The sequence below is a fragment of the Indicator indicator genome, chromosome 8 (assembly GCF_027791375.1).
Source record: "Indicator indicator isolate 239-I01 chromosome 8, UM_Iind_1.1, whole genome shotgun sequence".
NCBI classification, from domain to species: domain Eukaryota; kingdom Metazoa; phylum Chordata; class Aves; order Piciformes; family Indicatoridae; genus Indicator; species Indicator indicator.
Genome location: NC_072017.1, coordinates 31,306,557 through 31,376,993, shown reverse-complemented (window position 1 = coordinate 31,376,993; position 70,437 = coordinate 31,306,557). Strand labels below are relative to the sequence as shown.

Sequence of the window (70,437 nt, the reverse complement as noted above, 5' to 3'; positions counted from 1 at the left end):
TCTCAGCAGGCCAGAGTAAAGGGGAGAAGAACCTCCCTAGCCCTGCTGGCCACACTTTTCTTGCTGCACCCCAGGATACCACTGGCCTTCTTAAAGCAGTCCTTATTCATACTGAAGCTATACAAGCCACAGAGAGGGTTGAGTTCCACCTAGCACAGCATCCCACTTTTGAAACTGAGCACCACCAATTCCTTCACAGGATGTACACCAGGGCTTACCAAAGGCAGCTGACTAAAGAATAATGTTTTGTGCTGTTAATTAGAAGTCAGTTGAGGCTCTCTGAGTTTTTGTTTCATTTAATTGATGTCCTGGCAGCTTTTGACAGTTGAGTGACCTATAAAAGCACATGCCAGGAGTCCTAAGGCCCCTGGCTGTGTAATAGAGCATGCCTGACCACACTGGGACACCCACAAAGCTCTTTCACAGGCAGGATATCTCCTGCCAGTCAATATTGTCAACCCTATAGACCTGGCTTCAGTTTAGCAAGTTCTCTGCTGGCAATGCTTAGACCTGGCTGGAATTCCAAGTGACTGGATGGCTTTCAGGAAGCTGGGTAATATTCACCCAGAACACAAATATCCAAGGGGAAAAGATTAACCTCAAAGCAGCTTGAGGTACCTTACATGGAGATGTTCCTCTGTCTGGCACCAAAGTCCAGTGTTTCACATCCTCTTCACTGGGTCTGTGTCTGCTGGTCAGGGGCTCATTTCTATTCATTTCTAGAATGTGATCCTTGCACAAATGTATTGCTTGAAGCTTCACTCCTGTTCTGTCCTGCTCTCCCGGGACAAAGTCCTCAGAGCTTTATTGCCCTGCAGTAACTGCTGCAAAGCTGTCTTTAATCAAATTGGTCCAGCTAACAAAGGTCCCATGGGTATATGCTGAGGCCACATGAGGAGGATCATGTCTGGTGGACCCTGTGAGTGGGAGGAATGGGATGAATGGACAGACTGCAATGCTTGATTGCTCCTAGGGAACCTGCCTTCAAAGGACACATCCCACCAGCTCACAAGCAGCCTCTGCTCTGACTCACCAAGGGGTCATAGAATCACAGAACTGTCAGGGTTGGAAGGGACCTCAAGGGTCATCCAGTTCCAACCCCCTGCCATGGGCAGGGACACCTCACACTACAGCAGGTTGCTCACAGCCACATCCAGCCTGGCTGCAAAAACCTCCAGGGATGAGGCTTCCACCACCTCCCTGGGCAACCTGTGCCAGTCTCTCACCACCCTCATGGGGAAGAATTTCTTCCTAACATCCAATCTGCATCTACCCATTTCTAGTTTTGCTCCATTCCCCCCAGTCCTATCACTCTCTGACACCCTCAAAAGTCCCTCCCCAGATTTCTTGGAGCCCCCTTCAGATCCTGGAAGGCCACAAGAAGGTCTCCTCAGAGCCTTCTCTTCTCCAGACTGCACAACCCCAACTCTCTCAGTCTGTCTCCAGAGCAGAGCAGCTCCAGCCCTCTGCTCATCCTCATGGCCCTTCTCTGGACACCTTCCAGCACCTCCAGATCCTACCCCCACAGCCTCCCAGAGTGTCAGGGCAGCAAAACTTTACCATGCTACAAGGGTAGTAAATGCCAGCTGGAAAGCACTGAGAAATAAGGTCTGAAGGAACAAATCTGACTGAATACCTGACAAAGGCAATTTGACAAGTTCTGGGAAATCAAAACTATTACTCTTCTGGAGTGGGGGATGCACACAGCACGTGTAAACAGTTGGCCTCACCAAATTGCTGACAGTTTCCATTGGCTTGCTGTGGGATTTGGTCATTTTTTCATTTAAATTGTGTGCTCCTAGGAGACATTTCTATGTAAATAGCAATTTCCAACCTTACTCTGAGTCACTGAACTCTGATCCAGCTGGATTACTTATTCAGCACTCTTTAATCTCTTTGCTAGCAAGCTATCTAAGCAGCAGGTGAGATGTTTCTTCTGGCAAATCTACTTACAACAGCACATTTGTAACCTCCCAGAAGTTAGGCTGATTGCATCTGATATGAGAACTACATTTTCTTATCCTCATCGTCCTTACAACATCCACAAGAACAGGAAGCTTTCCTTCCAGGCACCTGCCTTGGATATTTCAGAATCAGAGTGCTAAGCAGCTCTCCCATCCTGTGCCTAGGAAGATAGCCAGTGATTTCAAATTCACAGAAGAGACAACTTTTAGGACTGTATCCCAACACAGGAGAAGGGGGGGGGGTAAATGGCTCTAGAGCAGATCATCAGTGGTTTTGACATCTATGATCTGTCTTCTCTACTAAGTTTATTAGAAGTTAGTCTCACAATCTCACAGAATGACAGAATGTTAGGGGCTGGAAGGGACCTCAAAAGCTCATCCAGTCCAACCCCCCTGCCAGAGCAGGAGCACCTAGAGCAGATCACACAGGAACACATCCAGGTGGGTTTTGAATATCTCCAGAGAGGGAGATTCCACAACCCCCCTGGGCAGCCTCTTCCAGGCTTCTGTCACCCTCACAGGGACATAATTCTTCCTCGTGTTTCCATGGAACTTCCTCTGCCTCAGCTTCCCCCACTGCCCCTTGTGCTGGCATTGGGCATCACCCAGCAGAGCCTGGCTCCAGCCTCTGGGCACTCCCCCTGCACATCTTTATCAACAGCAATGAGGTCACCTCTCAGGCTCCTCCTCTCCAAGCTCCAGAGCCCTCAGCTCCCTCAGGCTCTCCTCATAAGGAAGATGTTCCACTCCCTTCAGCATCTTTGTGGCTCTGTGCTGGACTCTTTCAAGCAGTTCCTTGAGGTCCTTCTTGAACTGAGGGGCCCAGAACTGGACACAATATTCCAGATGCAGCCTCAGCAGGGCAGAGCAGAGGGGGAGGAGAACCTCTCTCCACCTACTCACCACAGCCCTTCTAATCCCCCCCAGGATGCCATTGGCCTTCCTGGCCACCAGAGCACATTGCTGGCTCATGGGCAACCTCCCATCCATTTGGCCACTAAAAGGATGTCACTTAAGACTGAGTAGGTTTAAGTGTACCAGCCATGAACTGGGCAGGTTTATTTCACATTCCTCTTTGTGTAGGATTCAAAAACCTTTTGCTTAGTGTTACAGGAATTGTGATTGTGTAACGCTTCAGTGGAACAAGTCCTAAAATTGCACAATCCTCTTAAAAGCAGCAAAACTTTTGCCAGAAGATAGCACAAGGCCACAAACAGTTTTAAGTTCTCACCTTCACCAGCTCCAATCCCAGTTCTGGCCATGTCAGTAGAAGAAAGATCTGGACTTCCTGGAGGTGAGGCCAGCCAACAGCCACAAAGATGACTGAGGGACTGGACCATCTTTCATACATGATCAGGCTGAGAGAGCTGGTCTGGCCTGAAGAAAAGGAGGCTCAGGGGATCTTATAAATGTGTATAAATACCTGAGGGAAGAGAGGTGAAGAAAAGAGAGTAAGAATCTGCTCTGCAGTGCCTACAGACAGGAGAAGAGGCAGTGAATAGAATCACAGAATTGTCAGGGTTAGAAGGGACCTCAAGGCTCAGCCAGTTCCAACCCCCCTGCCATGGGCAGGGACACCTCACACTACAGCAGGTTGCTCACAGCCACATCCAGCCTGGCTGCAAAAACCTCCAGGGATGAGGCTTCCACCACCTCCCTGGGCAACCTGTGCCAGTGTCTCACCACCCTCACGGGAAGAATTTCTTCCTAACATCCAATCTGAATCTCCCCATTTCTAGTTTTGCTCCATTCCCTCCACTCCTATCATTCCCTGACACCCTCAAAAGTCCCTCCCCAGCTTTCTTGCAGCTCCCTTCAGATACTGAACATATATTAATGCACATAAAATTCCATCTGAACATTACAATAGTTTATTTTTTTTTTCCCTGTGAAGGTGGTCAAACACAGGAGCAAGCTGCTCAGAGGTGAGACAGAGATATTACAAACCCAGCTGGACATGTTCCTGAGTAACAGGACCTAGCTGTCCCTGCTTGAGCGGGAGGCCTGGGACAGAAGATCTTAAGAGGTGTTTTCCAATTTAAATGACCCTAACATTCGGAAGGACATGGACCTGATGGAGAGGGACCAGAGGAGGGACACAAAAATGCTCAGGGGGTTGGAGCAGCTCTGCTCTGAGGACAGGCTGAGGGAGCTGGGGGTGTTCAGCCTGGAGAAGAGAAGGCTCCAGGGAGACCTAAGAGCAGCCTGCCAGGACCTGAAGGGGGCTCCAGGAAGGCTGCAGAGAGACTGTTTGCAAAGGGCTGCAGGGACAGGATGAGGGACAATGGCTTCAAACTAGAGCAGAGCAGATTGAGATTGGATGTGAGGAACAAGTTCTGCACCATGAGAGTGGTGGAACAGTGGAAGAGGTTTCCCAGGGAGGTGGTTGAGGCTCCTTCCCTGGAGATATTCAAGGTGAGATTGGATGAACCTGATCTAGTTGGGGATGCCCCTGCTGACTGCAGGTTGGACTGGATGACATTTGGAGGTCCATTCCAGCCTGGACCTATGATTCTATGATTAACACAACACTGTGCAGGAGCACACAGAAACAAATCTGTAATTGCTGTGTTCTTGTACATCACCTTTGGCATTGTCTGTAGTTTTCATTGGGTATCAGTAACTGCAAATAGTTGCTATTGATCAGCCTCTGGTCAGTAGATAATATGAGGAAATGAGGTCAAAGAGAGCCACAGCAATGGAACAAACACATCATCTGCAGCATTAGCAGCTGAAGTCATGCAGAGGACAAATCCTCTTCCCAGCAACTCATTGTGCTAAGAGAGATAATCCTTGCATTGTGTGTGATTGCTTTGGCTCCCTGCTCAGGAGCAGGACCTATGTAAAACAAACCTTGTGAGAAAGCAAGAACTGTGCTAAACTTAGAGGAGATGTGCCACCACTTGTTACCTTTTTTTTTTCTTCACCTGAAGAATGCAAATACATTCACAAGCCCTCCAATGACTACACCAACCAATGGACTTCAGCAGGTGAGCAACCTGTGGCTTGTTTGTACACACTAACCTCCACATACAGATACTGAGACAGAGGAATAACAAAGAGGTGGTTGGATACAAGCAACACAGCTTCACCAAGGGCAAATCCTGCCTGACAAACCTGGTGGCCTTCTATGACAACATCACAACATTAATAGATGAAGGCTGAGCAGCTGACATCATTTACCTGGACTTGAGTAAAGCCTTTGACACTGTCCCACACCACATCCTGGTCTCCAAAATGGTGCAGTCTGGGTTTGATGGATGGACCATTCAGTGGGTAAAGAACTGGCCTGATGGCAGCACCCAAAGAGTGGCTGTCAATGGCTCCATGTCCCAGTGGAGGCCAGGGACAAGTGGAGTCCCTCAGGGCTCAGTCCTGGGACCAGGCTTGTTCAACATCTTTGTTGGTGCCATGGACAGAGGCATTGAGTGCACCCTCAGCAGGTTTGCTGATGACACCAAGCTGTGTGGTGCAGCAGACAGCTGGAGGGAAGGGATCCATCCAGAGGGACCTGGACAGGCTGCAGAGGTGAGCACAAGTCAACCTCAGGAGGTTCAACAAGACCAAGTGCAAGGTCCTGCAGCTGGGTCAGGGCAATCCAAGCACCAATATAGGCTGGGCAGGGACTGGCTGGAGAGCAGCCCTGAAGAAAAGGCCTTGGGAGTTCTGGGGGATGAGAAGCTCAACAGGAGCCAGCAGTGAGCACTTGCAGCCCAGAGAGCCAAGCAGAGCCTGGGCTGCAGCAAGAGAAGTGTGGCCAGCAGGCCAGGGAGGGGATTCTCCCCCTCTGCTCCACTCTGCTGAGACCACACCTGGAGCTCTGGGTCCAGTTCTGGAGCCTCTGTTACAAGAAGGATCTGGAGGTGCTGGAAGGTGTCCAGAGAAGGGCCATGAGGATGAGCAGAGGGCTGGAGCTGCTCTGCTCTGGAGACAGACTGAGAGAGTTGGGGATGTGCAGTCTGGAGAAGAGAAGGCTCTGAGGAGACCTTCTTGTGGCCTTGCAGGATCTGAAGGGGGCTGCAAGAAAGCTGGGGAGGGACTTTTGAGGGTGTCAGGGAGTGATAGGACTGGGGGGGATGGAGCAAAACTAGAAATGGGGAGATTCAGATTGGATGTCAGGAAGAAATTCTTCCCCAGGAGGGTGGTGAGACACTGGAAGAGGTTGCCCAGAGAGGTGATGGAAGCCTCATCCCTGGAGGTTTTTGCAGCCAGGCTGGATGTGGCTGTGAGCAACCTGCTGTAGTGTGAGGTGTCCCTGCCCATGGCAGGGGGGATGGAACTGGATGATCCTTGAGGTCCCTTCTAACTCTGACAATTCTGTGATTCTATAATACAGCATCACCAGTGTTGGAGAATGCAGGGGTAGAGAAAAGAGAATGAGAAGAAAACTGCATCTGAAAAGAGACAACAGTGCTCTCTGTCTGTCAGGCATACACGAGGACTACAAGACAGACTGCACACAGGCCAAGATCTGTGCAGAGCTCAGCCCATGAACAGGTATTTTATCTCTCACTTGGTGAATTGTGCACTGTGACTCTGCAGCTCTAGCTGACACCTTTCAGGGAGGAATCTCATGCCCTGTCTGAGCTACTAGGGAAGTTTAGGGAAGTTCTTTTACCACTCTGCCCTGATGAGACAGCTGCAATCCTGTGTCCAGTTTTGGGCTTCCCAGTTCAAGAGAGACACAGAGAGAGAGAAGGAGTTAAAGGGAGCGCCAGGAGGATGCTTAGGGGACTTGAGCATCTCCCCTGGGAAGAGAGCCTGAGAGCCCTGGGGCTGTTTAGTCTGGAGAAGAGAAGGCTGAGAGGGGAACTGATCAATGTCTGTCAATAGCTGAGGGGTGGGGGTCAAGTGGAGGGGGCCAGGCTCTTTTGGGTGGTGCACAGGAATAAGCCAAGGAACAATGGAGACAAACTTGACCAGAGAAGGTTTGAGCTCAACCTGAGGAGAAACTTCTTTTAGAGTGAGGGTGACAGAGCCCTGGAGCAGGCTGCCCAGAGAGGTTGTGGAGTCTCCTTCTCTGGAGTCTTTCCAACCCCACCTGGATGCATTCCTGTGCAGACTCCCCTGGGTGATGCTGCTCTAGCAGGGGGGTTGGACCTGATGATCTCTTGAGGCCCCTTCCAACCTCTGACATGCTGTGAGACTTTCATTTGCTACATGATGGGAAATCAGCATCATTGCCTATGTTTAGACCAGCAGGGAGACTGGGATGGGAATGGGATGAAGATGGCTAGGGTGACTTGGAGACCACCTGGATAAGCCAAAACTTCCTAATCACTCATTCAGACAGCTCTGAAGATAGGTCAAGATGTGAGAAAGTTGAACAGCAGGCAAGCTGTTCAACTGCCAGCTTAACATTTGGGGTTGGCCAAATACCTCTGCTTTATGAAGCAGCTTGGTGAAACCCTGCATCTGATACTCAACCTCACCCTAACAACACAGGCAGCTCCCCTCAGCCCCATGCCACAACCTGCTTCCCTCCCTCCCTCCTGCTGCCTGAGCCAGTGCAAACAAAACGATGCATTGTCTGAAGGGGTGTGGTGGGTGGATGCATCACCGCTTCCAGAAGAGCTGAACACCAGGAGGGAAACCAGAGAGGTACTGTTAGCTTGGCCCAGTGCCAGTCTCCTGCAAAGCACAGGGATGATTTGGCACACAGAGGTCTGGGGGAGCCTCTGTTGCTTGTCAGTTTTGGTGGGCTGAAAATTCCTCCCCCCGCAACGTTAACTTTGCCAGACCAGCTCAGTTGGAAGCTGCATTTACAAGCAACACTGCAATCTGCAAGGGAATGCAAGGAATATGCAAAAAATATGCAATATTGACAATATTGACAGGGATTTACAATCAATGAACAGCACAAGGAACCCCCTGGCCAAAGACCAGGGGAGCTCCAACAGCTTCTCCCTTCCCTGCCTCCTCCCCTACCCCCCCTGCACACAAGGGACAAGAGACAGAAGCAGAGAAGTTAATACCAGTCAAAAAAATGCAGCCAAGGTCAATAAAGTCAGCTAGCATCTTCCAGCCCAAAGTGAGGAGAAGAGAAGACAGAGAGAGAGGAGAGGGGAGAGGGGAGAGGGGAGAAGAGAGGAGGGAGAGAGGAGGGAGAGAGAAGAGAGGAGAGAGAAGAGAGGAGAGAGAAGAGAGGAGAGAGAAGAGAGGAGAGAGAAGAGAGGAGAGAGAAGAGAGGAGAGAGAAGAGAGGAGAGAGAAGAGAGGAGAGAGAAGAGAGGAGAGAGAAGAGAGGAGAGAGAAGAGAGGAGATTGTTTTGGGAACCAAATCTTATGGTAGATAACTCTCAAATGGGATCATTCAGAACAATCACTATTTTCCCTTTTACACCCAAGAGTGATTTATTGACATTTTACTACTTCCTGTTCAAGATCTGTGGAAAGATTTTTAAAGGCATAGCCTAAAACTACCACAGGTGTTTAGTATAAAAACCACCGAGTCACAAAATTGCTTTGGTTGGAAAAGACCTCTAAGATCATCAAGTCCAACCACTGACCTGACACCACCATGGACATCCCAGAGCGCCATGCCCACACTTGTTGGTTTTTTTTTAACACTTCCAGGGATGACAACTCCACCACACCTCTGGGCAGCCAACTCCCATGTTTGACCACTCTTTCTGTAAAGAATTTTTTCCTAATATCCAGTCTAAACCTGCCATGGCACAGGTTGAGGCCATTTCCTCTCATTCTATCACTTGATACCATGGAGAAGAGAGCCAACTCCCCCATTCCATTGCAACCTCCTTTTAGATAGCTGGAGAGAACAGTGAGATACTCCCTCACTCTTTTCTTCTCCAGATTAAGCAACCCCACTTCCCTCAGCTGCTCTTCTCCAGGCCCTTCACTAGCTTGGTTGCCCTTCTTTGCTTGCCCATACAAACAGCATTGTATATCAAACCATGCACTATGCAGTAAGGCATAGGTTAGAACTCCACAAGAAATTGCAGGGAAGAAATCAACTTCGAGAGGTGGTGCCCAGGTGAACCTCATGAGGTTCAACAAGAGCAAGTGCAGGGCTCTGCACCTGGGCCAGAACAATCCTCACTGTCAATACAGGCTGGGGGAGGAGGGGAGAGAAAGCAGCCCTGAGGAAAAGGACTTGGGGGTGCTGCTGGATGAGAAGCTGGCCAGGAGCAGGCAGTGTGAGCTTGCAGCACAGAAGGCAAATCCCAGCCTGGGCTGCATCCAAAGCAGCATTGCCAGCAGAGCCAGAGAGGTGATTCTGCCACTTTGCTCTGCTCTGCTGAGACCTCACCTGCAGTGCTGTGTGCAGGTCTGGAGCTCTCATGATAGGAAGGACATGGACCTGATGGAGAGGGTCCAGAGGAGGGACACAGAAATGCTCAGGGGGTTGGAGCAGCTCTGCTCTGAGGACAGGCTGAGGGAGCTGGGGGTGTTCAGCCTGGAGAAGAGGAGGCTCCAGGGAGACCTAAGAGCAGCCTGCCAGGACCTGAAGGGGGCTCCAGGAAGGCTGCAGAGAGACTGTTTGCAAAGGGCTGCAGGGACAGGACGAGGGAAAATGGCTTCAAACTAGAGCAGAGCAGATTGAGATTGGATGTGAGGAGCAAGTTCTGCACCATGAGAGTGGTGGAACACTGGAAAAGGTTTCCCAGGGAGGTGGTTGAGGCTCCTTCCCTGAAGATATTCAAGGTGAGGCTGGATGAGGCCCTGGGCAACCTGATCTAGTTGGGGATGTCCCTGCTGACTGCAGGGAGGTTGGACTGGATGAGCTTTGGAGGTCCCTTCTGTTCTGGACCATTCTATAATTCTATCTTAATTATAAAAACGGTATAAAAAAACCCAAACAAACAACAACAAATAAAACACAGAAAAAACAACCAGCCAAAAAAAAAAAAAACGCACCATGGAGGCAAGAACAACTGGCACAGGTACTTAATGCTCTTGGAAAAAAAAATGTGGTTTTGCTCAGAAAACCACACTTAGAGATAAAATTGATGTTGCAAAAGCCTGAAGATTGCAACAAATATTTTGGTTGAGAAATCAAAGTTGTTGTAGTTCAAGCAATTTATGTTTTCCTGCAGTTTCCAGAGGGTACATGGAATGATGCAAAATATGTTTGAGTACAGCAAGTGTTTGGTATCAATGCCTAATTACTCCTTTCAATGGTACCCAGTGACAGAACTATCAGTGATGGAGCCAGGCTCTGCTGGGTGATGCCCAATGCCAGCACAAGGGGCAGTGGGGGAAGCTGAGGCATAGGAAGTTCCATGGAAACACGAGGAAGAATTTTTTTCCCTGTGAGGGTGACAGAAGACTGGAAGAGGCTGCCCAGGGGGGTTGTGGAGTCTCCCTCTCTGGAGATATTCAAAACCCCCCTGGCTGTGTTCCTGTGTGATCTGCTCTAGGTGATCCTGCTCTGGCAGGGAGTTGGACTAGATGAGCTTTTGAGGTCCCTTCCAGCCCCTCACATTCTGTCATTCTGTGATTTTTTCCCTAGGAAGAGGTTTAATCCTTCTGACCACTATCCAACCGTAGGGGAAGAGCTGGCTCTGTGTTCAAGATTCAGAAATAGAACCAAGCAGCACCCATTCAGCTCTGCAGCAGGGGAGGGCTGTCCTGAGCCCTCACACTGGAGAGCCTGATCTGCAAATTCTTTGAAGAGAAAACAAAATAATGCAAAGTGCAAACCAGAACTACTGGAAGAGGCTGCCCAGGGGGGTTGTGGAGTCTCCCTCTCTGGAGATATTCCAAACCCACCTGGCTGTGTTCCTGTGTGATCTGCTCTAGGTGATCCTGCTCTGGCAGGGGGGGTTGGACTGGATGAGCTTTTGAGGTCCCTTCCAGCCCCTAATATTCTGTGATTCTGTGCAGTGTCTGCAGAACTCTGCCTTTTCACCTGGTGCACTTCTAACTTCACTGTTGTCATCCCTTTCGTCTAACACAGGATTCTCAAACACCAGTTCCACACAAACACAGAAACGTTTCTGCTGAAGCACAAATTGTACTGTGTCTGACACTGCAGTAGTGCAATAGTGACACTGCCAGAGCAGGCAGAGTGAGCTGCTGTGCAAATGGCACAATTAAGACTTTCTCTATTTCAGAGATTCATAGAACTGCTAGGGTTGGAAGGGACCTCAAGGCTCAGCCAGTTCCAAGCCCCCTGCCATGGGCAGGGACACCTCACACTACAGCAGGTTGCTCGCAGCCACATCCAGCCTGGCTGCAAAAACCTCCAGGGATGAGGCTTCCACCACCTCCCTGGACAATCTCTTCCAGGGCCTCACCACCCTCATGGGGAAGAATTTCTTCCTAACATCCAATCTGAATCTACCCATTTCTAGTTTTGTTCCATCCCCCCCAGTCCTTTCACTCCCTGACACCCTCAAAAGTCCCTCCCCAGCTTTCTTGGAGCCCCCTTTAGATACTGGAAGGCCACAAGAAGGTCTCCTCAGAGCCTTCTCTTCTCCAGACTGAACAGCCCCAACTCTCTCAGTCTGTCTCCAGAGCAGAGCAGCTCCAGCCCTCTGCTCATCCTCATGGCCCTTCTCTGGACACCTTCCAGCACCTCCAGATCCCTCTTGTAACAGAGGCTCCAGAACTGGACCCAGAGCTCCAGGTGTGGTCTCAGCAGAGTGGAGCAGAGGGGGAGAATCCCCTCCCTGGCCCTGCTGGCCACACTTCTCTTGCTGCAGCCCAGGCTCTGCTTGGCTCTCTGGGCTGCAAGTGCTCACTGCTGGCTCCTGTTGAGCTTCTCATCCCCCAGCACCCCCAAGGCCTTTTCTTCAGGGCTGCTCTCCAGCCAGTCCCTGCCCAGCCTATATTGGTGCTTGGATTGCCCTGACCCAGCTGCAGGACCTTGCACTTGGTCTTGTTGAACCTCCTGAGGTTGGCTTGTGCTCACCTGTGCAGCCTGTCCAGGTCCCTCTGGATGGATCCCTTCCCTCCAGCTGTCAGCTGCACCACACAGCTTGGTGTCATCAGCAAACTTGCTGAGGGTGCACTCAATGCCTCTGTCCATGGCAGTGTAAATTGTAAATACCTGTAAATATTTTGTATGTTTTGTACATATTCATTGCATTCCATATTTTAGATTGTAAATAGAGCTTCATTTGCTTTCTAACTGAGCTGGTCTGGCAATTTTATTTTGGGGAGGGGGGTGGGGAGAATTTTCAACCCACCACACTCCTGCCCAGCACATTCAGCTCATGCTGGAGCACACGTGGTGAGTGATCAGGAACTGGCTGGCTGTAGCTTCAGAAGCCATCAGAAAAATGAATGCAGCAAAGAATGGAGGAATGTAAACCCCTTCCACCTACCTTCTTTGCTGTTTCCACACCCAGTCTAATTCAGACAAAGAACACCTGAGTAACTTCTGTTTAAGCTCTTCAGGCTATTGTCTGAAGGCAGAGCAGCAAACCATCCTGATAGGAGACTGCTTTTATCTTGCCTCTGAGAATCAGAACAGGCAGAGCCTGTGCTTTGTCCTTAAGGATGAAATAATAAATGGATGCTTTGCTTGTTCATCAATCCAAGACAAAACTTCCCTGGGTTTGTAGCTCAAATTGGTTTCTGATGCAAAGAGACAGATTCAACACTTCTTCCTCCATTGCCTGCAATCATTTCCAAGAACCACCTCTGCAATCAGTTCCAAGAAGTACCTTGGTGCTAATTCTTCCTCAAGACTAACAATTAATCCAGTGTTTCAGCTGAACAAGTTCATTCTTCATTTAGTGTTTTCAATAGGGTTTTCTTATATAGAGATGTTACACATACACAGAAGGAAGTTTAAGGAGGAGGAACAAAACTTCACAGAATCACAGAATGCCAGGGGCCGGAAGGGACCCCAAAAGCTCATCCAGTCCAACTCCCCTGCCAGAGCAGGAGCACCTAGAGCAGATCACACAGGAACGCATCCAGGAGGGTGTTGAGTATCTCCACAGAGGGAGACTCCACAACCCCCCTGGGCAGCCTCTTCAAGTGTCCTGTCATCCTTACAGGGAAAAAATTTTTCCTCCTGTTTCCATGGAACTTCCTATGCCTCAGCTTCCACCACTGCCCCTTGTGCTGGCATTGGGCATCACCCAGCAGAGCCTGGCTCCAGCCTCTGGGCACTCCCCCTGCACATCTTTAGCACCAGCAATGAGGTCACCTCTCAGGCTCCTCCTCTCCAAGCTCCAGAGCCCTCAGCTCCCTCAGGCTCTCCTCATAAGGAAGATGTTCCACTCCCTTCAGCATTTTTGTGGCTCTGTGCTGGACTCTTCAAGCAGTTCCCTGAGGTCCATCCTGAACTGAGGGGCCCAGAACTGGACCAGATGAGACCTCGCCAGGGCAGAGTAGAGGAGGAGGAGAACCTCTCTTGACCTACTCACCACAGCCCTTCTAATCCACCCCAGGATGCCATTGGCCTTCTTGAGCACATTTCCTTGAAAGTTGTTTTGATATTGAATGACTCATTTTGTTGAATCGCAAAGGCCAGTGGGGAGAGATTATTTTGAGGGAGAAACCTCAAGTCAAAGGATTTCACCTTCAGCCTTTCAGTGCACGCCTGTAAACAGGGAGTGTGCTCTTCTCTGTGCAGACCCTCTGCCTGCTCAGGACTCCCTGGGGGTTCCTACTGAGATCATCCAGTCCCTGGGTTACAAAACGAAGCAGTTTACTCCGTTTGTAAGCAGGCTTCTCTTTTAAAGCTTGTGCTGCTTGCTTGTTAAGTAACACATTTGGTGTAATGCTATCCGTCCTGGGGATGGAATCAGGCAGACAGCACACGGTGCAGGGCATGCCAAGGCTTTAGCATTTCACTAATTGCATTAAGCCTGCTTCTGTGAAGCACAGATTAAGCTTCTGCTCACAGTGCACAGCTGATTCCTTTACTCAGCCCTTCCTGCAATGTGATACAGTTGCCAGAGTTCACAGGGGGCAAAACCAAACCCCTCGTGATCTCACCATCCAGGAAGACACAAAGCTCTCTCTAATACTGCAGCTTGTACAGAGATACTTCTTTCTGAACTCTTCCTTCCCTTACAGAGAGATAACAGAACAATAAGGAAAGCAGCTGACTGGCTCTGACTTGGCTGTGTGGTTTCTTTGGTTCCACAAAGGAATTTCTGCAGGATGCAATGGGAAACAGAACAGCAGTACAGAGACCACAAAGGAGTACAGGTCAGCCATCAGCTGACAGGCCAAGGACCTTCTCTCTGTGTTTCTTCTCTGCTCAACATCTTCTTCCTGAATGCTGTATCCAGTTCTGGGTCCCTCAGTTTAAGAAAGATTTTGAGATGCTGGAGCATGTCCAGAGAAGGGCAATGAGGCTGGGGAGGGGTCTGGAGCACAGCCCTGTGAGAAGAGGCTGAGGGAGCTGGGGGTGTTTAGCCTGGAGAAGAGGAGGCTCAGGGGAGACCTCATTGCTGTCTACAACTACCTGAAGGGAGGCTGTAGCCAGGTGGGGATTGGTCTCTTCTCCCAGGCAAGCAGCAGCAGAAGGAGGGGACACAGTCTCAAGCTGTGCCAGGGGAGGTTTGGGCTGGATGTGAGGAAGAAATTCTTCCCAGAAAGAGAGATTGGCCATTGGGATGGGCTGCCTGGGGAGGTGGAGTCACTGTCCCTGGAATTGTTTATAAACAACCTGGAAGATGCACTTAGTGCCATGGTTTAGTTGATTAGAGGTGTTGGTGATAGGCTGGACTTGATGATCTCTGAGGTCTTTTCCAACCTGGTTAATTCTGTGATTCTGAACAGATGGATCCTCTGACCATTCCTCAAGAGTTTGTGCTGAAATACCCTGCATGCATGTAACTCTCTCTCAGTTAGGAAGAGAGTCATAGCTCCTCTGCTGAGACAGAGAATTGGGCAAGATAAAGATGTGCTACAGTGGGAGCCAGGAGGATGCTTAGGGGACTTGAGCATCTCCCCTGGGAAGAGAGACTGAGAGCCCTGGGGCTGTTTAGTCTGGAGAAGAGAAGGCTGAGAGGGGATCTGACCAATGTCTATCAATAGCTGAGGGGTGGGGGTCAAGTGGAGGGGGCCAGGCTCTTTTGGGTGGTGCACAGGAATAGGCCAAGGAGCAATGGATACAAAGTTGAAAATAGAAGATTTCAGCTCAACATGAGGAGAAACTTCTTTCCAGTCACCAGTGAGGGTGACAGAGCCCTGGAGCAGGCTGCCCAGAGAGGTTGTGGAGTTTCCTTCTCTGGACCCACCTGGGTGCATTCCCGTGCAGACTAGGCACAAGTCCTATGAGGAGAGGCTGAGGGTGCTGGGGGTGTTTAGCTTGGAGAAGAGGAGGCTCAAGGGAGACCTTACTGCTCTTTACAGCTACCTGAAAGGAGGTTGTAGCCAGGCAGGGGTTGGTTTCTTCTCCCGGGCAACAGTGACAGAACAGGAGCCTTTCCAACCCCACCTGGATGCATTCCTGTGCAGACTCCCCTGGGTGATGTTGCTCTGGCAGGGGTTTGGACTGGCTGATCTCTGGAGGTCCCTTCCAGGCTCTAATGGTCTCTGATCCTGTTACACAGTGTAACTGGCTTTCCATTAACCTAGGCCCTTGCTCATGAACAGGAGTGCTAAGAGAAGGAATGTGAGCAGTCTGCCAGCTAACTCAGCACTGGGTGAAATGCTAAAGCAAATGCACAAGGAAAAACAAATCCCAATGCCTCACCTAAATGAGCCCTTAAGGTCCTGCCCAAATTCTCTCAAGCGCAAAGCCAGCACCTGGGACAAGAGCCCACTTGGAAGTTAGCACAAGACCCTCACCCAGCTTCACTGCCCTTTGGATCAGGGCCTCTTATGCACCCACCTGCACCCACAAACTTTCTTACAAGTAAAGACAAAGAGATGACTTCTACAAATGAAGGCTTGTGCCTCACAGTCTGCTTTCCCCTGCTTGTGCTCTCTGTGTAGCATTGTGAAGTTGAATCTTTCAGCTGGGGCTTTTCAATGGTTTATGCATGAAAGCTCCCTGGTGTCAGGAACAGAGATAAAAGTTGTTATCCCCCCCCCAAAATGAAGGCTTCTCTCTAGCTGATGACTTCTTTAGGCTGCTCTGCTTCAAAACAAAATGTCTTTACTGCTGGTTTAACAATCTCATTGATCATTACGCACAGCCTTTTGCTAAACCTGCAGAAACACTGGAAGGACAGCTAAGAATGGATCATTTCCCTCACCTGCAGTTACAAAGCCTTCTGTCTGCTTTCCACAGAATATCATAAGCAAAGCCATATGCATGGGCACAGCAAGCTGCAACTGCTGAAATGTGCTTAGAGAACCACAGAATCACAGAAACGTGCAGGATGGAAAAGACTCTGGAAATAACACACTGCAGCAGGACAGGTTGGGAGGGGATCTGCTGGACAGCAGCCCTGGGGAGAAGGACCTGGGAGTGCTGGGGGACAACAAGTTCTGCATGGGACAGCAATGTGCCCTGGTGGCCAAGAAGGCCAATGGGGTCCTGGGGTGCATTCAGAGGAGTGTGTCCAGCACAGCCAGGGAGGTTCTCCTCCTTCTCTACTCTGCCCTGGTGAGACCTCACCTGGAATATTGCATCCAGTCTGGGCTCCCCAGTTCAGGCAGGACAGGGATCTGCTGGAGAGAGTCCAAGGGAGGGCTACAAGGATGCTGAAGGGACTGGAGCACTGCCTGGTGAGGAGAGGCTGAGAGCCCTGGGGCTGGTGAGTGTGGAGAGGAGAAGACTGAGAGGGATCTGATCAATGTCTATCAATATCTGAGGGCTGGGGGTCCAGAGGGAGGGGACAGGCTCTGCTCAGTTGCACCCTGGGATAGGACAAGGGACAATGGATGGAAACTCCAGCTCAGGAGGTTCCACCTCAACATGGGGAGGAAATTCTTCACTGTGAGGGTTCTAGAGCACTGGAACAGGCTGCCCAGAGAGGTTGTGGAGTCTCCTTCTCTGGAGACTTTCCAGCCCTGTCTGGATGCATTCCTGTGTGACCTGTGCTGGATTCCTCGGTCCTGCTCTGGCAGGGGGGTTGGACTTGATGATCTCTGGATCCCTTCCAGCCCCTAGCATCCTGTGAGCCTGTGATCCCTGTGCACAGATAGTGGTTTTAAAGCATGTTTGCCTGTTTGGTTTGTTTTTCAAATGGTTTTATTACTAACTAGAGAAAAAGCAAGCAATGAGAGCGTTACCTCACAAAAAAAAAAAAAAGTTTTAACATGGTCAACTTTTCAAAATTCAATCCCTGCCCCTGTCTTTCTGAGCAAAACTGTTGGCAAACTTAAGCTGCACTTGCCAGACATTAGGTCTCTATGAAGCTGTATTTCTCTGGCTGAATTTGCTGCTTGCTGAAAGGCAAATTGCTGAGCTCTGTTGCACGCCCACATGAGAGGTCCAGCACCTTTGCTACCTTTACAGGTTTCTAAAGGCTGGCCTAAAATTCCTCCTTATGGGGTTTCAAAATTCTGAAAAGGATTGTTAGTCCCTTCCTATGTCTTATACTAAGTGTTCATCTACTCAAGGTTGTCATAGCAGCATTACATCCTAATTCAAGAAAGAAAATAAGGCAGGCACGGGTCAAGGAAATTACAGAATCACAGAATCAGCCAGGTTGGAAAAGACCTCAGAGATCATCAACTCCAACCTAATACCTAATACCCAACACCTCCTGACAACTAACCCATGGCTCCAAGTGCCACATCCAAGCCTTTTTTTGACTCCATCACCTCCCTGGGCAGCACATTCCAATGGCCAATTACTATTTCTGGGAAGAACTTTCTCCTCACCTGGAGTCTAAACCTCCCCTGGTGCAGCTTGAGACTGTGTCCTCTTGTTCTGTCACTGCTTGCCTGGGAGAAGAGCCCAACCCCTACCTGGCTACAACCTCCCTTCAGGGAGTTGTAGACAGCAATGAGGTCTCCCCTGAGCCTCCTCTTCTCCAGGCTAAACACCCCCAGCTCCCTCAGCCTCTCCTCACAGGGCTGTGCTCCAGACCCCTCCCCAGCTTCCTTGCCCTTCTCTGGACATGCTCCAGCATCTCAACATCTTTCTTAAACTGAGGGACCCAGAACTGGACACAGCACTCAAGGTGTGGTCTAACCAGTGCTGAGCACAGGGCAGAATGACTTCCCTGCTCCTGCTGGCCACAATATCCCTGATCCAGGCCAGGATGCCATTGGCCTTCTTGGCCACCTGAGCACACTGCTGGCTGATGTTCAGCTGCTGTCAACCAGCACCCCCAGGTCCCAATTGCTAAGCAGTGAACCCAAGGGCTGCATCTAAATTTATAGAGCAACTTCTGGCTTGAGTGGGCTTCTTCTGCTGGGCAGACAAGTAGATAAGACACTGACTGCAGGTTAGCAGTCTCCATAAGGTGGCCACACACCTACTCAGCTCAGAGGAAGCTGGGCTCTTACAGTTCCCAAACCAAGCCAGTAGATGTTTCTGCTGACATGCAGAGCAAGCAAGCTGTCTCCCTGTAGAGACCTGCAACAAAACATGGGCAAAAAAAAGCATGAGAGGTTGTGTCTTGTAATCTTCTGCTTAGTTATTATCTCTGGGGTGCAAAGTGGAGCAGTAGCTAGGAAAGAAGTGGGCTGGTTTGTAAAGGAATGGTCGGAGTGATCCCACAACAGTTAGGGAATCACAAGGGCAAGAGATCTGCCCTGTCATGTACACTGATCCTATGGTAGCCTGGGAATGCTCTGAAAGGGACATCTGCTGAACTAAATCTTGGATTTATTTTTAATCCATGTGACTTCCTCTGCATTTATCTAGGGCTTCTGAACTGAGAGGAGAGCCTGCATGCTGACCAAAAAAAAAAGGCAAGCCCGTGGTTTTAGACAATGGCTTTGTGTCCCTGTGTAACATGCACAGAAAGCAGCCTCTGGCTGGCTTGGAGACCTGACACACTCACCAGACACACGCCTACAAAGCTGGTCAGAGGACCTGGCCTCCTGCAAGGAAACTGGCTGCTGCTCCCTGAGCAAAGGGGAAACTGCCAGAATGCAAACCAGAATGCAAACCGCTGAGTCACAGGATGCCCAGGGTGCCACAGGATCACAGCTCCTTAGAGGTTGGAAGGGATCTCCAGAGACCATCCAGTCCAACCCTCCTGCCAAAGCAGCATCACCCAGGGGAGGCACAGAATCACCCAGGTGGGAAAAGACCTCAGAGATCATCAACTCCAACCTATTACCTAATACCTAACACCTCCTGACAACTAACCCATGGCTCCAAGTGCCACATCCAAGCTTTGTTTGAACACCTCCAGGGATGGTGACTCCAACACCTCCCTGGGCAGCACATCCCAATGGCCAAATACTCTTTCTGGGAAGAACTTTCTCCTTATCTCTGGCCATTCCTCAAGAGTTTGTGCTGAAATACCCTGCATGCATGTAACTCTCTTGGAGTTAGGAAGAGAGTCATAGCTCCTCTGCTGAGCCAGAGAACCTGGCAAGATAAAGATGTGCTACAGTGAGAGCCAGGAGGATGCTTAGGGGACTTGAGCATCTCCCCTGGGAAGAGAGCCTGAGAGCCCTGGGGCTGTTTAGTCTGGAGAAGAGAAGGCTGAGAGGGATCTGATCAATGTCTATCAATAGCTGAGGGGTGGGGGTCAAGTGGAGGGGGCCAGGCTCTTTTGGGTGGTGCACAGTGATAAGCCAAGGAACAACAGGTTCAAACTAGAACATAGAAGATTTCAGCTCAACATGAGGAGAAACTTCTTTCCTGTGAGGGTGACAGAGCCCTGGAGCAGGCTGCCCAGAGAGGTTGTGGAGTCTCCTTCTCTGGAGACTTTCCAACCCCACCTGGATGCATTCCTGTGCAGACTCCCCTGGGTGATGCTGCTCTGGCAGGGGGGTTGGACTGGATGATCTCTGGAGGTCCCTTCCAACCTCTAATGTTCTGTGGCACTGTGATACTTCAGATGAAATTCCTCATCCAATGAACTGATACACAGCCCCAGCTTGGCTGCATAAAAACTGAGGCTGGACCTAGCAATTACAGAAACATTTCATGCCATCAACAGCTGTTGCAGGCCAAAAGGTCAGCAGAAATGGAGAGCTTAAGCAGTAAAAAAAATCAAGAGAGGGAGCTAAGGTTAAATCAGTTCAGTGCATTACTACCTTCATTCTCTTAACTGTGCAGGCACACACAAATCACTTCCCACTTTGGAAAGCCCAGGAATTTGATTGTTCACATGCACACTGGGGGCTCTGGGCAGCAGGAAAAATGTGCGTTTTCTTCAGGAGAAGAAGAAACCTACCTCCTGATCTTCTAAAGAGCTGTACTCACCTCGTAATAGGTGCCCCTGAGGGTAGAACCATAGAATCAGTCAGGGTTGGAAGGGACCACAAGGATCATCCAGTTCCAACCCCCCTGCCATGGGCAGGGACACCTCACACTACAGCAGGCTGGCCAGAGCCTCATCCAGCCTGGCTGCAAACACCTCCAGGCATGAGGCTTCCACCACCTCCCTGGGCAACCTCTTCCAGTGTCTCACCACCCTCATGGGGAATAATTCCTTCCTAACATCCAATCTGAATCTCCCACTTCAAGTTTTGCTCCATTCCCCCCAGTCCTGTCACTCCCTGACACCCTCAAAAGTCCCTCCCCAGCTTTCTTGGAGCCCCCTTCAGATCCTGCAAGGCCACAAGAAGGTCTCCTGGGAGCCTTCTCTTCTCCAGACTGCACAACCCCAACTCTCTCAGTCTGTCTCCACAGCAGAGCAGCTCCAGCCCTCTGCTCATCCTCATGGCCCTTCTCTGGACACCTTCCAGCACCTCCAAATCCTTGGAACAGAGGCTCCAGAACTGGACACAGAGCTCCAGGTGTGGTCTCAGCAGAGTGGAGCAGAGGGGGAGAATCCCCTCCCTGGCCCTGCTGGCCACACTTCTCTTGCTGCAGCCCAGGCTCTGCTTGGCTCTCTGGGCTGCAAGTGCTCACTGCTGGCTCCTGTTGTGCTTCTCATCCCCCAGCACCCCTAAGGCCTTTTCTTCAGGGCTGCTCTCAAGCCAGTCCCTGTCCAGCCTGGATTTGTGCTTGGAATTGCCTCCACCCAGATGCAGGACTTCTCTAAATCCCATGCTGTGTATAACTACTCTTCCTGACAGACCCGAAAGCATTCAGAGGAGTCTCAAGGGGAGGCAATAATGCTTCAGATTCAGATTGGATGTTAGGAAGAAATTCTTCCCCAGGAGGGTGGTGAGACACTGGCAGAGGTTGCCCAGGGAGGTGGTGGAAGCCTCATCCCTGGAGGTTTTTGCAGCCAGGCTGGATGTGGCTGTGAGCAACCTGCTGTAGTGTGAGGTGTCGCTGCCCATGGCAAGGGATTTTGAACTGGCTGATCCTTGAGCTCCCTTTCAACCCTGATAATTCTCTGATTCCCACAATGCATGGCTTAAGCACCATTTTCACTGGACAGGGACTGAGCTACCCATTCAAAACATGAAGTTAAAGATTTGGTCCCAATGCAGTTCTATTACAGGTTGAAGAAAACCTTTTCTCCTTGATCCACATGAAAGATTTCCTACAGACAAAGGGGGAAAGGGCTTTTTCCTACCCTGTCAGTCAATTTGGGGTATAATGGAACAAAGATGTGCTTGGGCTTCCTACCAACTCCACAAAGGGAAGTGTCCAAGTGAGGGGATGGTTCAACTTATCAATGACCTCACATGGAAAATAAAAGATGGTTTCATGGTGTTGTTTCTAATGCTTTGCTATGCATTATCACTGATGAGTTTGTCATGCTGAAAGTTAACTGCTGCCTGCTTGAAAACAGTTCCTGGAGAACAGTTTCTTCTCTTTGCGAATGTCCAGAACAGGATCCCACAATATATTGCCCTGTTCCCTTTACCTGCTTGAACTTCAATCTGATGTCTTAGTGGCTCAAAATCTTGCAAAGATTTGCAAACTAAGTTTGTTTCACATTCCAGTTACTGGTAGGCAAGAACCAAGTTTTTGAAAACCAAGACTGCTGCTTCATTTCTCTGCTACTGAAAGAAGGGAAAGGTTCAGCTGCTACTCTGCAACTGAAGGAACTGTTGTACCCCACAGAAGGTGCTTAGTGTACAATCCACAGTCAAAAAATGGTTAAATATTAGCTAAACCATTTCAACACCCCCCCACCCCCCCCACCCCCCCCTTTTGGAGATGTACTCAAAAGCACCACCCCACAATGACATGCTGGGGTGGGGAAGGGCGGGGGGGGGAGGATGTTAAAGCACAAATCTGCAGCCAAAATCTTCTGCTAAGTCCAAAAGTAAGGAAGTGCCAGAGTTTGTTTTTGTTTTTTTTCTTTTTTTGATAGACTTTTAGATCTAAAGGCTGCTGGTAGTTGAAAACTCAGCTGTTGACACCAGGGACAGCAATGTGCCCTTGTGGGCAAGAGAGCCAATGGGATCCTGGGGTGCAGCAAGAGAAGTGTGGCCAGCAGGGCTAGGGAGGTTCTGCTCCCCCTCTGCTCTGCCCTGCTGAGACCACAGCTGCAATCCTGTGTCCAGTTTGGGGCTCCCCAGTTCAAGAGAGACAGAGACCTGCTGGAGAGAGTCCAAGGGAGAGCCAGGAGGATGCTTAGGGGACTTGAGCATCTCCCCTGGGAAGAGAGCCTGAGAGCCCTGGGGCTGTTTAGTGTGGAGAAGAGAAGGCTGAGAGGGGATCTGATCAATGTCTATCAATAGCTGAGGGGTGGGGGTCGAGGGGAGGGGGCCAGGCTTTTTGGGTGGTGCACAGCAATAAGCCAAGGAACAATGGAGACAAACTGGAACATAGAAGATTTCAGCTCAACATGAGGAGAAACTTCTTTGCAGTGAGGGTGACAGAGCCCTGGAGCAGGCTGCCCAGAGAGGTTGTGGAGTCTCCTTCTCTGGAGCCTTTCCAACCCCACCTGGATGCATTCCTGTGCAGACTCCCCTGGGTGATGCTGCTTTGGCAGGGGGGTTGGACCTGATGATCTCTGGAGGTCCTTTCCAAACTCTAATGTACTGTGAGACTGCAGTACTGTAAAACAATTAACGGTGTCAGCCTGCAATGCTCTGGCATCTCGTCCCAGGGAGAACTTTGCTCAGGGCTGGTCTTTGCACCTGCAAAGAATGTCCACAACCATTCATTCACAGAATCACAGAATTAACCAGGTTGGAAAAGACCTTTGAGATCATCAAGTCCAACTTATCACCCAACACCTCTAATCAACTTAACCATGGCCCTGAGTTCCTTGTCTAGTCTTATTCTAAGCACTTCCAGGGACAGTGACTCCACCACCTCCCTGGGCACCACATTCCAATGGCCAATTACACTTTCTGGGAAGAACTTTCTCCTCACCTCCTGCCTGAACATCCCCCTGGCACAGCTTGAGACCGTGTCCTCTTGTTCTGGTGCTGGTTGCCTGGGAGAAGAGCCCAACCCCCATCTGGCTGCAACCTCCCTTTAGGGAGTTGTAGAGAGCAATGAGGTCTCCCCTGAGCCTCCTCTTCTCCAGGCTAAACACCCCCAGCTCCCTCAGCCTCTCCTCACAGGGCTGTGCTCCAGACCCCTCCCCAGCCTTGTTCCCCTTCTCTGGGCACGGTCCAGCATTTCAATATCTTTCTTAAACTGAGGGCCCCAGAACTGGACACAGCACTCAGGAAGAAGATGTTGAGCAGAGAAGAGAGAAAGAGAGAAGAAGGGAAGAGAGGAGAGGAGAGGAGAGGAGAGGAGAGGAGAGGAGAGGAGAGGAGAGGAGAGGAGAGGAGAGGAGAGGAGAGGAGAGGAGAGGAGAGGAGAGGAGAGGAGAGGAGAGGAGAGGAGAGGAGAGGAGAGGAGAGGAGAGGAGAGGAGAGGAGAGGAGAGGAGAGGAGAGGAGAGGAGAGGAGAGGAGAGGGAGGGAGGAGAGGAGAGGGAGAGGGAGGGGAGGGGAGGGAGGGGAGGGGAGGGGAGGGGAGGGGAGGGGAGGGGAGGGGAGGGGAGGGAGGGGAGGGGAGGGGAGGGGAGGGGAGGGGAGGGGAGGGAGGAGAGGAGAGGAGAGGAGAGGAGAGGAGAGGAGAGGAGAGGAGAGGAGAGGAGAGGAGAGGAGAGGAGAGGAGAGGAGAGGAGAGGAGAGGAGAGGAGAGGAGAGGAGAGGAGAGGAGAGGAGAGGAGAGGAGAGGAGAGGAGAGGAGAGGAGAGGAGAGGAGAGGAGAGGAGAGGAGAGGAGAGGAGAGGAGAGGAGAGGAGAGAAGAGAAGAGAAGAGAAGAGAAGAGAGAGAAGAGAAGAGAAGAGAAGAGAAGAGAAGAGAAGAGAAGAGAAGAGAAGAGAAGAGAAGAGAAGAGAAGAGAAGAGAAGAGAAGAGAAGAGAAGAGAAAAAAGAAAAATAAGAAGAAGAAGAAAAGAAAAAGAAAAGAAAAGAAAGCCACTCAGACCCCATCTTCCAAGGCAGATAAGAAGCAGGACATTCACAGAGCTATTATTAATCATGTGCTTTACGTATGGACAGAGTTTGCTCTTTCCCTGTCACTGATAATGACAAAATAATACCACCAATCATTTTATCCTTTCATGAGAAAGGCCTGGGAGTTGCATTTTCTTTTCTTTGGTTGTTTTAATTACTGACTCCTGTATTTTAATGAAACTGCAGCTATTTCATAGAATCATAGAATTGTCAGGGTTGGAAGGGACCTCAAGGATCAGCCACTTCCAACCCCCCTGCCATGGGCAGGGACACCTCACACTACAGCAGGTTGCTCACAGCCACATCCAGCCTGGCTGCAAAAACCTCCAGGGATGAGGCTTCCACCACCTCCCTGGGCAACCTCTGCCAGTGTCTCACCACCCTCATGGGGAAGAATTTCTTCCTAACATCCAATCTGAATCTCCCCATTTCTAGTTTTGCTCCATTCCCCCCAGTCCTATCACTCCCTGACACCCTCAAATGTCCCTCCCCAGCTTTCTTGTAGGAGGGACAGGGACCTGCTGGAGAGGGTCCAGTGGGGGGCTACAAGGATGATTAGGAGACTGGAGCACTGCCTGGAGGGGAGAGGCTGAGGGACCTGGGGCTTTTTAGTCTGGGAAAGAGACAACTGAGAGGGGATTTAATAAATGTTTCTAACTATCTGAGGGCTGGGTGTCAGGAGGGAGGGGACAGGCTCTGCTCACTTGCTCCCTGGGATAGGACAAGGGGCAATGGATATAAACTACAGCACAGGAGGTTCCACCTCACCATGAGTTCAAGAGGGACAGGGATCTGCTGGAGAGAGTCCAAGGGAGAGTGCAAGGGTGATGAAGGGACTGGAGCACTGCCTGGTGAGGAGAGGCTGAGAGCCCTGGGGCTGGTGAGTGTGGAGAGGAGAAGACTGAGAGGGGATTTAATCAATGTCTATTAATATCTGAGGGCTGGGTGTCAAGAGGGAGGGGACAGGCTCTGCTCAGTTGTGCCCTGGGATAGGACAATGGGCAGTGGATATAAACTCCAGCACAGGAGGTTCCACCTCAACATGAGGAGGAACTTCTTCAGTGTGAGGGTCCCAGAGCACTGGAACAGGCTGCCCAGAGAGGTTGTGGAGTCTCCTTCTCTGCAGACTTTCCAGCCCTGTCTGGATGTGTTCCTGTGTGACCTGTGCTGGATTCTCTGGTCCTGCTCTGGCAGAGGTCTGGACTTGATGATCTGAGATCCTGTGATGCTGTGATCCCCTTCAGATCACTACCTGGCACCCCTAATTTATTGTTCTATGCCTAGATGCAGGGCTTCTTAGTTAAAGTTAGTTAAAAAGAAGCCAAGCCAGACATTTCTTTGCTTCCTCCACATGAAACAAAAAAACCCAACAACAAGACAAAAACCAAACCCATCATCTGACTTAGCTCCTAAGTTTCTAGGGTTTTTTTAATTATTAGCATTATTATTATTGTTGTTGTTGTTATTGTTATCATTATTATAATTATTATTATCGTTATTATCATTATTATTTTTGTTATCATTATAATTATTATTATCCTTTTTCTTTTGTTTTTCCCATGGTATTTCTTGCCCTTGAACACAAGCTGAAAAATAAACCCTCCAGCACCCAGTTTGCTGTGCAAGCCCCAAACCTCACACAGCTTGCTTGTTACTGAGGGAATGAAACCTTTGCTTTGTGTGTGTCTGCGTGAGTGAGTGTGTGTGTGTGAGGGGGCGTGGGAGAGCCAGAGTCTCGGTGGCATCCTTGTCATGGGGAGTGGTTTGCATGTTAATTAAACCGGGGATATTAGCCTTTCCCACCGAGGCCAGCACCCAGAGGGACTCCTGAGCACTGAGGAAGGGACCACGAATCTCTGCAGCGGAGTGAGTTCTGTTTTGGCTTTGCTTACTGCCACAGCCTGGCTCCTCTCTTTCCCCCTTTGCTCTTTCTAACACAACTCTGCCCTTCCTGAGGCTACTGCTCTGCCAGCTGCATGGGGGTTAGCCTTGCCAGATTATGATACATGCAGAGCAAGTACTGAGAGTGTTGAATTTGCAGAGTTTGGTTGGTTTTGGAGTCTCCGAGGACGCTGCTGGCACAGCCAGGGAGAACCTTGGGCTCCATGAGGCAGCTGCAAGCGTAACTCAAGCGCCCCATCTCTATCTACACCTCCTGGGCTGCTGACAGGCATCTTTAAACTGCTTGTTGTGCTTAAGCACAGCTTAATCTGTAGGATCACACACGCACACTGCTGTACAGTCAGACTTCAGAGATTAGGAACTGCTTTTGTAGAGGGAAAAAAAAAAAAGGCAGATCTCTGTGCTGTTGTTACAACAAGCTCCTGGTGCTAGCAGCAGTAGGAAGTTGCTGCAAGAATCAGGGTGCATGTCAGAGTGACCCTCCCCAAAGGGAAAACAACCTCAACCGGGAGAGCAGCAAAAAGTTGGTATGGAGAAGCTCCTGGCATTCTGCAGCAATTTTCAGCAAGTAAAAACCAAAACAAACCAAAACATTTTAGAGCAATACTCTCTTAGAGGTAAAGGCCGAGTTATATGCATCCACTTACATAACCAAGCCCAATCTAGGCTAAGGTCAGAGGAATTAGATAAATATTAAGCAGCACCAATCAGTTCCTCCAGGTCATTTTTCTGCTCTGTCCTGTCAGTTTTCCAAGTCCCTGTCTTACTGCTTCACTAATGGATTAACATTCCCTTCTCCTAATTCCCAACAATTATTTGATAAGAGAAAAACCTCCTGCATCTGCTTCCACTCTCTCCATTCGATTTCTCATGCCATTTTTTTTTTCCGCAGGGGTTTGTATTCTGCTTTATTCTGCAGGGGTTATCCATTGTGGCTTTGTATCTTTCTTTGCTTGTGCTTGTTTTGGTAGTGGTGGTGGTGGTTTGGGTTTTTTGCTTTTTTTGGTTGCTTGGTTAGTTGGTTTTTTGTTTGGTTAGTTGGTTTTTTGTTTGGTTAGTTGAGTTTTGGTTTGGTTAGTTGAGTTTTGGTTTGGTTAGTTGAGTTTTGGTTTGGTTAGTTGGTTTTTGGTTTGGTTAGTTGGGTTTTGGTTTGGTTAGTTGGTTTTTGGTTTGGTTAGTTGAGTTTTGGATGGCTAGTTGGTTTTGGGGTTGGTTAGTTGGGTTTTGGTCAGGTTAGTTGGGTTTTGGATTGGTTTTGGGGTTGGTTAGTTGGTTTTTGGTTTTTGGTTTGGTTAGTTGGTTTGTGGTTTGGCTAGTTGGTTTGTGGTTGATTAGTTGGGTTTTGGGTTGGTTACTTGGGTTTTGGGTTGGTTAGTTGGGGCTTTGTTTTGGTCACTTGGGTTTTGTTTTGGGTTGGTTACATGGGTTTTGGGTTAGTTGGATTTTGGGGTTGGCTAGTTGATTTTGAGGGTGGTTAGTTGGTTTTGGGGTTGGTTAGGTGGGTTTTGGGGTTGGTTAGGTGGGGTTTGGGGTTGGTTAGGTGGGGTTTGGGGTTAGTTAGGTGGGGTTTGGGTTGGTTTCTTTTCCCATCCGAATGTGTTGCTGTGTGAGCTGTGCTGGATTCTCTGGTCCTGCTCTGGCAGGGGGGTTGGATTTGATGATCTCCAGAGGTCCCTTCCAACCCCTGACACCCTGTGACCCATGTGCACAGACAGTCAGTTTAAAGCACACTTGCCTGTTTTCTCTTCCTGTGACCCTGTTTTCCTGTTGATTTTTGTCTTTCACTTCAAATTGATACTTTGAATAGCTGTTGAGGATTCTTTCTTTTTCTTTCCCCTTTACATTCTAACTGCCATCCTTTGCCTGTTTGCATAATCCCCCTGCACACATTTCCTGTGCTAAAAGCCATCCTTCATTCTCAGCTGGTTTGAAACTATCAGAGCAAGCAAACCTTGGCCATAAAGTATTTTCCCAGGATTTCTAAGCTCCGTGGGAGAGTTTGTAAACACTTTCATACTCATGTCTGAACAATTTCATACTTTACTGAAGCTGCAACTTGAGTAAAGCAAAGGAAGAAAACAGATAAAGCTTTGGGCAAGTTTACTTCTGTTTGCTCTTCTGTTTTCTTTCCTCCTAAACCAGTGCCTACCTCTCCCTAAAAAGGTGTCCACAGTGTGATCTCCTCCATGCTGCAGACCACACGTGCCCAGACACACAGTAAAAGCTAGCAGGGCAGAAACAGGAGTGAAGCTCTCCAGCTTCTTCAACTGCAGACACACACAACTCAATTCTTAGACACCTGGGGCTGTGCACATGCAAGGCTGGTAGGTAGTCCTTTCACAGGCTTACAGGATGTTAGGGGTTGGAAGGGACCTCTGGAGGTCATGCAGTCCAACCCCCCCTGCAGAGCAGGACCAGAGAATCCAGCACAGGTCACACAGGAATGCATCCAGACAGGGCTGGAAAGTCTCCAGAGAAGGAGACTCCACAAACTCTCTGGGCAGCCTGCTCCAGGGCTCTGGGACCCTCACAGTGAAGAAGTTCCTCTTCATGGTGAGGTGGAACCTCCTGTGCTGGAGTTTATATCCATTGCCCCTTGTCCTATCCCAGGGTGCAACTGAGCAGAGCCTGTCCCCTCCCTCTTGACTCCCAGCCCTCAGATACCTGTAGACATTGATCTGATCCCCTCTCAGTCTTCTCCACACTCACCAGCCCCAGGGCTCTCAGCCTCTCCTCACCAGGCAGTGCTCCAGTCCCTTCAGCATCCTTCAAGCCCTCCCTTGGACTCTCTCCAGCAGATCCATGTCCCTCCTGAACTGGGGAGCCCAGAACTGGATGCAGTATTCCAGGTATGGCCTCACCAGGGCAGAGTAGAGGGGGAGGAGAACCTCCCTGGATCTGCTGGACACACTCCTCTGAATGCACCCCAGGATCCCTTTGGCCTTCTTGGTCATCAGGGCACATTGCTGTCCCATGCAGAACTTCTTGTCCCCCAGCACTCCCAGGTCCCTTGTAGTACAGTGCACTGCCATGTCCGGGCCCAGCACCCTCTGTTGCTCCAAGGCTTTGCTCTTAAGGTTTCTGGTTGCTGTCTGCCACACACAACCTTCTTCTATGCAGTCAGAAAGCAGAAGTGATTGGAGGTGGCGCTCACTTTTGCAATGCCTTTGAACAAAATCTCAATGGCAAGTAATTGCCCTGCCAAGGAGCCCCTGACAGACTGCTGGTGTTGGATTAAGAAGCATTAGGCCATGTCACAAAGAGCTGTGCTTATTCACATCAGGTGAAGATTTCTCATACTCCTCACAAACATCAAACAAGTGAATTTTTTACCCATTTATCACTTAGAATTACAGAACTGTCAGGGTTGGAAGGGACCTCAAGGATCAGCCAGTTCCAACCCCCCTGCCATGGGCAGGGACACCTCACACTACAGCAGGTTGCTCACAGCCACATCCAGCCTGGCTGCAAAAACCTCCAGGCATGAGGCTTCCACCACCTCCCTGGGCAACCTCTTCCAGTGTCTCACCACCCTCATGGGGAAGAATTTCTTCCTAACATCCAATCTGAATCTACCCATTTCTAGTTTTGCTCCATTCCCCCCAGTCCTATCACTCCCTGACACCCTCAAAAGTCCCTCCCCAGCTTTCTTGTAGCCCCCTTAAGATCCTGGAAGGCCACAAGAAGGTCTCCTCAGAGCCTTCTCTTCTCCAGACTGAACAACCCCAACTCTCTCAGTCTGTCTCCAGAGCAGAGCAGCTCCAGCCCTCTGCTCATCTTCAGTCCAAGGCAAGAGGGGAGAGGTGGAATGAAAGCAAAAATAAAACGGGACCTGCCAAATCCTACATAAACATACATTTTAAAGTGCTATAGTTCTGAAGAACCTCCCATCTCTACCACTCCTGTAAAGTGAGATACAACAAGGAAAGGTTAAGGAAGTGGAGTGCTTAGTTTCACACCTCTTTAGAAGCAATTAAAAACGTTGCTTGAATGACTCTCTTAAAGCATGAGTCATGAAATGGGACAGAGGAGGAAACAAAGACCTTCAGCAATGCCAGAGTCAGCTGAACCTTGGATTTGGATGGCAAAGGGAGAAGGAAAACCAAGAAAGGTTGATCTGAACTGTCTCACAGGCTTTCTTTTTTGTTTTTTTTTTTTTTTCCACAACAGTAAAGAACAAGTGGGACTCCAGGCTCTGTAAATCTATGCCTCAGGGTAGGGCTTTCCATTCCTAACTATTTATCATAACTCATGGGATCTGGGATGCTTAAAAGATCTACATGGCTCCCAGGATTCTGGCCAGGTGTTGCTCAGGGCTGGCGCCAGCCTTGGCCCTCTCAAGAAGGCTGCCAATGTCCAAACAGCACTTCAGTGAGATTCAGTGCTGGAGCCAGTGCAGAGGAGGGCAAGGAAGCTGAGAAGGGCCTGGAGAAGAAATCTGATGAAGAGAGACTGAAGGAGCTGGGGATGGTTAGTGTGGAAAAGAGGAGGCTGAGGGGAGACCTCATTGCTGTCTACAACTCCCTGAAAGGAGCTTGTGGAGAGGTTGGTGCTGGTCTCTTCTCACAGGGAATTAGTGATAGAACAAGAGGGAATGGCCTCAAGCTGTGACTGGGTAGGTTTAGACTGGAGATTAGGAAGAATTTTTTCCCATCCAGAGTGGTCAGGCATTGGAATGTGCTGGCCAGGGAGGTGGTGGAGTCCCCAAGCCTGGCTGTGTTTGAAGGTGGTTTGGATGTGGTGCTTGGGGCTATGGTTTAGGGGTGAGCACTGTAGAGTTCTGGGTTGGACTTGGTAATGCTGAGGGTCTGTTCCAACCTGAATGTTTCTGTGATTCTGGGTCTCCTCAAGCTCACTCAGTCTGTAAAAGCAATTTTGAAATACCTGAGAATACACACAATCCATGTCCCAGTTCACTGTGCTGGTGCCTCCTGGGCAGGGTACCAGGCATCCCAGGACAGAACAGGAGGAATTTCTGACCTAACTGATGGTGCTGGAGAACTCAGCAAAGTGCCCTGCCACTACAATGGGACACCTATTGCTGAGGAAAAAAAAAGAAACAAAACCCAACCAAAACTTAATTCTTTTAATTTCACTCCTATAATTTCTTAATCCTCTGCAAATTGCACAGCAGATTTACAGCATGCAACAGTTCAAAGGCAAAGTATTTGAGGCTAGCAGGGGGAAGGAGCTGAGGTTTGTGCTCCCCCTTGTACAAATGCACACACACGGGTGGCTAGGCTAGAGGGGGGGGGAAAAAAAGCTCCTTTTTTCACATCCAAGGAAAGATGCTAGGTGGCCAAGAGAGTTGTTACACAAATCACTGTGCTAGACAAGCTTGAGAGTTCAGGAAATGGACATGAAATCATCCTGGCAAAGGCAGCAGCTGCCTTTGGAGAGCTGATTAAACCACTTAACACAAAGCTAGAGCTCCAGCAGCTGTGCTCTTTGCTTGGTAGGGATAGGGCTAGGGATTGCTGGTCTTGGCCAAGAAGCTGGAGCCAGGCTCTGCTTGGTGATCCTCAATGACAGCACAAGGGGCAGGGGGGGAAGTTGAGGCTTAGGAGGTTCCATAGAAACAGAAGGAAGAATTATTTCCCTGTGAGGGTGACAGAAGAACCACTGGATGAGGCTGCCCAGGAGGGTTGTGAAGTCTCCCTGTCTGGAGATATTCAAACCCCACCTGGCTGTGTTCCTGTGTGATCTGCTCTAGGTGCTCCTGCTCTGGCAGGGAGTTGGACTAGATGAGCTTTTGAGGTTCCTTCCAGCCCCTCACATTCTGTCATTCTGTGATTTTTTTTCCCTAGGAAGAGGTTTAATCCTTCTGACCACTAACCAACCGTAGGGGAAGAGCTGGCTCTGTGTTCAAGATTCAGAAATAGAACCAAGCAGCACCCATTCAGCTGTGCAGCAGGGGAGGGCTGTCCTGAGCCCTCACACTGGAGAGCCTGATCTGCAACCTCTTAGAAGAGAAAGCAAATAATGCAAAGCTCAAACCAATCTTTTATTCTCAGCTGCCAGGGGAAAAAAATACATTTCCTCCACAAAAATGTAATTCCTTTCAGGGTGTCTGTGTCCTCATTCAAATCAAATTAATAACCAATAGGCTGTGTCTACTCTCCTGAAGACTACAGAGACAGATGCAAGACAGGAATTTTACAGGAATGACTGGTGTTGGCAAGAATCAGGATCATGTAGGCATTTGTTCTAGCACAAAATGCTTCAGGGACTTCTTCAAACCTCTGATGAGGAAGTAAAATATTTAAATAGTGTCTCCTGGGAGAGTCGTTAACTGCTTCTTAGTCTGCATCCTTCCTGAGATCACAGAATCACAGAATGGTAGGGGCTGGAAGGAGCCTCGAAAGCTGATCGAGTCCAATCCCCCTGCCAGAGCAGGAGCACCTAGAGCAGATCAGTGACACACAGTGACAAACCAGGCTTCTAAAAGCCCCCTGCTCACATCACAGAGCTATACTCACTAGGTCATTTGGTACTCATATCGTTATCAGAGAACCATAGAGCCACCTGAGCTGGAAGGGACCTCAAAGCTCATCCACTCTGACCTCCCCACAGTCAGCAGGGACATCCCCAACTAGATCAGGTTGCCCAGGGCCTCATCCAGCCTCACCTTCAATATCTCCAGGGAAGGAGACTCAACCACCTCCCTGGGAAACCTCTTCCAGTGGTCCACCACCCTCATAGGAAAGAACTTGTTCCTCACATCCAATCTCAATCTGCTCTGCTCTAGTTTGAAGCCATTGTCCCTCATCCTGTCCCTGCAGCCCTTTGCAAACAGTCTCTCTGCAGCCTTCCTGGAGCCCCCTTCAGGTCCTGGCAGGCTGCTCTTAGGTCTCCCTGGAGCCTTCTCTTCTGCAGGCTGAACACCCCCAGCTCCCTCAGCCTGTCCTCATAGCAGAGCTGCTCCAACCCCCTGAGCATTTTTGTGTCCCTCCTCTGGACCTTCTCCATCAGGTCCATGTCCTTCCTGTATTGAGGGCTCCAGAGCTGCACACAGCACTGCAGGTGAGGTCTCAGCAGAGCAGAGCAAAGTGGCAGAATCACCTCTCTGGCTCTGCTGGCAATGCTGCTTTGGATGCAGCCCAGGCTGGGATTTGCCTTCTGTGCTGCAAGCTCACACTGCCTGCTCCTGGCCAGCTTCTCATCCAGCAGCACCCCCAAGGCCTTTTCCTCAGGGCTGCTTTCTCTCCCCTCCTCCCCCAGCCTGTATTGACAGTGAGGATTGTTCTGGCCCAGGTGCAGAACCCTGCACTTGCTCTTGTTGAACCTCATGAGGTTCACCTGGGCTCACTCCTCCAGCCTGTCCAGGTCCCTCTGGATTACTTTTCCTCAGCAATCCCACAGCCACACCTTAAAAACTCTTCTCATATTAGGAGGCTTAATTTCCACCACAGATCAAAAAATGTATCTTAATATAAGAGAGCTAAAATATGCCTAAACATGAAAAATTGTACCAGGAAGTAATCAGGCCCCAACCATGAGATTTCAGATGTGTTATTTCAAAACTCAGCTTTAGCTCAAATTGCATAAACATTTACTTCAGCTGATTTGTGTATTAAACAGAGAAGTGTCTGCAGGGTTTTTCTTTTTTTCACTTCTCTCTTTGATTGGTATCTGCCACAGAAATAAGAAGGGAACAAATTGTAGAATCACAGAATGGGTTAGGTTGGAAGGGACCTTCAAAGATCATCGAGTGCAACCTCCTTGCAGTCAGCAGGGACATCTGGAACTAGAGTAGGTTGCTCACAGCTCCAGACAGCTTGACCTGGAATGGTTCCAGTGAAGGGGCATCTTCCACCTCTTTAGCCAGCCTGGCCACCACCCTCAGTGAATCACAGAATTGTCAGGGTTGGAAGGGACCTCAAGGATCAGCCAGTTCCAACCCCCCTGCCATGGCCAGGGACACCTCACACTACAGCAGGTTGCTCACAGCCACATCCAGCCTGGCTTTGAAACATCTCCAGGGATGAGGCTTCCACCACCTCCCTGGACAACCTCTTCCAGTGTCTCACCACCCTCATGGGGAAGAATTTCTTCCTAACATCCAATCTGAATCTCCCCACTTCCAGTTTTGCTCCATTCCCCCCAGTCCTATCACTCCATGACACCCTCAAAAGTCCCTCCCCAGCTTTCTTGGAGCCCCCTTCAGATCCTGGAAGGCCACAAGAAGGTCTCCTCAGAGCCTTCTCTTCTCCAGACTGAACAGCCCCAACTCTCTCAGGCTGTCTCCAGAGCAGAGCAGCTCCAGCCCTCTGCTCATCCTCATGGCCCTTCTCTGGACACCTTCCAGCACCTCCAGATCCTTCTTGGAACAGAGGCTCCAGAACTGGACCCAGAGCTCCAGGTGTGGTCTCAGCAGAGTGGAGCAGAGGGGGAGAATCCCCTCCCTGGCCCTGCTGGCCACACTTCTCCTGCTGCAGCCCAGGCTCTGCTTGGCTCTCTGGGCTCCATGTGCTCCCTGCTGGCTCCTGTTGAGCTTCTCATCCCCCAGCACCCCCAGGTCCTTTTCTTCAGGGCTGCTCTCCAGCCAGTCCCTGCCCAGCCTATATCAGTGGCTGGGATTGCCCTGACCCAGCTGCAGGACCTTGCACTTGGTCTTGTTGAACCTCATGAGGTTGGCTTGTGCTCACCTGTGCAGCCTGTCCAGGTCCCTCTGGATGGATCCCTTCCCTCCAGCTGTCAGCTGCACCACACAGCTTGGTGTCATCAGTGAACTTGCTGAGGGTGCACTCAATGCCTCTGTCCTTGTCACCAAAAAAGATGTTGAACAAGCCTGGTTCCAGCACTGATCTCTTAAGCCTGTAGTATTTTTGACTCCATGATAAAAGTTTATGCCTGCAGAAGGGAAAAATGAGTAGTTTGCTTTTTGCTGTATTATAAGAGAGGACCATCCTGATTTTTCAATTCTCTGTTTCTTAGCAGGAATCCCCAAGTCCTTAGCTTCCCCATTTAGGGAGTACTTCCCATAAGACAGAATCATAGAATCAGTCAGGGTTGGAAGGGACCACAAGGATCATCCAGTTCCATCCCTCCTGCCATGGGCAGGGACACCTCACACTACAGCAGGCTGGCCAGAGCCTCATCCAGCCTGGCCTGAAACACCTCCAGGGATGGGGCCTCAGCCACCTCCCTGGACAACCCATTCCAGGCTCTCACCATACCCCACATTTGTTTTTTCCATGTCTCAATGCTACTTATATCCTGATAAACATCTTGGAATAAGCCAGTGGCTTTGCCAGGCAGAGCTGCCAACCTTCCTCACAAGCAAGGAGCCAAAGAGGATCAGCAGCCACCCTGAGCCTGATTCTTGCTGCCATAGGTGGATTTCACACCATCAAATCCTTTTCACTCCAAAAAGGCCCACATCTCACTATTTTTCTCCATCATTTCAGCTCTGAATTTAGACAAAATATAAACAGAGAGTCTTTAGAAAGAGTAATTTTTCATCTGAGGGGAAAAAAAAAAAGATGAAGGTATTCCTGCAGCAACTGACTTGATCAGCTGCACCTTCCAAGGTGTGTACTCCTTGTGTTGCTCCAGCAACCCAAATACTCCAAAGTGAAAGAATAATTTAATCCTATAAAAAATAAACAGAGGTATCCAAAGACTGAATCATCACTCACTAGTCCTCAAAGGGACTTTTTCACCCTCCTTATCAGCATCCACCCTTCTCACACCCTGCAGCAAGCACTGACTTTGCTCCAGGAGTGCCCAAGGTCCTACCTGCTCTTCCAGTGGCCCATCACAGGCCTCAAGTTCACAGATGCAGCCCCAAGTTCATAGATGCAAGTCCTAAGTTGGATTAGTGCAAGGCAAAGCAGCAGAGCTCCCTCAAGGATCGTGTCTCGCTCTAGTTGCAATTCAAGTGAGGACAATGCCAGTAGGCAGCTTGAGATATCACAGAATCACAGGAAACATCCAGTTGGGAGAGACCTCCAGGCTCAGCCAGTGCAACCTTCCACCCAGCACTGCAGGGTCAGCACTAAACCATGTCCCTAAGCACCAGCTCCACACACTGCTGAAACACCTCCAGGGATGGGGACTCCAGCACTGCCCTGGGCAGACCATTCCAATGGCTGAGATCCCTCTCTGGGAACAAATATTTCCTAGCAGCCAGCCTCAACCTCCCCTGGCTGCAGCTTGGAACCATTTCCTCTGCTCCTGTCCCTTGCCCCCAAGGAGCAGAGGCTGTCCCCTCCTCACTCCAACCTCCCTTCAGGGAGCTGGAGAGAGCAAGGAGGTCTCCCTCAGCCTCCTCTTCTCCACACTCAACACCCCCAGCTCCCTCAGCCCCTCCTCACAGCCCAGGGGCTCCAGGCCCTTCTCCAGCCTCATTGCCCTTCTCTGGACACTCTCCAGCCCCTCACTGTCCCTCTGGTAGTGAGGGGCCCAGAACTGAAGCCAGCACTCGAGGTGTGGCCTCAGCAGTGCTGGGCACAGGGGGATGATCACCTCCTGTCCCTGCTGCCCACCCTGGCTCTGATCCCAGCCAGGATGCCATTGGCTTTCTTGGCCACCTGGGCACTGCTGCCTCATATTTAATCCACTGTCAACCAGAACCCCTCAGGTCCCTCTCTGAGTCTCAGCTTTCCAACCACACATCCCCAAGCCTGTAGCTCACCATGGGGTTGCTGTGAGGCAGCCTGACCTATTTGGCAGGCTCGTGGCCAAGGCAGCATTGTGTCAGTGTGAAAGCCAGTGTGTGCCTCCCAAATGAATGAAGGATCCTCATGTTGCCTGCCTATAGAGAGAGTGGAATGCATTGTCTCTTTCAGGAAGACAGTTTCAATCCTGGATGTTTCAGAACTGCCTAGGTAAACCTTAACCCAACCTTGCTAATCTTGCTTGCTGGAAGGAACAGTTGGGTTTCTAAAGATCCTCTAACAAGGATGAAACCTCAAGGCAAGAAACCCCTTAATTCCTCACAGCACAAAGTGCAATTAGAAGGGACTGCACACTGTGAGGTCCTTTGTTAGACTTTGGATGGATGTGAGCAAATAGCTCAGCTGGTTCCTCCCCTTTCCAATCCCCCCCTCCATCTCATCTTGGGGAAAAGTTCTCTGCTGCCTGCTGCCTCAAATATTAATAAACTCGTGCAAGAAAAGAAAATACAATGCTGCCTTTTGGGGCTTTTTTTTTTGGGGGGTGAGGGGTTGGGTTGGTTCTTGTTGGTTTTGTTTGTTGTTGTTTGCTGCTTGCTTGGTTGGTTTTGTTTCTCTAAATTCACCCATTGAGTACCATCTGCATCCAGGTTTTGCTGCCTGTTCCCAGCCTGAGGAATATTTCCTTGGATGACTTTGAGGATTGCATTACTCAAACCAAAGAGGAACACTGTTCCTCTATAAAGTCTGGCAGAGCACTGATGTTTACTTTCAGGGGCAAAGGATCAGGCTGCTCAGGGCTGCAGACTGCCTGGCAGAGACAGGTGTGCTAGGAGCACACCAGAAACTCATCCTGAGGAGGAAAAATGCAAGCAGTGTGATTTAAAAGAGAGCAGTGACACATACACTGCCAGCCACTCCGAGTAAAACCACAGCATACCTTGCAAACACCAGGACCATTTGCTTCTGTACCCTCCAGCCACATTCAGGGAGCTTCCAGTCTGCCACTGCTCTTTCTTTTCTCTTTTAGTCCTGTCTGAAATCCAGCATTTCAGTTAGAGAACTGTCAGGGTTGGAAGGGACCTCAAGAATCATCCAGTTCCAACCCCCTGCCATGGGCAGGGACACCTCACACTACAGCAGGTTGCTCACAGCCACATCCAGCCTGGCTGCAAAAACCTCCAGGGATGAGGCTTCCATCACCTCCCTGGGAAACCTCTTCCAGTGTCTCACCACCCTCATGGGGAAGAATTTCTTCCTAACATCCAATCTGAATCTACCCATTTCTAGTTTTGCTCCATTCTCCCCAGTCCTATCACTCCCTGACACCCTCAAAAGTCCCTCCCCAGCTTTCTTGGAGCCCCCTTCAGGTACTGCAAGGCCACAAGAAGGTCTCCTCAGAGCCTTCTCTTCTCCAGACTCAACAGCCCCAACTCTCTCAGTCTGTCTCCAGAGCAGAGCAGCTCCAGCCCTCTGCTCATCCTCATGGCCCTTCTCTGGACGCCTTCCAGCACCTCCAGATCCCTCTTGTAACAGAGGCTCCAGAACTGGACACAGAGCTCCAGGTATGGTCTCAGCAGAGTGGAGCAGAGGGGGAGAATCCCCTCCCTGGCCCTGCTGGCCACACTTCTCCTGCTCCAGCCCAGGCTCTGCTTGGCTCTGGGCTGCAAGTGCTCACTGCTGGCTCCTGTTGAGCTTCTCATCCCCCAGCACCCCTAAGTCTCTCTCCTCAGAGCTGCTTTCCATCTAGTTACTGCCCATCCTAGATTTGTGCTTGGGATTGCCCTGACCCAGCTGCAGGACCTTGCACTTGGTCTTGTTGAACCTCCTGAAGTTGGCTTGTGCCCACCTCTCCAGCCTGTCCAGGTCCCTCTGGATGGATCTCTTCCCTCCAGCTGTCAGCTGCACCACACAGCTTGGTGTCATCAGCAAACTTGCTGAGGGTGCACACATTTTGGACCTCTCAGATCTTCTGCTTGACTCGGTCACTGACTGGCTCCAAAAGCTGAACTTAACTCCTGAGCTCCACTATTTTTTTGTTCAAAGGTTGTTAAAACCAATTAAGGTGGCATTCAGAAAGCCACAGAGGGAAGCCAGAAAAATCAGCTTAGAGTGCCTCAACAACTTGAAAGGACTAAAGCTGATTTAACAGTAACTTCAGACCGGTGGAGCTCACTGCTTTGAATGCTGTACGTGCTAAAACTGGGGCTTGAAGGTTCTTCATGGGCAGGGCAGGAATGCAGGTGGGGCCCAGGCATGTATTCATATTCATGGCTTTGGAAATAGAACCCCTACTGCTTAAATGGCAGATTTACTGGTGGGAGGCCAATCAGCCCCCTCCTGCTTTTCTTACACACTTGGCTGCATCCAAAGCAGTGTTCCCAGCAGAGCCAGAGAGGTGATTCTGCCACTTTGCTCTGCTCTGCTGAGACCTCACCTGGAGTACTGGGTAGAGGTCTGCAGCCCTCAGCACAGGAGGGACATGGACCTGATGGAGAGGGTCCAGAGGAGGAACACAAAAATGCTCAGGGGGTTGGAGCAGCTCTGCTCTGAGGACAGGCTGAGGGAGCTGGGGGTGTTCAGCCTGCAGAAGAGAAGGCTCCAGGGAGACCTAAGAGCAGCCTGCCAGGACCTGAAGGGGGCTCCAGGAAGGCTGCAGAGAGACTGTTTGCAAAGGGCTGCAGGGACAGGACGAGGGACAATGGCTTCAAACTAGAGCAGAGCAGATTGAGATTGGATGTGAGGAACAAGTTCTTTCATGTGAGGACGATGGAACACTGGAAGAGGTTTCCCAGGGAGGTGGTTGAGGCTCCTTCCCTGGAGTTATTCAAGGTAAGGTTCAACGAGACCCTGGGCAACCTGATCTGGTTGGGGATGTCCCTGCTGACTGCAAGGAGGTCGGACTGGATGAGCTTTGGTGGTTCCTTCTGGCCTGAACCATTCTATGATTCTATAATTAACTCACCCAGACAGATTTAATAGCATGAAGCAGGTTTGCCAAGTCATTGTAAGTCTGGGCACTAAAATTTTCCCACCACCACCATTTTCCATTGCTTTTAAGCCATGATTAAACCTTAGACTGAAAAAAGAAGTAATGATTGCTCTTCCCTCCTATAAAACTAAACCCACAAACTCAGACTTTTTTTTTTGCACCCAGAAGTGATATTTTCCCCCTCATTTAATCACTCTGAGAACTCTTCAGCTGGTTTTGCTCCTCCTGTTCTATTCCTTTACAGAACAGGGAGAGGAGGGCAAAGGTGGATCAGGAGAAAACCCAACGACTTTCTTTGTGTGTTTGTCAAAAGCTATTCCAAACCCAACTATTTCTTTCCCTTGGAAAAAAAAAACAACTACATGTTTAGGAAGCACTACTCCTGACATTTAAGCATGGACGCAAATAAAAAATACACCCCACAAACATTTACAACAACATGCTTACAATAAAGCTATAGAGAGGCATTTAAAATGCCAAATGGCTTTGGTAAACTCCTCGTAGGGTTGGGTTTGTTTCCTTGCTTTTGTTTTTTTTTTGGCTCACAGATGGGGGAAAAAAAAAGTTTAAATGTGCATCAACATTACAAATATTTGATGATGCTTTATTGTGTCCATTAGAAATTTGTTTACCTTTGCTTTAGGCATTTCAAACAATAGTTTCCATTGCTTGCTTGCTTGACAGCAGTCCACAGTCTACTACAACAGCCGGAAAGGTTTCCTGATCTCCGGCCAAAATTCCCTTTTCTTTACATCATCTCACTGCCCCCCCATTCCACATGTCTCTGTGTATAAAGTGCTCCCACAGTAAGAATTCCACTTTTTCCAAATGCTCACCACCAGAAATGTTACACTTTGCTCACCTCCAGCCTGCTCTATATATAGCTGCCTACTGCCTTCCCCATGACTGTACCTGAAAATCATGGAATGGTCCAGGCCAGAAGGGACCTCCAAAGTTTATCCAGTCCAACCTCCCCACAGTCAGCAGGGACATCCCCAACTAGATCAGGTTGCCCAGGGCCTCATCCAACCTCACCTTGAATATCTCCAGGGAAGGAACCTCAACCACCTCCCTGGGAAACCTCTTCCAGTCTTCCATCACCCTCATGGCAAAGAGGTGTTGTCCACATTTGAATATTAAGACTGAAAAAGGCAGAAAGAAGAAAGAAAGAAAGAATGAATGAATAAATGAATAAATAAATAAAAGAATGAATAAATGAATGAATGAATAAATGAAAGAATGAATAAATGGATGAATAAATGGATGAATGAATGAATGAAAAAAATCAAGCCACCTTTTTCGAGCTGCAGGAGGCTTAACTGGCATTGTCCACATCTGAATATTATGACTGAAAAAGGCAGAATGAAGAAAAACAGTAATTAAAAATAAAAATAAAAATGATAAGGGACTAATGCAGGGATTGCAAAGCACGGTGGCTCAGATGGCTCAGTGTAATGTCCTTTGCATTGCCCAAGCACATCACAGAACCACAGAATCAACCATGCTGGAAAAGATCTTCAAGATCATCAAGTCCAACCTATCAACAAGCATGTGGCTGTTACAGTGTGAAGCTGGAACATCCTAAGCCCACCTCACTGGTCTAAAACCAAGCTTAAGGAGTTGTTAGCCCTACCTAAAGCAACGTGGTGCCCTTCTCTTTCAGGGATCCAACCATGCCACAGTACAAGCTGACATACTTCAATCTGCGAGGACGAGCGGAAATCAGCCGCTACCTGTTTGAATATTCAGGCAAAAAGTATGAAGACCACAGGATAGAAATGGCTGACTGGCCCAAAATCAAACCAAGTAAGTGCCTGGGGGTTACAGCTTAAAGCCAAGTGCCTTAGGTTAGTGTCATAGAATCACAGAATGCAATGGGTTGGAAGGGGCTGCAGCAAGAGAAGTGTGGCCAGCAGGGCCAGGGAGGGGATTCTCCCCCTCTGCTCCACTCTGCTGAGACCACACCTGGAGCTCTGTGTCCAGTTCTGGAGCCTCTGTTCCAAGAAGGATCTGGAAGTGCTGGAAGGTGTCCAGAGAAGGGCCATGAGGATGAGCAGAGGGCTGGAGCTGCTCTGCTCTGGAGACAGCCTGAGAGAGTTGGGGCTGTTGAGTCTGGAGAAGAGAAGGCTCTGAGGAGACCTTCTTGTGGCCTTCCAGGATCTGAAGGGGGCTCCAAGAAAGCTGGGGAGGGAGTTTTAGGGTGTCAGGGAGTGATAGGAGTTGGGGAGAATGGAGCAAAACTAGAAATGGGGAGATTCAGACTGGATGTTAGGAAGAAATTCTTCCCTATGAGGGTGGTGAGAGACTGGAAGAGGTTGCCCAGGGAGGTGGTGGAAGCCTCATCCCTGGAGGTTTTTGCAGCCAGGCTGGATGTGGCTGTGAGCAACCTGCTGTAGTGTGAGGTGTCCCTGGCCATGGCAGGGGGGTTGGAACTGGCTGAGCCTTGAGGTTTCTTCCAATTCCCAACAATTCTATGATTCTATAGTAAAGAACTTCTTCCTAATGTCCAATCTAAATCTGTCCTGCTCTGGTTTAAAACCACTCTCTTTTGTTTTATTGCTACATGCCCTTGTAAACAGCCCCTCTGCAGCTCTCTTGTAGGCCCCTGTCAAATACTGGGAGGCTGTTAAAAGGTCTCCCCAGAGCCTTCTCTTCTCCAGGCTGAACAACCCCAACTTGCTCAACCACTGCCCTAACTGTAAACAAAGAATAGGAACTTTCTGGACAGCTGTGAGTAAAAAGAAAATAAATTTGCCATTGGATACAAAAAGGAAGATATTGATAAGTCTATATAATCCAATTGGTTTGTTAATGAGGATAAAAGTTAGCTGCATGAGCATTTCTCCCTCTTTTCATAGAACCACAGAATTGTACAATTGTCAGGGTTGGAAAGGACCTCAAGGATCAGCCAGTTCCAACCCCCCTGCCATGGGCAGGGACACCTCACACTACAGCAGGTTGCTCACAGCCACATCCAGCCTGGCTGCAAAAACCTCCAGGGATGAGGCTTCCATCACCTCCCTGGGCAACCTGTGCCAGTGTCTCACCACCCTCCTGGGAAAGAATTTTTTCCTGACATCCAATCTGAATCTCCCCATTTCTAGTTTTCCTCCATTTCCCCCCCCCCCCCCCCCCCCGAGTCCTATCACTCCCTGACACCCTCAAAAGTCCCTCCCCAGCTTTCTTGCAGTCCACTTCAGATCCTGGAAGGCCACAAGAAGGTCTCCTCAAAGCCTTCTCTTCTCCATCCTGTTCCAGTGTCTCCATCCTGTTCCAGAGTCTTCTCTTCTCATTCTCTTCCAGTGTCTCACCACTCTCATGGGGAAGAATTTCTTTCTAACATCCAATCTGAATCTCCCCATTTCTAGTTTTGCTCCATTCCCCCCAGTCCTATCACTCCCTGACACCCTCAAAAGTCCCTCTCCAGCTTTCTTGCAGCCCTCTTTTTGCTCCTTCTCTTTGCTATCTCTACTTTTGCATTGCTCCCTTATCTTTTTCCTGAACTTCTGCCAGTATAGATTGTGTCTGTGAGGTACCAGGAGAGGGAAGGAGAGGGATGGGGAGAGGGGAGGTTGTAAGCAGCCCCTCTGGGCTGTCCAGAGGGGTCTGGGAACAATCCAAAGGGCTCCTTGTGCTGTGTCTCTATTGTAACTATATGTATAGATATAAATATTGTGGATATTCATTGCATTTTTATATTCCTAGATTTCTGCCTGCTTTGTAAATACAGCTTCATTCTGCTTCCAAACCTCCTGAGCTAAGTCTGGGGGGCAGGGGGGATTTATTTTGGGAGTGGAATTCTCCAGTTTGTTGGGGGGTAGTTTCAACCCACCACCCATGGGATCTTACAGCAAAAGCTGTGCTAGGAATGCTGTCCAAAAGCAAAGCAACTGAAGAGGTTTGGGGAGCAGAAATGAAGCCCTTGGGGATTTCGTTGTCTAGACAGGCAAAACGTCATTCCTGATGCTCTCACTGGATCCAAACCATCAAACAGTTGGAATGACTCACCTGCTGTCATCCAGCAAGGCTTTTATTCCTTGTCAGTTCAGTTCAGCCTGCCTAAAGCTCATCCTCTCCGCTTCTTTGGAGAATTCAGTCTCGGAGACCACACTGCAGCCTCCACCCTGGTTTTAGACAGCCAAACTGGAAATAAGTGCCAAGAAGAGCAGGTCTGTGCTATCAGAAAGGTCTTCAGAAGAGAAAGTCGTTAAGAGAAAGCAAAAGAAATCAGCTGATACAGCAAAGAGGAAACAAAGTGGTCAACAAAAGGTGCTAGAGAATAATTGCTGCTAGGCACAAGGCCTTACCAGCTCTTCCAACAGTATTCTGCAGGCTACTATATAGGAATCATAGAATAGTCCTGGCTGGAAGGGACCTCCTGAGCTCACCCAGACCGACCTCCCCACAGGCAGCAGGGACATCCCCAACTAGGTCAGGTTGCCCAGGGGCCTGTTGAGCCTCAACCACCTCCCTGGGCAACCTCTTACATGAAAGAACTTATTCCTCACATCCAATCTCAATCTGCTCTGCTCTAGTCTGAAGCCATTCTATGCTCAGGTGACCACCTGGTGGATGTGGGGCAGGCTGTGGATGTAGTCTGCCTGGACTTCAGCAAGGCCTTTGACACCATTCCCCATAGCAAACTCCTGGCCAAGCTGTCAGCCTGTGGCTTGGACAGCAGCACTCTGTGCTGGGTTAGGAACTGGCTGGGGGGCAGGACCCAGAGAGTGGTGGTGAATGGTGCCCAGAGAGTGATGGTGAATGGAGCCCAGAGAGTGATGGTGAATGGTGCCAGAGAGTGATGGTGAATGGAGCCCAGAGAGTGATGGTGAATGGTGCCCAGAGAGTGGTGGTGAATGGAGCCCAGAGAGTGATGCTGAATGGTGCCAGAGAGTGATGGTGAATGGTTCCCAGAGAGTGGTGGTGAATGGAGCCCAGAGAGTGGTGGTGAACGGTGCCCAGAGAGTGGTGGGGAATGGAGCCCAGAGAGTGATGGTGAATGGTGCCAGAGAGTGGTGGGGAATGGAGCCCAGAGAGTGATGGTGAATGGAGCCCAGAGAGTGATGGTGAATGGTGCCCAGAGAGTGGTGGTGAATGGAGCCCAGAGAGTGATGGTGAATGGTGCCAGAGACTGATGGTGAATGGTGCCCAGAGAGTGATGGTGAATGGTGCCAGAGAGTGATGGTGAATGGAGCCCAGAGAGTGATGGTGAATGGTGCCAGAGAGTGGTGGGGAATGGAGCCCAGAGAGTGATGGTGAATGGAGCCCAGAGAGTGGTGGGGAATGGAGCCCAGAGAGTGATGGTGAATGGTGCCAGAGAGTGGTGGGGAATGGAGCCCAGAGAGTGATGGTGAATGGAGCCCAGAGAGTGGTGGGGAATGGAGCCCAGAGAGTGATGGGGAATGGAGCCCAGAGAGTGATGGGGAATGGAGCCCAGAGAGTGATGGGGAATGGTTCCCAGAGAGTGGTGGTGAATGGAGCCCAGAGAGTGGTGGTGAACGGTGCCCAGAGAGTGATGGTGAATGGAGCCCAGAGAGTGATGGTGAATGGTGCCCAGAGAGTGATGGTCAATGGAGCCCAGAGAGTGATGGTGAATGGTGCCCAGAGAGTGATGGTGAATGGAGCCCAGAGAGTGGTGGTGAATGGAGCCCAGAGAGTGGTGGTGAATGGAGCCCAGAGAGTGGTGGTGAATGGAGCCCAGAGAGTGATGGTGAATGGAGCCCAGAGAGTGATGGTGAACGGTGCCCAGAGAGTGATGGTGAATGGTGCCCAGGGAGTGATGGTGAATGGAGCCCAGAGAGTGATGGTGAATGGTGCCAGAGAGTGATGGTGAATGGAGCCCAGAGAGTGATGGTGAATGGTGCCAGAGAGTGATGGTGAATGGAGCCCAGAGAGTGATGGTGAATGGTGCCCAGAGAGTGATGGTGAATGGTGCCAGAGAGTGGTGGGGAATGGAGCCCAGAGAGTGATGGTGAATGGTGCCCAGAGAGTGATGGTGAATGGAGCCCAGAGAGTGGTGGGGAATGGAGCCCAGAGAGTGATGGTGAATGGTGCCAGAGAGTGGTGGGGAATGGAGCCCAGAGAGTGATGGTGAATGGTGCCAGAGAGTGATGGTGAATGGTGCCCAGAGAGTGATGGTGAATGGAGCCCAGGGAGTGATGGTGAATGGAGCCCAGAGAGTGATGGTGAATGGTGCCAGAGAGTGGTGGTGAATGGAGCCCAGAGAGTGATGGTGAATGGAGCCCAGGGAGTGATGGTGAATGGAGCCCAGAGAGTGATGGTGAACGGTGCCCAGGGAGTGATGGTGAATGGAGCCCAGAGAGTGATGGTGAATGGTGCCAGAGAGTGGTGGGGAATGGAGCCCAGAGAGTGATGGTGAATGGAGCCCAGAGAGTGATGGTGAATGGTGCCCAGGGAGTGATGGTGAATGGTGCCCAGAGAGTGATGGTGAATGGTGCCAGAGAGTGGTGGGGAATGGAGCCCAGAGAGTGATGGTGAATGGAGCCCAGAGAGTGATGGTGAACGGTGCCCAGGGAGTGATGGTGAATGGTGCCCAGAGAGTGATGGTGAATGGTGCCAGAGAGTGGTGGGGAATGGAGCCCAGAGAGTGATGGTGAATGGAGCCCAGAGAGTGGTGGGGAATGGAGCCCAGAGAGTGATGGGGAATGGAGCCCAGAGAGTGGTGGTGAACGGTGCCCAGAGAGTGATGGTGAATGGAGCCCAGAGAGTGATGGTGAATGGTGCCCAGAGAGTGATGGTGAATGGAGCCCAGAGAGTGATGGTGAATGGTGCCCAGAGAGTGATGGTGAATGGAGCCCAGAGAGTGATGGTGAATGGAGCCCAGAGAGTGGTGGTGAATGGAGCCCAGAGAGTGGTGGTGAATGGTGCCCAGGGAGTGATGGTGAATGGAGCCCAGAGAGTGATGGTGAATGGAGCCCAGAGAGTGATGGTGAATGGAGCCCAGAGAGTGATGGTGAACGGTGCCCAGAGAGTGATGGTGAACGGTGCCCAGGGAGTGATGGTGAATGGAGCCCAGAGAGTGATGGTGAATGGAGCCCAGAGAGTGATGGTGAATGGTGCCCAGGGAGTGATGGTGAATGGTGCCCAGAGAGTGATGGTGAATGGTGCCCAGAGAGTGATGGTGAATGGTGCCCAGAGAGTGATGGTGAATGGTGCCCAGGGAGTGATGGTGAATGGAGCCCAGAGAGTGATGGTGAATGGAGCCCAGGGAGTGATGGTGAATGGTGCCCAGAGAGTGATGGTGAATGGAGCCCAGAGAGTGATGGTGAATGGAGCCCAGAGAGTGATGCTGAATGGAGCCCAGGGAGTGATGGTGAATGGTGCCCAGAGAGTGATGGTGAATGGTGCCCAGAGAGTGATGGTGAATGGAGCCCAGGGAGTGATGGTGAATGGTGCCCAGGGAGTGATGGTGAATGGTGCCCAGAGAGTGATGGTGAATGGTGCCACATCCAGCTGGCAGCCTGTCACTAGTGGTGTCCCCAGGGATCAGTGCTGGGCCCCATCCTGTTCAATATCTTTATTGATGATCTGGATGAGGGGATTGAGTCCATCATCAGTAAATTTGCAGATGACACCAAGCTGGGAGCAGGTGTTGATCTGTTAGAAGGTAGAAGGGCTCTGCAGAGGGACCTTGCCAGGCTGGACAGATGGGCAGAGTCCAACAGGATGGCATTCAACAAGTCCAAGTGCCAGGTGCTGCACTTTGGCCACAACAACCCCATGCAGAGCTACAGGCTGGGGTCAGAGTGGCTGGAGAGCAGCCAGGTGGAAAGGGACCTGGGGGTACTGGGTGACAGCAGCTGAACATGAGCCAGCAGTGTGCCCAGGTGGCCAAGAGAGCCAATGGCATCCTGGCCTGCATCAGGAATAGTGTGGCCAGCAGGAGCAGGGAGGTCATTGTACCCCTGTACACAGCACTGGTTAGGCCACACCTTGAGTGCTGTGTCCAGTTCTGGGCCCCTCAGTTTAGGAAAGATGTTGAATTGCTGGAGCATGTCCAGAGAAGGGCAACGAGGCTGGGGAGAGGCCTTGAGCACAAGCCCTATGAGGAGAGGCTGAGGGAGCTGGGACTGTTTAGCCTGGAGAAGAGGAGGCTCAGGGGAGACCTCATTGCTGTCTACAACTACCTGAAGGGAGGTTGTAGCCAGGTGGGGGTTGGGCTCTTCTCCCAGGCAACCAGCACCAGAACAAGAGGACACAGTCTCAAGCTGTGCCAGGGGAGGTTTAGGCTGGAGGTGAGGAGAAAGTTCTTCCCAGAGAGAGTGGTTGGCCATTGGAATGTGCTGCCCAGGGAGGTGGTGGAGTCACCATCCCTGGAGGTGTTCAAGAGGGGATTGGACGTGGCACTTGGTGCCATGGTTTAGATAGTCATGAGGTGTAGGGTGACAGGTTGGACTCGATGATCTTTGAGGTCTCTTCCAGCCTTCTTGATTCTATGATTCTATGATTCATTGTCCCTGGTCCTGTCCCTGCAGCCCTTTGCAAACAGTCTCTCTCCAGCCTTCCTGTAGCTCCCTTCAGGTCCTGGCAGGCTGCTCTTAGGTCTCCCTGGAGCCTTCTCTTCTCCAGGCTGAACACCCCCAGCTCCCTCAGCCTGTCCTCAGAGCAGAGCTGCTCCAACCCCCTGAGCATTTCTGTGTCCCTCCTCTGGACCCTCTCCATCAGGTCCATGTCCTTCCTGTATTGAGGGCTCCAGAGCTGCACACAGCACTGCAGGTGAGGTCTCAGCAGAGCAGAGCAAAGTGGCAGAATCACCTCTCTGGCTCTGCTGGCAATGCTGCTTTGGATGCAGCCCAGGCTGGGATTTGCCTTCTGTGCTGCAAGCTCACACTGCCTGCTCCTGGCCAGCATCTCATCCAGCAGCACCCCCAAGGCCTTTTCCTCAGGGCTGCTTTCTCTCCCCTCCTCCCCCAGCCTGTACTGACAGTGAGGACTATTCCAGCCACTGAATAACCACCATTCAAGTAACCTCTTCCCAGCTGCTGATGCTATTTGTCCTTTCTGTTTGGTCACTTTGCTTTAATTCCAACCAAACAGATCTTCAGTCTGGAGACAGGGGACATGAAATCAGAGAGACCTGTGGGTTTGCTACCCAGGCTGTGGCTTTTCACATCTAGAATGAAGAATAACAGCTTTAGCTTGGGGCAAAGGCACAACTAAGGCACAAGGTGATTTCTTTGAATCAAGCAATGTTTCCTGACAGGCTGTTGCACTACTTCATAAGCCCAGCCAGAGGGCTAACTGATTCTTGTGGGGTGCAGGTATCTGTGGTCTTTCCCATTAATTTCACAGAGCCTTGAACAACAAATACACAAGCATTGCTGCTCTCCAAGTGCCACCTGAAGCTACCTGTGATTCTCAAATCTAGAAAACACTGGCCAGCAACCCACAGAGAGGAATAAATGATGCAGCTGGAATGGAATATTTCCATTTCAGGCTGACTGACTTCAGAAATCTTTTCTTTGCCAGAGCTTAACCCTCTTGCCCATGTGATACAGCTTATGGGCCATGTGGTATTACTTACTGACCATGTGGCACAGCTTATTTCTCTCTCACTGCAGCTCTCGGGGGAAGCAAGGAGAGACTGAGGATTCAGCTGAATCATAGAATCAGTGAATTGTCCAGGTTGGAAGAGACCTCAAGGATCAGCCAGTTCCAACCCCCCCCTTCCATGGACAGGGACACCTCACACTACAGCAGGTTGCTCACAGCCACAGCCAGCCTGGAATCAAAAACTTCCAGGGATGAGGCTTCCACCACCTCCTGGGGAACCTCTTCCAGTGTCTCACCACCCTCATGGGGAAGAATTTCTTCCTAACATCCAATGTGAACCAACTCACTTCTAGTTTTGCTCCATTCCCCCCAGTCCTATCACTCCCTGACACCCTCAAAAGTCCCTCCCCAGCTGACATGAGGCAAGCCCTGCATAGACCTTTTTTCTATTTAACTCTGCACCTATTCACACATCCACCCCCTACTTATATCTTGAAAGAAAAGGCTCAGAGAGTATTAGCAGAGTCTAAATCTATGCAGAGCTTTGCAGACTGATTTTTAAGTAAGACAAATAAAAAAGACAAAGCTTAAGTAGTGAGTTAAAAGCTCCAGAGGCATTCATATGCTAGGACAAACTGTTCCAATGAGCTGTATCAGGCAATGAAAAGGTCTTACATACCTCTTGGAATGTTGATGATGTCCCCAGTGTCCAAGCCAGCACAAGAAACAATGTAGGGAATCCTCCCAGTGTTCATCCAGCCCTGGCTGGGTGAAAGGGCCCAAGGAGTGGTGGTGAATGGAGTTAAACCCAGCTGGAGGCTGGTCACAAGTGTGCTCCTCAGGGGTCAGTGTTGGGACCACTTCTGTTGAACATCTTTATTGATGACCTTGATGAAGACACAGAGTGTGTCAGCAGTAGGTTTGCAGATGACACCAAGGGAGGTGGCAGTGGTGATCTGCACCAGGGGAGGGAGGCTCTGCAGAGGGACTTGGAGAGATTGGATCCATGGCCAACATTAACAGAATCAGCTGCAACAAGGCCAAGTGCCAGGTCCTGCACTTGGGGCACAACAACCCCAAGCAATGCTGCAGGCTTGGGGCAGTGTGGCTGGAAAGCTGCTGGCAGGAAGGGACCTGGGGGTGCTGATGGCCAAGCAGCTGAAGAGGAGCCAGCAGTGTGCCCAGGTGGCCAAGAAAGCCAAAGGCATCCTGGCTGGGATCAGCAATGCTGTGTCCAGCAGGAGCAGGGAGGGGATTGTCCCCTGGGACTCAGCTCTGGGGAGGCCACACCTGGAGTGTTGTGTCCAGTTTTGGACACCTGAATCCAAGAGAGATGTGGAGGTGGTGGAGGCAGTGCAGAGGAGGGCAAGGAAGCTGTGAAGGGCCTGGAGAATAAATCTGATGAAGAGCAACTGAAGGAGCTGGGGATGGTTAGTGTGGAAAAGAGGAGGCTGAGGAGAGACCTCATTGCTGTCTACAGCTACCTGAAAGGAGCTTGTGGAGAGGTTGGTGCTGGTCTCTTCTCACAGGGAATTAGTGATAGAACAAGAGGGAATGGCCTCAAGCTGTGACTGGGTAGGTTTAGACTGGACAGTAGGAGACAATTTTTCCCATCAAGAGTGGTCAGGCATTGGAATGTGCTGCCCAGGGAGGTGGTGGAGTCCCCAAGCCTGGCTGTGTTTGAAGGTGGTTTGGATGTGGTGCTTGGGGCTATGGTTTAGGGGTGAGCCTTGCAGAGTAGGGTTCTGGGTTGGACTTGGTGATCCTGAGGGTCTGTTCCAACCTGCATGTTTCTGTCATTCTGTGGATCTGTTTCTGTTCAGTGCTCACAGACCTCCCAGGGAAGCTCTAGAGTCACAGTTCACTACAGGGTATAGTCAGCTGCAACACCATCACCACCACAAAACTGGCAGCAGAGGCAACACAGAACTCCTAAATCACACAGTTTGTATCTGTATGAATGTTGGCCAAGTAATTTAAGTATTCAGTCTCTTTGTTTTCCCCTTCCACAGTGTGGCAGCCAGCAGGTTTACCAAGAATTAATTAGGATTTTCCCTGCATTGTGGCCTTTCATAGCAGCCTAGAAGAAATTCCAAAGCAGATAAGAGAAGTAAAATGTGAGAGCTGCTGCTGCTCCTCTCAGGTTTGTGAAATCATCTGTGCAAAAAATTTATGCTAGCCTGAAGTCTGTGAGTTTCAGGCTTCTGTAGACAGCCAGCCAGTAAGCCAGTTAGTGGATGGGAATGGGAATGTATCCTCCTGAGTGCCCACATCTACCACAGAAACAGTTGGAGGCATGTCTAAAAGCATCCTTACACCCCAGCCCAGGCTGCTAAACGTTGGTTTCTGGTAGGCTGAAGCCCCCAGGGCACAGTGACATCTGTCACCAGGGGCATTTCCATTGCAGGCCACATGCAAGTGAAGAGATTCCTCAGCTAAAGAGTATCTTGTTTGCATGTGCAACAGTGCCATGCTGCTACAGAAACTGCCTGGAGACAACTAACTAACTGGTGACTACCTCCTCCTCCTCCTCCTCCTCCTTAGTGAAGCAATCATTACTCATAGTACTTCCAGACAAAGCAATGCCCTCCCCCAGGCAAATCATTCAGCAAAGCTCTGCAGGAAAGGTAGCAACAGGGCCCTGCAGTGTGTTCACAGCACAACACTCTACAACAAGACAGCCACTGCCCCAGTCTGCCCCGAGGCCATGACTCAACACCAGAAATGGTTGCCTCCTAGCTAGGCACTAAACCTACAGGGTGGGAGTGTCCCAGCACTTCAAGGGAGCTGCATGCAGCTGGGATACACCAGTAGCATCCCAGGCTCACAGGATGTTAGGGGTTGGAAGGGATCTCCAGAGATCATTGAGTCCAACCCCCCTGCCAGAGCAGGACCAAGGAATCCAGCACAGGTTACACAGGAATGCATCCAGATGGGTCTGGAAAGTCTGCAGAGGAGGAGACTCCACAACCTCTCTGGGCAGCCTGCTCCAGTGCTCTGGGACCCTCACACTGAAGAAGTTCCTCCTCATGTTGAGGTGGAACCTCCTGAGCTGTAGTTTCCATCCATTGCCCCTTGTCCTATCCCAGAGTGCAACTGAGCAGAGCCTGTCCCCTCCCTCTTGACCCCCAGCCCTCAGATATTGATAGACATTGATTAAATCCCCTCTCAGTCTTCTCCAGACTACCCAGCCCCAGGGCTCTCAGCCTCTCCTCACCAGGCAGTGCTCCAGTCCCTTCAGCATCCTTCAAGCCCTCCCTTGGACTCTCTCCAGCAGATCCCTGTCCCTCCTGAACTGGGGAGCCCAGAACTGGATGCAATATTCCAGGTGAGGTGTCAGCAGGGCAGAGTAGAGGGGGAGGAGAACCTTCCTGGATCTGCTGGACACACTCCTCTGAATGCACCCCAGGACCCCATTGGCCTTCTTGGCCACCAGGGCACATTGCTGTCCCATGCAGAACTTGTTGTCCCCCAGCACTCCCAGCTCCTTCTCCCCAGGGCTGCTCTCCAGCAGATCCCCTCCCAACCTGTCCTGCTGCAGTTTATTCTGCCTTCCCAGGTGCAGGACTCTTCACTCATCCTTGTTGAACCTCATTAGGTTCCTCTCTGCCCAGCTCTCAGTCTGTCCAAGTCTCTCAATGGCCTCACAGCCTTCAGGTTTATCAGCCAAGCCTCCCAGTTTGGTGTCATCAGCAGAAAGAAAACAAACCAATTACAGTGTCTACTAGCCTGAATTTTCAAAGCATGCCTCAGCTGCTCCCATGAAGGTGAGGAGTGAAGAGGAAAAAGTCCTCAGGAAAGTACCAGGAGAGAGGCTGAGAGACCTGGGGCTCTTCAGCCTGGAAAAGAGAAGACTGAGAGGGGATCTTATAAATGCATATAAATATCTAAAGGGTCATGAGGATGTGGCTGGGCTCTTCTCTCAGTGATGGCCAATGGTCAGCAACAGGTCCAAAGTAGAACATGGGAGGTTTCACAGAATCACAGAATGTTAGGGGCTGGAAGGGACCTCCAAAGCTCATCCAGTCCAACCCCCCTGACAGAGCAGGAGCACCTAGAGCAGATCACACAGGAACACAGCCAGGTGGGTTTGGAATATCTCCAGAGAGGGAGACTCCACAACCCCCCTGGGCAGCCTCTTCCAGTCTTCTGTTACCCTCACAGGGAAAAAAATTCTTCCTCCTGTTTCCATGGAACTTCCTATGCCTCAACTTCCACCATTGGCCCTTGTGCTGGCATTGGGCATCACCCAGCAGAGCCTGGCTCCAGCCTCTGGGCACTCCCCCTGCACATCTTTAGCAACAGCAATGAGGCCACTGGAACTTAAGGGGAGATGTCTTTGCTGTGAAGGTGCTGGAGCACTGGAACAGGCTGCACAGAGAGGTTGTGAAGTTCTTCCTCTGGCAAGATTCCAAACTCATCTGGAGCCTGTGATCCTGTGCAGCCTGATCTAGGTGCCCCTGCTTTAGCAGCTGCATTGGGCTAGATGATCTCTAGAGGAGCCTTCCAATCCCTACCATTCTAGGATTCTTGCAAGAGAAGTTCAATTACTGCTGTGTTCAATAGTAAATGCAAAATGAGGAGATCCATCCAACCCTCTGCACACACAGAGGCATAATTCTCTTAGCTGAGAAATCTTCTGCTCTGCTGTCATTCATATTCTGTATTCAGATCTTTCTTAGGAAGCTCAGGATTTGAATTTTTATTTTTTTCCCTTTTTCCCTTTTTCCTGCTCTGCTTCCAAAAGGACAAAAATTAACTAGCAGATTTCAGTCAGTCTCACCCTAGTAAAAAAAAAAAAAAAAACAAACCAACCAAACAAAACACACCAAAGGGTGGTGTTTAGCAATTCTAAGGGGAATTACAGCTGCATTTGGTGGAACAGCAGAGTTTGGTCCACCACTGAGTTTGCAACCCTCACAAATCATCAAAATGGCTTTGCTTAATTGAACTAATTACATTTAGAAATGCCACAATGCTTGCTATACACACTTCAAAGGATCACAGTCTCACAGTATGTCAGAGGTTGGAAAGGACCTCCAGAGATCATCAGGTCCAACCCCCCTGCCAAAAGCAGCATCACCCAGGGGAGTCTGCACAGGAATGCATCCAGACAGGGATGGAAAGTCTCCAGAGAAGGAGACTCCACAACCTCTCTGGGCAGCCTGCTCCAGGGCTCTGTCACCCTCACTGGAAAGAAGTTTCTCCTCATGTTGAGCTGAAACCTTCTGTGTCAAAGTTTTTCTCCATTGTTCCTTGGCTTATTGCTGTGCACCACCCAAAAGAGCCTGGCCCCCTCCACTTGACCCCCACCCCTCAGCTATTGATAGACATTGATCAGATCCCCTCTCAGCCTTCTCTTCTCCACACTAAACAGCCCCAGGGCTCTCAGGCTCTCTTCCCAGGGGAGATGCTCAAGTCCCCTAAGCATCCTTTTGTGGCACAGGGTGTTAGGGGTTGGAAGGGACCTCTGGAGATCATCGAGTGCACTCCCCCTGCCAGAGCAGGACCATGGAATCCAGCACAGGTCACACAGGAACACATCCAGACAGGGCTTGAAAGTCTCCAGAGAAGGAGACTCCACAACCTCCCTGGGGAAAGCAAAAAGCATGGCTGTAACAGTTATCTTCACCCATCTTTGACTAATCCAGTTGCTTACTTTGTCATCAGTCTAAGCTGCTTGATTGCAAAACTAGTAATTATTCAGGTCTGGAGGAACAACCAGCTGCTTAAACACAGGTAGCAAGGCCATGGACAATTTCAATAGAAGCAGAAGGAAGAGCAGGGAAACCTGGGGGAAAGAGAGGAATCATAGAACCATAGCATCATGTAATTAGACAGGGTTGGAAGGGACCTCAAGGATCATCCAGTTCCAAGCCCCCTGCCATGGGCAGGGACACCTCACACTACAGCAGGTTGCTCACAGCCACATCCAGCCTGGCTGCAAACACCTCCAGGGATGAGGCTTCAACCACCTCCCTGGGCAACTTCTTCCAAGTGTTTCACCACCCTCATGGGGAAGAATTTCTTTCTAACATCCAATCTGAATCTCCCCATTTCTAGTTTTGCTCCATTCCCCCCAGTCCTATCACTCCTTGACACCCTCAGAAGTCCTTCCCCAGCTTTCTTGGAGCCCCCTTCAGATCCTGGAAGGCCACAAGAAGGTCTCCTGGGAGCCTTCTCTTCTCCAGACTGAACAGCCTTAATTCTCTCAGTCTCTCCTCTTAAGAGAGCAGCTCCAGCCCTCTGCTCATCCTCGTGGCCCTTCTCTGGACACCTTCCAGCCCCTCCAGATTCTTCTTGTAAGGCTCCAGAACTGGATGCAGTACTCCAGGTGGGGTCTCAGAAGAGCAGAGTCAGCACTCATGTTTGGGAGCAAAGCTGTGGTGAGTCAAGGGAAAAAAAAAAAAAACAGATGATGAGGAGAAGAATAATGAAGCAAAAAGGGAGAGAGAGATCAAGGAAAGGGCAAGTTAAAACCAGTATCTGAGTATGGGGCTCCTCAGTGCCTGGGGGAGAACAGCAGTGAGAAGCATAGCACAACCCCAAGGACCTGGGGTTTTTTTCTACACCAGCAGCCTAGCTGCCAGGGTTGGACAAAACTGTGCTCAAGCTTTGTGCTGAGTTTTCCCTCACTGTGCTTGAAGAAGAAACATGCCCAGCTTCCTCTGGGGTGTGTCTGGAGGATCAGCAAGGATCTCATGGTCAAAGGGAAGGCCTGAACACTAGTGAGCACCTGTAGGTATGCCAGGATGGGAACAGTTATGATAGCCCTGGGGGACTTCATAGGATGGAGACAAATCACAGGCTGACCAGATATTAGGAGTTGGAAGGGACCTCCAAAGATCATTGAGTCCAACCCTCCTGCCAGAGTAGGACCAGAGAATCCAGCACAGGTCACACAGGAATGCATCCAGATGGGGATGGAAAGTCTCCAGAGAAGGAGACTCCACAACCTCTCTGGGCAGCCTGCTCCAGTGCTCTGTCACCATCACAGGGAAAACATTTTTTCCTCATATTTATGTGAAACTTCCTATGCCTCAACTTCCACCACTGCCCCTTGTGCTGGCATTGGGCATCACCCAGCAGAACCTGGCTCCAGCCTCTGGGCACTCCCCCTGCACATCTTTATCACCAGCAATGAGGTCACCTCTCAGGCTCCTCCTCTCCAAGCTCCAGAGCCCTCAGCTCCCTCAGGCTCTCCTCATGAGGAAGATGTTCCACTCCCTTCAGCATCCTCGTGGCTCTATGCTGGACTCTCTCTGGTATCTCCCTGTCTTTCCTGAACTGAGGGGCCCAGAACTGGACACAATATTCCAGATGCAGCCTCACCAGGGCAGAGTAGAGGGGGAGGAGAACCTCTCTCCACCTACTCACCACAGCCCTTCTAATCCACCCCAGGATGCCATTGGTCTTCTTGGCCACCAGAGCACATTGCTGGCTCATGGTCACCCTCCCATCCACCAGGACCCCCAGGTCCTTTTCCCCTTCACTGCTCTCCAGCAGGTCAGTCCCCAACCTCTCCTGCTCCATGAGGTTGCTCTTTCCCAGGTGCAAGACTCTCTCCTTGCCCTTGTTGAACTCCATTCCATTTCTCCCTGCCCAGCTCTCAGCCTGTCCAGGTCTCACTGAATGGCAGCACAACCCTCCTGTGTCAGCCACTCCACCCAGTTTGGTGCCATCAGCAAATTGCTGCCAGTGCTCTCTGTGCCCTCCTCCAGGTCATTGATGAATAGATTGAACAGCTCTGGTCCCAGCACTGACCCCTGAGGGACTCCACTAGACACAGGACTCCAACTGGACTCCATCCCATTGACCACAACTCTCTGACTTCTTCCCTTCAAGCAGTTCCCATCCACCTCACTCCCTGATCCTCCAGACCACACTGCCTCAGTCTAGCTGCAAGGCTGCTGTGGCAGACAGTGTCAAATGCCTCATGTTGAGGTGGAACCTCCTGCTCCACAGCTCACACAGGAATGCATCCTGACAGGGTTTGAATGACTCCAGAGGAGACTCCACAACCTCTCTGGGCAGCCTGTTCCAGTGCTCTGGGACCCTCACACTGAAGAAGTTCCTCCTCATGTTGAGGTGGAACCTCCTGTGCTGGAGTTCACATCCATTGCCCCTTGTCCTATCACAGGGTGCAACTGAGCAGAGCCTTTCCCTGTCCCTTCCTTCCTGACCCCAGCCCTCAGCTATTGATAGACATTGATCAGATCCCCTCTCAGTCTTCTCTTCTCCAGGCTGAAAAGCCTCAGGGCTCTCAGCCTCTCCTCATTGCTTCTCACCTATGTCAGGCCTCATCTCCCCTGATTAGCATCCAGCAAAGACTACATAAACATCACAGCCCTGCTCAAAAAAAGCCAACCAAAATTCAAGCCTTGTATAAAAAGGAATTCATCCAACTCCTAAACACTGCACAGATGCTTCAGAGAGTCCTTCCTGAAAGGAGATGGGAGGCTGCAGATCAGCCTAATGACACTCACCCTCTGTCAGGGTCACAGAGAGTGTAAAGTCTGCCAGCATGCAGGGCTGAAAACAATGAATAGCCAAGCAAATAGCCAAGAATTCTCTGCTGCAAGTTCAATTTAAAGAAGACTACAACAAACAGCAGGCATTCAACAACAACAACAAAAAACCCACCCCAACCCTGTTCTTCTTCCCAGCAAGTTCTTAACCTAACCCTGGAAAATCAACACAAGTGTTCACAGAGCTTCCTGCTTCAGATGAGCAAGAAAAGGGAGCAGAAACTAAAAGGGAAAGGTCAGATAATTTGTGCATGCCTGAGAAATGAAGCTGTTTGTACAGTGATGGCAACAGAGTTTTCTGGGTTTCCCTCTGGAAGTGTGGTTCTCAAGTGGGAGTCAGAAGCTTTGCAAGACAAGATGGGTTTGAAAAGCATGGGGAGGACACTCACATGGATACACAGAAGGGTATGAAGTGGTTGAAGTGCAAAGCAGCCCCCTGGCTGCCCAAGGTTAAGGAAAAGCTGTCAGGGACACACCCAACCCTGCAGTCCTCACTGCTTGGGCTTCATTCATAGGATCACAGAATCATAGAATCAGTCAGGGTTGGAAGGGACCACAAGAATCAGCCAGTTCCAACCCCACACTACATCAGGCTGGCCAGAGCCTCATCCAGCCTGGCCTTAAATACCTCCAGGGATGGGGCCTCAACCACCTCCCTGCACAACCCATTCCAGGCTCTCACTACCCTCATGGGAAGAATTTCTTCCTAACATCCAATCTGAATCTCCCCATTTCTAGTTTTGCTCCATTCCTCCCAGTCCTATCACTTCCTGACACCCTCAAAAGTCCCTCCCCAGCTTTCTTGGAGCCCCCTTCAGATACTGGAAGGCCACAAGAAGGTCTCCTCAGAACCTTCTCTTCTCCAGACTGCACAACCCCAACTCTCTCAGTCTGTCTCCAGAGCAGAGCAGCTCCAGCCCTCTGCTCATCCTCATGGCCCTGATTGCTCTCCAGTGAATCATAGGATGGTCAGGGTAGGAAAGGACCTCTGAAGGTCCAACCCCCTCTGCAATCAGCAGGACATCCCCAACTAGATCAGGTTACCCAGAGCCCTGTCCAGCCTCGCTTTCAAAATCTCCAGGGATGGGGCCTCAACCACCTCCCTGGGCAACTTGTTCCAGTGTTCCACTACTCTCATGGTGCAGAACTTATTCCCAGGCTGAGAGCCCTGGGACTGTTTAGAGTGGAGAGGAGAAGACTGAGATGGGATCTGATCAATGTCTATCAATATCTGAGGGCTGGGGGTCAAGAGGGAGGGGACAGGCTCTGCTCAGCTGCACCCTGGGATAGGACAAGGGGCAATGGATGGAAACTGCAGCACAGGAGGTTCCACCTCACCATGAGGAGGAACTTCTTCAGTGTGAGGGTCCCAGAGCACTGGAACAGGCTGCCCAGAGAGGTTGTGGAGTCTCCTTCTCTGGAGACTTTCCATCCCTGTCTGGATGTGTTCCTGTGTGACCTGTGCTGGATTCTCTGGTCCTGGCTCTGGCAGGGGGGTTGGACTGGAAGATCTCCAGAGGTCCCTTCTAACCCTTAACATCCTGTGAGCCTGTGAAGAAGAAATGTCAGATACTTCTGTGAGACCTTACTAAAATGAGAAGAGAAAGAACTGTTCACAGCCTTCTTAGGTTGAACTTAATCCTCAGAAGTCAGGGGACAAGCAGGTGCATACACCCTACCACAGCAAGAAGAAGGAAAATCAAGTTACATTTGTATTCCAGTCTCTCTTGTTCCTTATAAGAAACAACCAAACAAAAAAATAATCAAATGGCATTTTGAAAGCAGAAGAAAGGAAGGAACACCTCACATTTCCCATCTGTTATGCTTTAAACAGTCTGTTCCTTAATGATGACAGCAATAGATATGCAGCCTTGTAGAAAACAAAACAAAACTGAACTAAAACCAAATAAACAAAGAACCAACCCCAAGCCTCACCATATATCAAAGCAGGATCTCTGTTGGACTTCTCAGGCTCGTAGAGGCAAGATGCAACAAAAAAAAATAATCTGCTTCCATGGGTTAATTTTACACTTGCATTCTGATGTTGGGCAAGGGCAGGGCAATTTCTGCCACACACCAACTCCCAAATTCTGTTTGTATGACTTTTAGTTATCCAGCTCAGCTTCTTTTCCAGCAGAGAATCTCCAGAGCTTAAGGCAAACAGCTCAGCACTGAGGAGCTGTTTTCAAACAATGAACAGCAGTTGCCTTGACTCTTAGCAAAACAAAATAAAAGTCAATCCAGCAATGGCCAGAGTCCTGAGGAGGAGAAGATATCAGTACCACTCTGTCACCTAGGTGCCTTCCACATCTTAAGCCATGTTCCTCAACTGCTGGAAGGTGTCCAGAGAAGGGCCATGAGGATGAGCAGAGGGCTGGAGCTGCTCTGCTCTGGAGACAGACTGAGAGAGTTGGGGTTGTTCAGTCTGGAGAAGAGAAGGCTCTGAGGAGACCTTCTTGTGGCCTTCCAGCATCTGAAGGGGGCTCCAAGAAAGCTGGGGAGGGACTTTTGAGGGTGTCAGGGAGTGATAGGACTGGGGGGAATGGAGCAAAACTAGAAATGGGGAGATTCAGATTGGATGTGAGGAAGAAATTCTTCCCCATGAGGGTGGTGAGACACTGGAAGAGGTTGCCCAGGGAGGTGGTGGAAGCCTCATCCCTGGAGGTTTTTCATTCCAGGCTGGATGTGGCTGTGAGCAACCTGCTGTAGTGTGAGGTGTCCCTGTCCATGGCAGGGGGTTGGAACTGGATGATCTTTGAGGTCCCTTCCAACCCTGGCAATTCTGTGACTCTGTGTAACTGTCAGAAAGATGCCTTCCTCTTTTGCTGTGATCTATGACTTCTTAAAGACAAACAGTTACTGGCTGATCCTTGAGGTCCCTGCCAACCCTAACAATTCTATGATTCTATGAAACAAAACAACCCTCCCCCCAAAACACAGTTCTATACCAGAAAAAAAAAACAAAACCAACAAACCAAACCAAACAACCAAACCCAGCTTTCATTTTCCTTGTAGTGAGTGACAAAGTGAACCCTCAGTCAAAGCTGCAGCCTTTGGGCTTTTATCTGTGTGTAAACATGGCAGGAAATAGTTCAGTCTGGGGATGAAGCAATGGCAGTTTCCCAACCTGGGCAGCAACCACCACGTTCTGGCAGTTATTGCTACAGAGCCTGGCAGCAGTCACGTCAGCCTAGCCCCAGCTGAAGGGCATTCCTGAAGGGCAGCACTTATCATAGAATCATAGAATCAAGAAGGTTGGAAGAGACCTCAAAGATCATCGAGTCCAACCTGTCACCCTACACCTCATGACTATCTAAACCATGGCACCAAGTGCCACGTCCAATCCCCTCTTGAACACCTCCAGGGATGGTGACTCCACCACCTCCCTGGGCAGCACATTCCAATGGCCAACCACTCTCTCTGTGAAGAACTTTCTCCTCACCTCCAGCCTAAACCTCCCCTGGCACAGCTTGAGACTGTGTCCTCTTGTTCTGGTGCTGGTTGCCTGGGAGAAGAGACCAAACCCCACCTGGCTACAACCTCCCTTCAGGTAGTTGTAGACAGCAATGAGGTCTCCCCTGAGCCTCCTCTTCTCCAGGCTAAACAGTCCCAGCTCCCTCAGCCTCTCCTCATAGGGCTGTGCTCAAGGCCTCTCACCAGCCTCGTTGCCCTTCTCTGGACATGCTCCAGCAATTCAACATCTTTCCTAAACTGAGGGGCCCAGAACTGGACACAGGACTCAAGGTGTGGCCTAACCAGTGCTGTGTACAGGGGTACAATGACCTCCCTGCTCCTGCTGGCCACACTATGCCTGATGCAGGCCAGGATGCCATTGGCTCTCTTGGCCACCTGGGCACACTGCTGGCTCATGTTCAGCTGCTGTCAACCAGTACCCCCAGGTCCCTTTCCACCTGGCTGCTCTCCAGCCACTCTGACCCCAGCCTGTAGCTCTGCATGGGGTTGTTGTGGCCAAAGTGCACCACCTGGCACTTGGATTTGTTGAATGCCATCCTGTTGGACTCTGCCCATCTGTCCAGCCTGTCAAGGTCCCTCTGCAGAGCCCTTCTACCTTCTAACAGATCAACACCTGCTCCCAGCTTGGTGTCATCTGCAAATTTACTGATGATGGACTCAATCCCCTCATCCAGATCATCAATAAAGATATTGAACAGGATGGGGCCCAGCACTGATCCCTGGGGGACACCACTAGTGACAGGCTGCCAGCTGGATGTGGCACCATTCACCACCACTCTCTGGGCTCTGCCCTCCAGCCAGTTCCTAACCCAGTGCAGAGTGCTGCTGTCCAAGCCACAGGCTGACAGCTTGGCCAGGAGTTTGCTGTGGGGGATGGTGTCAAAGGCCTTGCTGAAGTCCAGGCAGACTACATCCACAGCCTTTCCCACGTCCACCAGGCAGTCACCTGATCATAGAAGGAGATCAGGTTGGTGAGGCAGGACCTGCCCTTCCTAAATCCATGTTGGCTGGGCCTGATTCCTTGGCCATCCTTCAGGTATGCAGTGATTGCCCCCAAGACAATCTGCTCCATGATTTTCCCTGGCACTGAGGTCAGGCTGACAGGCCTGTAGTTCCCAGGTTCTTCTGTTCGTCCCTTCTTGTGGATGGGCGTCACATTGGCCAGTTTCCAGTCTTCTGGGACCTCTCCAGTGAGCCAGGACTGGTGGAAAATGATGGGAGCTGCACTTTTGTTCTCACCTGCTGTTAGGATTTGGTGTGCAGGCTGGTTGGGGCTAGGAGGGGCATCTGAATGGAGGGGCTGTTGGATGACTGGGCTGCAGCCACATATGCTCTGATCCCCTCCAGTAGAGCTTGCTGGAGAGATGCTCTGCTATCCTGCAGCAGGAAACATCTTATCACAGCTCTGGAGGCAGGGATATCAGTACCACTCTGTGACCTAAATGCCTTCCACAACTTAAGCCATGTTCCTCAGCTGCTGGAAGGTGTCCAGAGAAGGGCCATGAGGATGAGCAGAGGGCTGGAGCTGCTCTGCTCTGGAGACAGACTGAGAGAGTTGGGGCTGTTCAGTCTGGAGAAGAGAAGGCTCTGAGGAGACCTTCTTGTGGCCTTCCAGGATCTGAAGGGGGCTACAAGAAAGCTGGGGAGGGACTTTTGAGGGTGTCAGGGAGTGAAAGGACTGGGGGGAATGGAGCAAAACTAGAAATGGGGAGATTCAGATTGGATGTTAGGAAGAAGTTTTACACCAGGAGGGTGGTGAGAGACTTGCAAACGTTGCCCAGGGAGGTGATGGAAGCCTCATCCCTGGAGGTTTTTGCATCCAGGCTGGATGTGGCTGTGAGCAACCTGCTGTAGTGTGAGGTGTCCCTGCCCATGGCAGGGGGCTTGGAACTGGATGATCCTTGAGGTCTCTTCAAACCCTGACAATTCTCTGATTCTACTATAAGAATGCACACACCCTGAGGAGTAAAAGTATAACTACTACAAACTAACAAAGGCTATGATTTACTTATTTTTTTTCTTTTTTCTTTGTCCTCCAAGCTATCCCATTTGGCAAAGTCCCCATTCTGGAAGTAGATGGAGTTATCATTCACCAGAGCCTGGCCATAGCAAGATACCTTGCCAGAGAATCAGGTAACACAGGTTTCTCTATTTTCCTGCCCTCCTCTGCACCTACTTTTAATGTGCAGGAAAACCACATCCAACCACAGGGAAAAGAGAGACAGGTCAACAGCTCGGCAAGCCAACCCCAGTGGGACAGATAATGGCTCAGAGGAGCAACCTGTGCTGTGAAATGGCATCCTGGCTGGGATCAGCAATGGTGTGTCCAGCAGGAGCAGGGAGGGGATTGTCCCCTGGGACTCAGCTCTGGGGAGGCCACACCTGGAGTGTTGTGTCCAGTTTTGGGCACCTGAATCCAAGAGAGATGTGGAGGTGCTGGAGCCAGGGCAGAGGAGGGCAAGGAAGCTGTGAAGGGCCTGGAGAATGAATCTGATGAAGAGAGACTGAAGGAGCTGGGAATGGTTAGTGTGGAAAAGAGGAGGCTGAGGAGAGACCTCATTGCTGTCTACAACTGTCTGAAAGGAGCTTGTGGAGAGGTTGGTGCTGGTCTCTTCTCACAGGTAATTAGTGATAGAACAAGAGGGAATGGCCTCCAGCTGTGACTGGGTAGGTTTAGACTGGACATGAGGAAGAATTTTCTCCCATCAAGAGTGGTCAGGCATTGGAATGTGCTGCCCAGGGAGGTGGTGGAGTCCCCAAGCCTGGCTGTGTTTGAAGGTGGTTTGGATGTGGTGCTTGGGGCTATGGTTTAGGGGTGACCCTTGTAGAGTAGGGTTCTGGGTTGGACTTGGTGATCCTGAGGGTCTGTTCCAACCTGAATGTTTCTGTGATTCTGTGCTATGCTGTGGTGTCCAGAGCTGAAATCAGATACCTGAGCTCTGTGTTTGCACCATGTGTACACCTAAAGTAAACTTCAGAAACTATCTCCTCTTACATCTGATTTAGTTACCCCTCTGTACACAGTACCTGGCTTTGGGCAGCCAACAAACTGTGTACAGGTTGGAAGTGATCTGCTAGAGAGCAGCCCTGGGGAGAAGGAGCTGGGAGTGCTGGGGGACAACAAGTTCTGCATGGGACAGCAATGTGCCCTGGTGGCCAAGAAGGCCAATGGGGTCCTGGGGTGCATTCAGAGGAGTGTGTCCAGCAGATCCAGGGAGGTTCTCCTCCCCCTCTACTCTGCCCTGCTGAGACCTCACCTGGAATATTGCCTCCAGTTCTGGGCTCCCCAGTTCAGGAGGGACAGGGATCTGCTGGAGAGAGTCCAAGGGAGGGCTATGAAGATGCTGGAGGGACTGGAGCACTGCCTGGTGAGGAGAGGCTGAGAGCCCTGGGGCTGGTTAATGTGGAGAGGAGAAAACTAAGAGAGGATTTAATCAATGTCTATCAATATCTGAGGGCTGGGGGTCAAGAGGGAGGGGACAGGCTCCGCTCAGTTGCACCCTGTGATAGGACAAGGGGCAATGGATAGAAACTGCAGCACAGGAGGTTCCACCTCACCATGAGGAGGAACTTCTTCACTGTGAGGGTCCCAGAGCACTGGAGCAGGCTGCCCAGAGAGGTTGTGGAGTCTCCTTCTCTGGAGACTTTCCAGCCCTGTCTGGATGTGTTCCTGTGTGACCTGTGCTGGATTCTCTGGTCCTGCTCTGGCAGGGGGGTGGACTCTATGATCTCCAGAGGTCCCTTCCAGCCCCTAACACCCTGTGAGCCTGTGTCACTCCATGACAGAAAGCACATACCTGTGGCTTCCCTCAGGCTCTCAGAGGAGTTTTCCCCTGCAGGTAAACTCTGAGCTAACCAGGGAGAGGTGCAGGTTCTGGAAGCATTAGAGATTATCACAGTCAGCAGACAGAGCACTGCAGAGCCTACTTAGGCAACAGTTCTGAGCTAGCAGAGAGATTAGATAAGATGGTGACATCACTTCCATCATTAAATAATTCCATGCTATGGAAGTACTCAACCAGTGTGATAAAGAGCCATGAGACTTAGTAATGCAAGTAATCAAAGAGAGTAGTGAGAGCCTGCTTTAGGGCAGCAAGCTGCTATTCAAAGCCCTCTGCAGCCCTGGTCTGGCTGGAGGCAGCTGATGAGCACCAGCAAAGTGAGGAGAGGGGCTGAGCAGCAAGCACTGTCCTACTTTTCTCCTGGCTCTGAGCAAAGAGATGTAACCTGCCCTTCAAAACACCCCACACTGTCCAACAGAGGAAACAAACAGGGGGTTGCACTTGAAGGGGACAGCATGAGGGACTTTCAAGAGTGCCTGAGCACTCTGTTCCTGCCAGCTTCCTTCATCCCTTGCAATCTACTCCTTGTAAGACAAGAGAATGCCAAGTGTCCAGCTGGAAAAGAAAATCAGGGCAAAGCCTGCCCCCCACCCATGCTGCCTGCTTCCCACCTCCTGTCAGGAGGCTGATCTGGAGCTGTTCCTTCTACACTCCAAAGTCCTGACTTAGGACACCTTTACTATTGGCCAACAGTCACAAAGGCTTGGGTTGTGGAGCACACCCAAGCCATGCTGTTCTTCACAGGCTCACAGAATGTTAGGGGTTGGAAGGGGCCTCTGGAGGTCATCAAGTCCAACCCTCCTGCCAGAGCAGGACCAGAGAATCCAGCACAGGTCACACAGGAACACATCCAGAAGGGTCTTGAAAGCCTCCAGAGAAGGAGACTCTACAGCCACCCTGGGAGCCTGTTCCAGTGCTCTTGGACCCTTACAGTAAGTTCTTCTTCAGGTTGAGGTGGAACCTCCTGTGCTGTACTTTACATCCCTTGCCCCTTGTCCTATCCCAGGGTGCAACTGAGCAGAGCCTGTCCCCTCCCTCTTGACCCCCAACCCTCAGATATTGATAGATATTGATTAAATCCTCTCTCAGTCTTCTCCTCTAAACACTCACCAGCCCCAGGGCTCTCAGCCTCTCCTCACCAGGCAGTGCTCCAGTCCCTTCAGCATCCTTGCAGCCCTCCCTTGGACTCTCTCCAGCAGATCCCTGTCCCTCTTGAACTGGGGAGCCCAGAACTGGATGCAATATTCCAGGTGAGGTCTCAGCAGGCCAGAGTAGAGAATTAGTCACACTCAGCTAACAGCAGGAAAATGAGAATGCATGGAAGTGGACTTTTATCAGCCTCATGGTCAAAACCTGGTAGTTCTGCCATTCAGTCTTTAAATTTAAGCCATTAAAATTAATCAAGGACATTTTCAGGTGCCCATCAGCAACAGCTCCTTACTGAAGGCTCACAGAACATGATGTCCCAAAGGAGAGGTACAGCCCTCACCTGCCAAAACATAAGGTTTCAGCAAGAGACATGATGTAGTGGAGGAAAGGGCTGTGTGAGGCTGGAGGTGGATGATATTGCTCCTGGATGTAAGGAGTCAAATGCATGTTGTTGGCAGCAAAAAGAGAATCATCAGGGTTGGAAGGGACCTCAAGGCTCAGCCAGCTCCAACCCCCCTGCCATGGGCAGGGACACCTCACACCACAGCAGGTTGCTCACAGCCACATCCAGCCTGGCTGCAAAAACCTCCAGGGATGAGGCTTCCACCACCTCCCTGGGCAACCTGTGCCAGTGTCTCACCACCCTCCTGGGGAAGAATTTCTTCCTGACATCCAATCTGAATCTACCCATTTCTAGTTTTGCTCCATTCCCCCAATTCCTATCACTCCCTGACACCCTCAAAAGTCCCTCCCCAGCTTTCTTGTAGCCCCCTTCAGACCCTGGAAGGCCCACAAAGAACAGCTTGCTTGCCACAAAGCAAATCCACCTGCTGATGCTGTGTCTAACCTCCCTGCACCTGCTTGCTTCCTCCAGGTCTGGCAGGGCAGACACCTGTGGAACAGGCACTAGCTGATGCCATTGTGGACACCATCGATGATTTCATGACACTCTTCCCTTGGGCAGAGCAAAACCAGGATGTCAGAGTAAGAGCAGCACCAATTTAAACACAGAGAGCACATACACCTGCTTGTAGCTTCGCCAAGTAGACTGAGCTCAGACCTTCCTCTTTCTGCTAACTCAACAGGAGCAGCAGCCCTATCCCATCTTCTGTACTGCGCTTTTCTATCCTCATTCCTTCCTCTGTTTTAATAAGGAGCAGTCTCAAATCATAGAAAGGCCCAGGCTGGAAGGGACCTCCAAAGCTCATCCAGTCTGACCTCCCTGCAGTCAGCAGGGACATCCCCAACTAGATCAGGTTGCCCAGGGCCTCATCCAGCCTCACCTTCAATATCTCCAGGGAAGGAGCCTCAACCACCTCCCTGGGAAACCTCTTCCACTGTTCCACCACTCTCATGGTGCAGAACTTGTTCCTCACATCCAATCTCAATCTGCTCTGCTCTAGTTTGAAGCCATTGTCCCTCATCCTGTCCCTGCAGCCCTTTGCAAACAGTCTCTCTGCAACCTTCCTGGAGCCCCCTTCAGGTCCTGGCAGGCTGCCCTTAGGTCTCCCTGGAGCCTTCTCTTCTGCAGGCTGAACACCCCCAGCTCCCTCAGCCTGTCCTCAGAGCAGAGCTGCTCCAACCCCTGAGCATTTCTGTGTCCCTCCTCTGGACCCTCTCCATCAGGTCCATGTCCTTCCTGTATTGAGGGCTCCAGAGCTGCACACAGCACTGCAGGTGAGGTCTCAGCAGAGCAGAGCAAAGTGGCAGAATCACCTCTCTGGCTCTGCTGGCAATGCTGCTTTGGATGCAGCCCAGGCTGGGATTTGCCTTCTGTGCTGCAAGCTCACACTGCCTGCTCCTGGCCAGCTTCTCATCCAGCAGCACCCCCAAGGCCTTTTCCTCAGGGCTGCTTTCTCTCCCCTCCTTCCCCAGCCTGTATTGACAGTGAGGATTGTTCTGGCCCAGGTGCAGAACCCTGCACTTGCTCTTGTTGAGCTTGTCCTGGACAAGCTGACCTCTGCAGCTTGTCCAGGTCCCTCTGGATGCCATCCTGCCCCTCTGGTACCAAGAATAAAAAAATAACAAGAGCTGCCAGGGCCAAGTGCTTTCCAATTCCCAGAGCAGTGTAAGGCAACAGGAACTGCTCAAGAAGGGAGGTAGCACATCCCTCACTGTCACTGCAGCCACCCTCTTCAGCCCCCTGCAGCCTCCCTTCAGTCCCCAGCAAATGCAAATAACTGACACCACCAGGCTAACCTGCTGCCAGGGCTGCTTCAGAACACATTCAAGGGCAATGCCTACAGGATTTGAGTTTGGGATTTTTTTTTGGCATCATTCCAGTGCCTCTCACCAAAGCACCAAGTGCAAGCATGCAGATCAGCTGCTGGGGAAATAGGGTGGTGGATGAGTTGACTCCAGCATTACAATGACCCAAGCAGGTGACCTGAGCCCTTTAGGAAAGTGCTAGAGTAGCACCAGGTCTCGGTGAAGCCACCTTCCATTTATTCAAAGGTAACCCCTCAGATCACAGGATGTTAGGGGTTGGAAGGGACCTCTGGAGATCTTCAAGTCCAACCCCCCCTGCCAGAGAAGGGCCATAGCACAGCTCACACAGGAATGCATCCAGACAGGGCTGGAAAGTCTCCAGAGAAGGAGACTCCACAACCTCTCTGGGCAGCCTCTGCATTTCCTCACTTACCTTAACTGAGTGCTGCTTGCTGGATTGATCCTGACTTGGATGCTACCACATTCCTCCTTTGGAAGTACTCCATGAGGTTTGGGTCAGACCAAATGATTTCACTGGCACCTTTGGCAGATTTCAGCTTTCTTGTTCCCAAGTAAGAAGCCCCAAAGCCTCCATTCTGCACACTGCAGTGTTCAGGGCAATGGTGTCCACCTTTGTGTCTCCTTCCAGAAACGAGCCTTTGATGAGATCCTCACCAACAAAGCACCTGAGTTACTGAAAGATCTGGATACCTTCTTGGGGGATAAACAGTGGCTGGTGGGCAAGTCTGTGAGTACAATTTTTCTTTCTCCTATTACAGTCAGGTTCTGAGAAAAATCACAGAATTGTCAGGGTTGGAAGGGACCTCAAGGATCAGCCACTTCCAACCCCCCCTGCCATGGGCAGGGACACCTCACACTGCAGCAGGTTGCTCACAGCCACATCCAGCCTGGGATGAGGCTTCCACCACCTCCCTGGGCAACCTGTCCCAGTCTCTCACCACCCACAAGTGAGCAGAGCCTGCCCCTGTCCCTTCCTTCCTGCCACCCAGCCCTCAGATATTGATGGATATGGATTAGATGAAATCACCAACTGAAATTTCCTGCTTGCCTTCCTCCCCTTTCCCCCAGGTAACGTGGGCTGATTTCTACTGGGATGTGTGCAGCACAACACTTCTGTCCTGCAAACCTGACCTGGCAGACAAACACCCCAGGCTTCTGGCTCTCAAGGAGAGAGTGCAAGCACTTCCAGCTATTGCAGCCTGGATCCAGAGAAGACCAAAGACTGTAATGTAGATTGGCTGTTCAGAATGGGAAGGGGAAAAAAAAAAAACCTCACCCAACAAAGCCAAACAACAAATGCATGTTCAGTTTCCAACCTGATTAAGAGCCTTAAATTATTAGTTATTTTAAATCATTGATTTCCTATGGGTATGCTACTGAAAACCTGTCACTTGTGTCCATTCACAGGAGAGAACACAAAAAGCAGATTTAACAGAGCACAGCCTGAGGGAGAGCTGTGGTTTCAATCAGTTTTCCCTCCCTACTAATGAAGGGCTTCATCAAGCCAGCTCTGGGATCAACTCCAATGTTCTGGGGGCTCTCAAAGCAAAAGAGTCTTGTTCAACAATGTTGGTGCCATGGGCAGTGGCATTGAGTGAACCCTAACCAAGCTTGCTGATGACACCAAGCTGTGTGGTGCAGCAGACAGCTGGAGGGAAGGGATCCATCCAGAGGGACCTGGACAGGTTACAGAGATGACCCGAAGCCAACCTTATGAGGTTCAACAAGACCAAGGGCAAGGTCCTGCAGCTGGGTCAGGGCAATCCCAAGCACAAATCCAGGCTGGACAGGGACTGGCTGGAGAGCAGCCCTGAAGAAAAGGCCTTGGGGGTGCTGGGGGATGAGAAGCTCAACAGAAGCCAGCAGTGAGCACTTGCAGCCCAGAGCCAAGCAGAGC

At 50.6% G+C, this 70,437-nt stretch overlaps 1 protein-coding gene across 1 annotated transcript; it reads left to right on the top strand.

Annotated features, from left to right (window-relative positions):
- The first annotated feature begins 26,145 nt into the window (after positions 1 to 26,145).
- On the top strand, positions 26,146 to 69,774 carry HPGDS (hematopoietic prostaglandin D synthase). The gene is made up of 6 exons (XM_054383214.1): positions 26,146 to 26,158; positions 41,469 to 41,611; positions 63,361 to 63,453; positions 67,186 to 67,295; positions 69,169 to 69,267; positions 69,609 to 69,774. Exons 2-6 carry the CDS (start codon positions 41,479 to 41,481, stop codon positions 69,771 to 69,773), a joined length of 600 nt encoding a protein of 199 aa, XP_054239189.1. The 5' UTR covers positions 26,146 to 26,158; positions 41,469 to 41,478; the 3' UTR covers position 69,774.
- Positions 69,775 to 70,437: the final 663 nt, after the last annotated feature.

Bases quoted from the DNA above. Each gene is read 5' to 3' on its own strand.
- HPGDS (XM_054383214.1), top strand. From the start codon at position 41,479: ATGCCACAGTACAAGCTGACATACTTCAATCTGCGAGGACGAGCGGAA. The intron at 63,454-67,185 runs GTAACACAGGTT...TGCTTCCTCCAG, and splicing joins ATACCTTGCCAGAGAATCAG to GTCTGGCAGGGCAGACACCT. The intron at 69,268-69,608 runs GTGAGTACAATT...CCTTTCCCCCAG, and splicing joins AGTGGCTGGTGGGCAAGTCT to GTAACGTGGGCTGATTTCTA.